Source organism: Pinus tabuliformis, chromosome Q, assembly GCF_031772625.1.
Source record: "Pinus tabuliformis cultivar Carrire ecotype Pingquan chromosome Q, CPIR1, whole genome shotgun sequence".
Classification (NCBI taxonomy): Eukaryota; Viridiplantae; Streptophyta; class Pinopsida; order Pinales; family Pinaceae; genus Pinus; species Pinus tabuliformis.
The window spans coordinates 15290396-15362484 of NC_142296.1; the positions used below are offsets into that span (position 1 = coordinate 15290396).

The 72089-nt window shown below is 37.6% G+C and overlaps 1 protein-coding gene across 1 annotated transcript; it reads left to right on the forward strand.

Annotated features, from left to right (window-relative positions):
• Positions 1–24777: 24777 nt before the first annotated feature.
• LOC149218027 (actin-depolymerizing factor 5-like) lies at positions 24778–26915 on the forward strand. The gene is made up of 3 exons (XM_089383749.1): positions 24778–25089; positions 26015–26274; positions 26485–26915. The coding sequence occupies exons 1-3, from the start codon at positions 25069–25071 to the stop codon at positions 26633–26635; spliced, it is 432 nt and encodes a 143-aa protein (XP_089239875.1). The 5' UTR covers positions 24778–25068; the 3' UTR covers positions 26636–26915.
• The last annotated feature ends 45174 nt before the right edge of the window (positions 26916–72089 follow it).

The window sequence follows — 72089 nt, forward strand, 5'->3', positions numbered from 1 at the left end:
GGATGGAAAGGTTTTGTCATCTCTGTGAGAATATGAATATCGAGGATGAAAATCACTTCTTCTTAGAGTGCCCCGCGTACAACCACATTAGATCTCAGTTTCAAAATCTTTGTTGCAATACTGACCTTTCTAGCCTTTTAGGTTGTCAAAATTACAGTGAACTCGGGAGGCTTCTCTCCAAGCTTTTTGAGCATAGGAATAAAATTTTAAATCAAACTAAATAATTTGTTTCTTTAGGTCCGATAAACCAAAATTTGGTCTCAATGGACGTTAACCATCATCATCATCAATATTTTTTATAATGTAAATTGAGTTAAAATAAAAATACAAATTTGATTTAGTTAAATATAATAATTTTTATAATAGAATTTTATAAAAGAAAGAAGTTAAATTTTTTTTTAAATAATAAAAATATATAGATTTTAGTGAAAAGCATAACATTTTGTTAAATTAGTGTGTAATTTTTGCCTAAATTTAGTATTGTTGTTGAATAAAAAGTTGAATTGAGGCTTTTGTGATCCATATTAGGTTTAAGCGAGATTTTTCGAAGTAAATCACAAGAAATTTTATTTGTCGACGAGTTTCGAACCAACAAGTGTGGTTCATCGTCAGGACAAGTTGAATGAACAGATCCGGCTAAGCATGTTAAATAGATAGAGCAGAAACCCTAACAGCTATGACCAAGTAACAGCTAGATTTGACAGGATAAAAATTAACTAGAGTGATTAAATTCTTAGAAGTAAATAGAATTAACTAAGGTGATTAAATTCTTTTTAGCAAACTAAAAAAATTAGTCGATTGATTTGTTTTATAATTTAGAATTTGTAAATATCATATATATCATTATTTTCATTATTAAATATGATAGTTGAATTATAATTTGGAAGTTGTAAATATAATTTATACATTGTAATTTGTTTTATATTTTAGGATTTGTGAATATGATATATACCATTTTTTTCCCTTATTATAAATATGATGGTTGAATTATAATTTCGAATTTGTGACTATAATATATACATTGTAATTTGTTTTATAATTTAGAATTTGTGAATATGATATATATCATTTTTTTCCTTAAATACGCTGATTGAATAAAATTTTTATTGTAATTTATTTTATGATTTTAAATTTTATAAATAAACCATTTTTTAATTCATTATAATTACAATTTTATAATATAATTTTGTGATTTGGATTTAAACGGGAGCTTAACAAATTACAGAGATAACCATAAACACATAGATGCAATGGAAATAATACTTTATTTCATTAATGTAAAACACTGAAATATGTTTATAAACAAAAATGGAAATAAACCAGCTAGGGTGATGGTAGCTTATCTCTGAGAAGAGATGTGGTGGCTACATGCCTCTGAACTGTCTTACAATGAGGCTTGAAGACCTATTTATTGTTGAGAAACAATGGAAAAGCCTAAATATCCAAAAACATAACCCTAGAAGATGAAACGCCAAACTGTGGGCCCCGTTTGGGTAAATTGGTACATCAACTTCCCAGGGTCGTAACTTTGTCATACGATCTCCATTTGACGCGCAAAATATCTCATTAGAAATATCTATCCGAGAACTACAAGTTTGGGAAGAGCAACATCGGTCCATGGACCCATGTTGCTCCCAGTTTTCCCAAAAAACGTCGTTTAGGGCCTCAAAACGGCTCCGGATGTTCAGGACCTGAAAAACTGCTAAAAATAGTAAATTGTGCTGCAATTAAGGAAACTCAAAAGCTGAAAGAAACAATGGTGGAGGTCCAAGTGGACTTGGTGGGTGGCCACCAATATCCACCTAGATCATTCCTCCCCCCTTAGGAAGCAATGGTCCCCATTGCGTTGAGTTCCTCCATGAGATGAGGAAACTTCTGCTGAACTTGGTCCCTGGTGAGTCACTTGCCCTGGTGAAGGAGTTGGCCTACTTTGACAACTCGATATAGTTGGATATTCTACTGGCGAGTGTGCTTGATCTGTGTGTCCATGATCCGATCAGTTGCAACTTGTTCCATGCAATCTGGATTTAACTCTATGGGTGTGAGTTGTTCTGCAATGTTGGATGTGTCTAGTAATGGTGGAAAGTATGGCCGAAGGCGGTCCACATTGAACACTGGGTATAGGCCAAGGAATGGGGGAATGTTGAGCTCAAATGGATTGTCTCCCATAGCCTTGGTAATGGTGTAAGGACCATATCAGAGTGGTTTGAGTTTCCGATAGGCTTCGGTAAGGCGTTCCTTTTGCAAATGCAACCAGACTTTGTCGCCCACCTGAAACTTGTGTGGCACCCGATGTTGATCATGTCACTGCTTGTACTTGGCATTTGATTTCTCCAGAATGTCATGGACCTACTGGCGAATATGTTGGATGTGCTCAATGAAGTTGTTTTCCTTATCTGTTTCGGACTGGACATGAGCCGAATCTGCGTGAGTAGTTGTAAATGGCATGGCCACATCAATGGGACATAGTGGTTGGAATCCCAAGCCCACTTGAAAAGGGTTATGGCCAATCAAGCTGTGGAGAGCCCAGTTGTGGCTATACTGAACATAGGGGAGGCTCTCATCCCATGTGTGTGGATGCTTTGAGTTGTACATGCGCAGAATGTGTACGATCATTCTGTTGACAACCTCTGTCTGGCCATCAGTTTGAGGATGGAAGGCTGTGGACATAGTGAGTTTGGTGTCCAGCATCGACCAGAGACTGGACCAAAATGTACTGAGGAACCTGTTGTCCCGATCTGAGATGATAGACTGTGGGATCCGAAAGTGTACCCACACTCGTTCAAAGAAGAGTTTAGCAGTGGCTTCTGCTATGATATTCTTCTTGCAGGCTGCCATAATGGCCATCTTTGAGACCCTGTCGACGACCATAAAAACACGGTTGTTTCCATGCTTAGTGGAAGGAAGGCCTGATATGTAATCCATGGAGATGGATTCACAAGGTTAACTAGGGGTAGGCATCACGGTATAAAGGCCTTTCTTCTTGATGGTCAGTTTGGCAATGGCGCAGGCAATGCATGATCTGACGTATTTCCCGACATCCTGTCGAAGATTCGGCCAATAGAGATACTTTTGCAGTACTGCCATCATTTTCTCGACCCTGAAATGCCCAGCAGCCCGACTATAGTGTGCTTTCCAAATCATCTTGGCACGCTCGCTTGAAGGAACACAAAGGTGACCTAGGTGGCATAACAGGGCATCCTAGAGGTGAAAATATGGAATATGCTGACTCTCCAAGAGTGTCTGGTATGTGTGGCCGAATTCTGGGTCACTTTTGTAGAGAAGTGGCCAATGATAAGTCTCATGCCCACAAGAGTTGAGCATGGTGGTTAACGCCATGATCGGTGGTCGATTGAGGCAATCTACAACATTATTGGTGCTGCCCTTCTTATACATGATATTCAAATGGAACTGTTGCAGGTATGTGGACCACTTCTGATGGTGATCATTCTGCAATTTCCCTTGGGTCTGTATGAATTGCAGGGGTCGGTGGTCTGTGTGGATGACCGTTTCTTTCCCCAAAATGTAATGCTTTCATTGTCGATAGGCCTGCACAATGGAATACATCTCTTTGTCATAAGTGGGATACTTTCGGACTGTGTCTGAAAGTGTCTCACTGTGATATGCCACTGGATGCCCGTGTTGAGTAAGGACTACCCCAATAGCATAGTCAGAGGCATTTGTCTTGACCTCAAATGGTTGTTGCAAGTCTGGTAATGCGAGCATTGGTGTCGAGCAGAGGTGATCTTTCAACTTTGTGAATGCCTTCTGTTGAGATTTAGACCAAAATAATTTTGCTTTCACTCCTCCCTTGGTGACTTGAGTCAAGGGCCAAGTGATATGAGAAAATCCCAATACGAACCTGTGGTAGAAGTTGGCAAGACCTAGAAAGCTGCGGAGCTCTATCAGAGTGGTTGGAGATGACAAATCTCGAATGACTTGGATCTTGGCTGGATCTACATGCACCCCCTGTTCATCAATAATGTATCCCAGATACTAAACTTGGGTCATGCCAAAAGTGAATTTCTCCAAATTGGCACATAACTTGTGTTGCTGCAGTGTTTGGAGAACCTGTCGGATGTGGTGGAGGTGCTCTTCCCAACTCTGGCTGAAGATCAGGATGTCATCCAAGTATACCACTACAAATGAGTTGGTGAATGGCCACAAGATGTCATCCATTAACCTCATGAAGGTTGCAAAAGCTTTCGTCAATCTGAAAGGCATAACCAACCATTCGAAAAGGCCCTCCTTGGCTTTGAAGGCAGTGTTCCACATATCGGAGGGTTCGATTGGTACCTGGTGATATATTGACTTCAAATTGACCTTGCTGAAATATTTTGCCCCTTTTAGTTGGTCCAGGTGGTCATCAATCTGTGGGATCGGGTACCTATTACGGACAGTGATCTTGTTCAATGCCCGATAGTCAATGTAGAGTCTCTAAGTCCCATCCTTCTTCTGTACCAACACGATCGGGTTCCCACAGGGCGATGAACTCGAACGGATGTGACCTTTCTGCAACAGCTCCTAAATCTGCCTCTTGATTTCATCGTTCTCCATAATGGAGCGCCGATATATTTTTCCAATGGGCAACAACACACCTGGGGTCAAATCAATGGAGTGCTTGACCTGACAGTGCAGAGGAACCCCTGCAGGGGAGGTGAATATGTCCTCATACTCCTCAACGACCTTGTCCATCTGTAGTTGTCGTGTGGAGGGGCCCTGTATGGAGGTCGTGGCCACCGTCTTCTTCTTTCCTTGAGGGCGTATCATCAAGAAACAAATTTCCCGGTTTTGGAAATGAGCTTACTGCATTGTTTTGTAGTAACCAAAGAGATGGCAGTAGGTAGTGCTACCTCCAGTATCCTGTACAACTTATTTCCCAAAGTAACAATAACAGCATGGGGCCTTGATTCATACACAACATGTCACTTCCACAAGTATGGTTGTCCTAATAATACATCACAAACTTCAAGGGGAGCAATGTCACACAATACCTCATCCATGAAGGGCTTGATGTTGTATGAAAGGCGAAACTACTGGCTCACGCGAAGATCCCGTCCTTGGTGAAGCCACCCAATGGTGTACGGTTGTGGATGTGCTGTGGTCGGTAAGCCCAACCGCTTCACGACCTCTGTTGAAATGAGGTTCTTTTGGCTCCTACTATCGACAATGAACTGTAGTGGGGGAGCCCTTTACCCACATCTGGGAGTGGAAGAGATGCTCCTCCTCCTCTGGATCTTCGGGTTCCTCCTTCTGGATCTTTGTGGTGGCAACGGTGGCATTGGGCTCCGCATCAATAATCTGCTTCCCTTTGTCATTCCCCTTGTCGGGTTCTGACTCAAAGTCGGAACATGCATCTGATTCTGAAACCTTTAGCTTGGCCACCAATGACTGCTTGGCCCGACACTCACTTGTGTTGTGAGTGGAGCTCTTATGGAACTCACACCACTTTCCCGTATCCTTTTTTGGCTTCGCGGCATTGTTATTTGCTTGCAGCTTTGGCGGGTTGTCTTGGGCCGCCCCGCCTTGGCTTTGTCCTTTGTTCTGCGGTTTGGGGGCACCTTTCCCTTGCTTTGGATTCGCAGATCCAAAGTCTCGCTTCTTCTGTTTAAATTTTTTCTCGACCTTAACAGCATATCGGTATGCCGTGTCGAGCGAGGAGATGTTCAGGAATTCTATTTATTCCTGGATGTACTTGTGCAGGAAGCTGCGGTATTTGAGTACCAAATGCTACTCTGAATCCTTGATACCCAACTTTGTGCAAAGGGTATGGAAAATATTGGTAAACTCCGGCACGTCTTGGTCCCTTCCCTGCCGCAGCATGGTCCACTTTATGTATTGATCCTCATAGCTTCCGACAGGGTACTACTGCTCCTTGATGGCATCCCGAAAGGAATTCCAAGTGGGTGCGGCAGAAAATAGTGAGCCTGTACTTTCATCCTTCTACTCGCAGTAGGTTTCCCACCAGTCCTTGACGTGGGCGGCTGCTTTGAGAATAGCAAAAATAATCTTTTCCCGACTGGAAAAATCATGAACAAAAAAATAACCCTCTAGTAGATTTAACCAGCATCTGCGTCTATCTGACCATCTAATATGGGGATTTCAAAATTAACTTGTACCTTAAACGGTGTGGCATTTCCAGAGTAGTTGTTGGAAGCCGATGCGTCGCCCCTCGGTAGCCGCTGAAGGATCTGGGCAAAGTTGTCTATCATCACGTTCCTTTGTCGCTCGAGGGCTTCTTCGAGCAAGATTTTGATAGGATCTCTTGCCCCCTCGTCTTTCTTTTCATCCGCCATGGGAGGCCGTCGGGATTTGCGAGGATGGTCTTGCCAAGGTTCAACCAGTTCAAGCCCTGACTCTTTATATCCCGACCTTGTTGGGGACATGCAAAGAAAAACAGAGAAAAAGCAGACTGCTTTGATACCACTGATCCAGATTTAAACAGGAACACAACAAATTACAGAGATAACCATAAACATAAATATGCAGTGGAAATAATACTTCATTTCATTAATGTAAAATACTGAAATATGCTTACAAACAAAAATGGAAATAAACTAGCTAGGGCGATGGTAGCGTATCTCTGAGAAGAGATGTCGTTGTTACATGCCTCTGAACTATTTTACAATGAGGTTCGAAGGTCTATTTATTATTGAGAAACAATGGAAAACCCTAAACATCCAAAAACCTAACCCTAGAAGATGAAATGTCAAACTGTGGGCCCCGTTTGGATAAATTGGTACATCAACTTCCCAGGGTCTTAACTTTGGCATACGATCTCTGTTTGACGTGCACAATATCTTATTAGAAATATCTATCCGAGAACTACAACTTTGGGAAGAGCAACATCGGTCCATGGACCCATGTTTCTCCCAGTTTTCCCAAAGAAACGTCGTTTAGGGCCTCAAAATGGCTCTGGAAGTTCAGGACCCGAAAAACTGCTAAAAATAGTAAACTGTGCTACAATTAAGGAAATTGAAAAGCTGAAAGAAACAATGGTGGGGGTCCAAGTGGACTTGGCGGGTGGCCACCAATATCCACCTAGACCATTATGTTTTAAAAAATTGTAAATTATCATTAATGAATTAAATAACTATTTATTTATAAATTTTAAAATTTTAAATAAATTATAACAAAAAATTTATTTCAATAACCATAATATAATATAACTATGTTTTGGGAGAGGATGGTGAGATTTTAGAGATCTAGAGTTTTTATTTCAAGGTTTAATGGCTTGAGCAGGAGTGGCTCAAGCCTAATTTCAGTTGGCATGGAGAAAAATGGAACCAATGGAAATTTTTCCTCCCTTAGATTTTGTTTGACTTTGTCACATTATCTTTACATAATTTACTATGATGCAGGTCACATGAATTGAGAATGATAGCTAAAAATTTAGGGATTATTGAACTAAAGTGCTTGACTCTAGCATGCAACTAAACTTCAAGGAACCTAAACCATAATCTCAACCATGATAACAAAGTTTAAATGCTTGGCCTAATTTGTCATTTATAGTAATAAGGTTTAAATCTCAGACCTGACTTGTCATTAAATCTCTCTTCTCTCTTCTTTCTTTTTTTCTTCCTTTTTTAGTTAAATTTAATTAATTGAGAATATGCTCAACCTTACAAGCTTATATCTTAAAATATATTCATTAAGTTTTGTTAGTTTTTGTTTTGTTTTGTTTTTTTCATTTCCTTTTTTGTTTGTTTACGGACCCGAAGATCGGTGACTACTACATCCACGAAATATTTGTACCATGCAGATCCACATGAAGGGATCACTTCCCATTATTGATGACTACTACATCCACATAATATTGTATCGGGTAGATCCGACCAAAGGGATCACTTCCTGCTATCGGTGACTACTACATCCACGAAATATTTGTACCAAGTAGATCCACCCAAAGGGATCACTTCGTTTTAGCTTAATCATAGATCCTGACCCTAAGAGTGTAAAGAATTGAGCCCGTGACCTCTCACGACCCTGTAGTAGCTTGAGGAGTCTGCATCTTATCCTGCAGTAGGTTGAGGAATCTGCATCTAATCCTGCAGTAGCTTGAGGAGTCTGCATCATTTATCATTATAGTGGAAAGCTTTAGGTTTGATCCTATTACAACCTAAGGAGACTACATCATTTTGGTATCAGAGCACCTAGAACATGGCTCTGAGGGGACTTCGTCTGAACTAAGGAAGGAGGGGCAAGAGAAATGTTGGATTAAGGCAAAATGAGGGATAAGCATTGCTAAGGAGGTTAGCAATGGTTGATGCTAGATTGCGGTCAGATGAATTAGAACAAAAAGTAGAGGATGTCCCAACCCTTGCTGGAGCAATGGACCACATGGAAACACTGACAAAAGAAATCTAAAAAAAAGGAACCAAGGTGAAGGCAGAGGTTTCAAAATTCAAGGGTGACTTAGACCCTGAACTATTAATAAATTGGTTGCGTGAATTAGAGAGGTATTTTGATATGGAGAACATAAATGAAGAGGACCCTGTGAGGGTGAAATTCACAGTGACAAGGATGAAATCATAGACTTTCTTATGGTGTATAACCTTTAGAATAGCAGGAAGAACCGAGGTAAAGAGAAAATTAGGTTATGGTCCAAGATGCTAAAGGAGTTGAAGGCTAAATTTTTATTTTCAGACTACTTGCAGACCATGTTCAAAATATTTCAGAACTTGAGACAGAAGGAGTTGTCCATTAAGGAGTACACTGAGTTGTTTATGAAGCTAGAGATAAGAGAAAACCTCTAGGAAGTCAATGAAAAATCCACTGCTAGATATGTCAATGGATTGTGTTGCCAGCTCTGAGATGAACTAGCTTTAGTCAAGTTGTGCTTAGTGGATGAAGCATATCAATATGCTTTGAAACATGAAGAGAAATTGTCTCGGGGTAAGGGTAAGAGAGTGGGCATAAAAAATATCAGCATACCCTTTGAGGTATTCTCTTAAAAAATTTCCAGAATGAAGGGCCCAAAGATGTCTGGGAAGCAAAAACAAAAACTAAGGGAAGATGGAGCTTTAGAGGTAGATGAAGAGGACAGGCTTAGGCTATCGAAGACCCTTAAGGTGCTTTATATGTGGTGAAGAACACAAAGCAATAAGTTTTCCCCAAAATCCAAAAAGAGAATTGGTTGTATAATAGGAGGCTGCAGTTCAAGAAGTTGAAGTAGAAGAGGGGGAGACCTTAATGCTGCAAAGGAATATGATGTCATGAAACAAGGGAAACCCGAAAGCTAATTGGAGGAGGAAGAGTGTTTTCTGCACTAAATGCAAGTTCGAGGAGAAAGTATGCGAGGTAATCATCAATGGGGGATCTACTGATAATTTGGTAAGTACTGAAATGGTAAAAAAGTTGCAACTTACTTGCATTCCTAAGTCCTACCCCTACAAAATTTCCTAGTTTAAAAGGGACCATAGTGTGCTTGTCGATAAATCTTGTTTGGTTGGTTTTAAAATAGGTCCTTATGAAGACAAGGTATCATGTGATGTAGTCCCAATAGATGCGTTTCATTTGCTATTGGGAATACCCTGGAAATATAATTGTAAAGTAATTCATTATGGCTTAGAAAACACCTATGAAGTTCAACATGATGGGGAAAAGCATCTTTTAAAGCCATGGAAAGGAGAAGAGGCATATGAAATGACAACATTGTCACTTGTGATAATGGGTTATAAGAAGTTTTGTAAGCAAACTAAAGGGGGAATCTGTTACCTATTGTGTTTGGAAGAGGAAAGGACGCTTGAAGGGCGAATTCTCCCATGAGGGCTTCAAGAACTACTGACAAAATATTCATATGTCACTTTAGCATAAACTCTTGTAGGGTTACCACCTTCAAGAGGAATTACACACCATATTGACTTGGTACCTGGATCAAGACTCCCTAATCAAGCTACCTACAGGTTATCTCCTCAAGAGGATGAAGAAATGAGAAGAAAAATTTCAGATTTGTTAGCAAAATGATTCATTAGAGAAAGCATGAGTCCTTGTGCCACTCTTGCTTTACTATCACCTAAGAAAGGGAACAAATGGAGGTTGTGCATTGACTCTAGGGCTATCAACAAAATCATAGTAAAGTATAGATATCCACTACCTCGTATGGATGACATCTTAGACTGCTTAGATGGTGTGAAAATATTCTCTAAGGTGGACTTAAGAAGCGGTTACCACTAGATCTAGATGAGATAAGGTGATGAATGGACAACGAAATTCAAAACTCGGGATGGCTTGTATGAATGGCTAGTTATGTCGTTCAGATTATCTAATGCTCCTGCCACTTTTATGCGAACTATGAACTAGGTATTTAGACCCTACATTAAGAAATTTTTCATTATTTATTTTGATGACATTTTGATTTTTAGCAAAAACCTAGAAGAACATTTGAATCATTTAAAGATAGTGCTTGATACACTTAGAACAGAAAGATTGTTTGTGAATCTTGAGAAGAGAGAATTTTGTATGAACAGATTAGTTTTCCTTGGGAATGCAATTCTGCAAATGGAGTGAGTATGGACCCAAAAAATGTTAGAGCCATATTAGAATGGCCTACCCCTCAAAGCATTACAAATGTGAGGAGTTTTCATGGTCTAGTAAACTTTTACAAGAAATTTATCAGAAATTTTAGTGGGATAAGTGCTTCCTTAACCGATTGTACAAGGGGAAAGTCATTTTCATGGACTAAGATAACTGAGAGGAGTTTTGAACATCTCAAAATAAAAGTGTTTAAGGCCCCCATTCTAGCTCTACCAGATTTTGATAAGGTATTTACCATTGAATGTGATGCTTCAATCGTTGCAATTGGAGGGGTCCTAAGCTAAGAAGGTGAGCTAGTTGCCTTTTTCAATGAGAAATTAAATGATGCAAAAAGAAGGTATGACACCTATGATAAAGAGCTATATGAAATTGTTCAAATGTTGAAACAATGGAGACACTACCTTTTACATCAAGAATTTATCCTATTAATTGACAATCCAACGCTGAAATATATAAATTTTCAAGCCAAGTTGTCCCATAAGCATGCTAAATGGGTCACGTTTCTGCAGAGTTATACATCTTTAGTGCAACACATAAGTGGGAAAACTAATGTTGTAGCAGATGCTTTATGTAGGAAACATCACCTACTTGTCACTATGACCAATGAGGTGGTGGGGTTTAATGAAATAAAGGGAGAATATGTTGCAGACCCCTATTTCAGCCAAATAATTGAAGCTCTCAACAATCCAATAGATGCAAGTGGAAGTTTTTCTAGAGATTATTTACTAGCTAATATTTTTTTGTTTAGAGGAACCTAACTTTGCATTCCTTGGGGATCCTGAAGGGAACAACTAATTCGAGAAATGCATTCAAGTGGATTTGTTGGTCATTTTGGTAGGGACAAAACCTACATCCCGATAAGTGAGAATTTTTTTGGCCTAAGCTGAGGAACAATGTCAGTAAATTTGTTTCTTCATGCATAATTTGCCAAATTTCTAAGGGTGGATAACAAAACACAAGATTGTATAAACCCTTTCCAATATTAAAAGGGCCATGGCTAGACATCTCCATAGACTTTGTTTTAGGGTTTCCTCATACTCAAAGATGAAACAAATCTATTTTCGTGGTGGTGCACAACTTATCCAAAATGGCCCACTTCAATCTGTGTAAGAAAATAAACGATGCAAGAATAGTGGTTGAATTATTCTTCATGGACATAGTGCACCTACATGGACTTCCAAAGTCCATCAATAATGACTAATATTCTAAGTTTTTAGGCCATTTTTGGAGGACGTTGTGGTGGAAACTTGAAAATATATTACAATATAGTTCAACCTATCATCCTTAGACTAATGGATAAATGGAAGTAGTGAAAAAAAACTTGGGGAATCTTCTTTAGATCTTGGTGGGAAAAAATCCAAGGCAACAAGACTTAGTTTTGACACAAGATGAATTTTCTTTCAATTCCAACATTAATAGGTCTACATGTAAGTCTTGGTTTCAGGTTGTTATGGAGGTAATCCACACATAACAGTAGATCTAATTGACCTTCCCAAGGGAGAACACATTAGTAAAAAATCCGAAGATTTTGTAAAGTATATGCATGATATTCAAGAGGAGGTCAGACAAAAATTACAAAACACAAATAAGGTATACAAGATAAAAGTAGATTTTTCATATGGGAGAAAAGGTTTACTAAGAAGGTGAATAAGTCATGGTTTACCTATGAAAGGAGACTCAAGGCTTTTTTTTCTAGTCAAGGGACGAGCTTGTTTATGAGAAGATATGATTTCTTTGAATGAAAATCTGAAGTTTATGGTCCCAAGTTTTGTGTTTTGTTAGCCATTGTATTGTTAATTTTATTGGTATGAGTATACACTCGCAAGTTGGAATTTTGTGCAAGAGTGTGTTCCAGCAAAGAGTTTTAGATCTGCTCCTGCAATAGCCTTAGGAGTCTGCATCATTTATTATTCCAGTGGAGAGATTAAGGTCTAATCTTGTAACAACTTGAGGAGACAACATCATGTTAGAAATGCTAGGTCAGTCTTTCACTAGGGAGACTAGACCATAGTCAAAAGTGCACGCTTTGCAAAGAGGCATAAGAGATCATGCTTTACAAAAGACTAAATAGAAAAAGTATATTCTAAAAGAGAGGTCAACTTGGCCTGGAGAGTGAATTAGATAATAATAATACAAAATAGAGTTGAGCATAGAAAAGTTAAGTTGAGGGATCAAAGTCAGTAGTGATGACCTGAATATGTTCTTCAATGTTTCCAAGGGTATGGTGTTGCTTGTCGGGTGAGGAATGTCTAGACACCACTCAATGCAACCCAATCACTAATCCATGTCCCTCATGTGATGGTGAAGTTGCTCTAAAGAGTGTAAGATGTTAGCTTGGTGCTCGAAACAATTCATCAAAATTCTACATAGGAGGAACTTCAAATGCCAAAACAAATCAATGATGTATATGTATTGATTAAATAGGCCTCGGGTATGCTCAACATCTAGCACTTAGTCAACCAAGTCTGCCAGAACTTTTGTATCTGAAAACTAATGTAGTTGGGAGGCCCCTTCTTGTTCCATATGAGCTAGCTCCTCTTGGATGCGTCCTTGGGTGAGGTCTTGAAACCTGGTAGTTGATTCTTGAAGCTTGTGATGTGCACGTATCTTTCCTCGAGAGGCTTACTCTTGATAATAAACAACCCCGCGACAAACTCATGCTTGCTGACAAGGCATGATGAATGACCAGACTCAGATACTGAAAGAGATGGTTGAAAAGTTTAATAGGTGAGCATTGTACTCAAGGGAGGTGCCATGTAAAGAAGGGGGGTCTCAATAGAAAAGAGTTAGATGGAAACAAAATTCGATGATAGGGAAAGTCACTAGTTTGCCGCGAGACTACAATGAGGGTGTGAGAACGGACATAGACAATTGGTGAGCCTACTAAGGAGGTTGGCCACGAGAGACAACAAACCACTATATGAGGAACAAGGGAGGGATATAGGGTTGCAGGTAGGGACAAAGAGGGGCTAAATCCTCAACATCGAAAAGGGAAAGATATTAAGTGCATCAGGAGGATAGTGAGCCAAAGAGGAAAGAGCTTTAATTCCAGAGTCAAAGACAACATTTAAATAAAGAGATAAACATAAACCATAACCAGTCAAACCAAAATCCGCTGCATGGGTTCAACATCCACAGGGGGTGATGTCTAGTGTGCAGTTGTTGCGTACTCAAGTCCCAAAGTGTTCACTTGCATGATAACTCGATAAATTATGAAAATGAAATAACAAGTTTGGGCTTGTAATTTAGGGAGTCGAATGGAAAGCGCCATTCCATTGCCAAGAAAGGAGGAGCATTTGAATAAGTCTGAATCCATCGAGAGAAATGAGAATGAGAATGTGAGGTCTTGGTTGGAGTTCGCATGTGTGGGCTGACAAGAGTCCCTAGTGGTAACTGCCCAAAGTTGAGGAAGAAGTTACAAACCAGAGGAATGACTATCCTGTAGCGGCATACGAGAGAGCTCATAATAGAGGGAGGACTGTATATATGTAAATGTTAACTTTGTTCACTACACAAGTGGGCACATGACCATTATGACGAGATGACATATCAATGCTTCTATAATGCATTGTCATGGGATCAATGAAATAGTGTACAACTCATCTAAGACGAAATGTTATGAGCATCCCTGTCAACCATTTCACTGTGAGGGTGTGCTGCCACATCCCAACCACTTAACGAGATAAGATAGTGGCAACCTACCTCACATTAAAAACTCCCTATCCAAAATTTCATTATATAATATTTACATAAAAATAAAAATATAATAAAAATAAAATAAAATAAAAGTAATTTTATATATTAATAATATTTTTCATGAAAAATATATTTATAAATTAAATTACTATAATACTTATATATTAATATATGTCAATTTATTTAATCAATTGATACAAAAGTTATATTTTTACTTAATTAATAAAAAGTTACAAATCCCATCTTTATATCATTATTAGTATAATTATTCATAAATAAAATATTTTCCTTTTGCAACTTTCTTGTTTAAGAATAGCTTTACAAAAAATATATTTAAACTTTGTATCTTTTCTTGCCAAATATCTATCTTAAAATAGTTTTTATAATAAAGCATTATTTTTATTAATAAATTTAATGATCTGATAATCACCCTATAAGTGACCTCGGTTAAAGATTTATTAAACAAAAGGTATTACAGACTCATGTGATGGTGTGTGTGTTTTGTGTTATTTAAGTAACGGATCGATCAGATTGACAATACACAGAAAATAAGTGGAAAGACAACAAAAAAATACAGTAAGCAACACAAAGACACAAACAATTTTTAATAAGGAGTTCACCCTATTCTCCAGGGCTATGTCTCCGGTTCAGCTTCAGTGGTGGCCTTGTTTTATTGTGTCTTATAGCAGAGAAATTACAATACAAGGACTCAATGTGAGTTCCCCTGAAGCAGATTTTGCTTGGTAGGGTGGTTCTTGGATTTCCCAAGCTACTCGGAGTTCACAGACTCTTTTTCTTCCTACCAGCTCTGTGACCCTTGGTCTACAGTGGAAAGAGCCAAATGTGATGCTTAGTCCGGACAGATTCCTCTAGGGAAAGGCTTGAATCTTCAAGCTCTCTGGTGCTCGACGCTGCCTATGGTCAGCTCGGCCCTCTGTCTCCTCTGCTTGCTTTACTGTTCTCTGTGTTCAGTCCTCCTTTCAGGGTTCACTGTTCACTGTCTCTCTTGGTCTCTTGGACTCCTCTCTATTCCTCCTCTCTGAACCTCCATTCGATTGTCTCTGTTCATGGCTTTAGCCATTCGATCTCCATGCATGTTTGGTTCCTCTCCCGCCTACGTCGATTCGCCTACCGCCTACGTGCTTGGAGTTCCCTGTTCGGCGTCAGCATGAACGCTCAGGAAGTAGCCATGTGTCCCCATTGGAACAGCGCCAGCCTGGTCGTCGATTCATTTCTTCCCTTACGTCGCGTATGCGTTTTTTCTCCACCGTGGTGGTCAAACATATTCCAAATCCCTTTAGACGCGGCTTAATTTCCTGTCGATTTCGCTTCTTTCTATCGAGCGCAATCTCAGCCATCCGATCTGGGCTCCTCAAGATCCGACGTCATACGCACGTCGAGCGCGGTTGACTTGCTCGACCGATAGCGCGTGATCACGACGGTTTTTCTCTCACGTCCACTGCCACGCATCGATCGCTGAGTGTGATCGCTCCGCTTTCTCCAAAACCTCTTACCGTTCAAGGGCACCCCGATCAAAACCGCCGGTTTCCAGGTCGTGGGTCCCACCTTCGTACGTTGGCGGTTTTTGTTTCTCCACCCATGGTCCTCTGGCTCCCAACGCGACTAAGGGCTTCAGGCCCCTCCATTTCGGCCCCGTTTTCCCAGTCACGCATCGAAAATCAGCTCTTTTTCCCATTTCGGGGCTCCCAGGGGCTACATCGACCTCCTCTGCAGTCTCCATGGGCCTCGGTCAGCGCGCTTTGACTGAGGTCCTCGTCATTCCACGCCGGCTACCATGGCCACTAGTTTAGGGTGTTTTTGGATTTCATTCGAGATTTGTTCGACTTGATTTAGTCATGGTTCTTTGACAGTCATTTATGGATCCAATTCAGATCACGACCTCCCTATTGAAAAGCTTTTGGACCACCAAAAGTTGGTTTTCTTCAAGCATCGACTAAGTGAGGAAACTGTTGTCTCACTTGTCCAATCTCAATCCACTTCGCACTGCTCGGCTTTGAACCTTTAAGCCCAATCCCGAGGTATTCCACCTGTCCACTGCGCGTCGTCCTTACCTTCCTATCCAGCACTGTGTCTTCTAGTAACTCGTTAAGATATTCAGGTAGCAGGTCATCAATAGAAGGTAATTGACTCTGCTCTTCAGGGTCCTCAATCATTGAAGGTTCAAACAAACTCAAGCAATCCGCGCTCACGACTAAGTAGATGTGCATGTAAGCTGGTAGATCAAGGCGAAAAGCATTTTCACCAATCTTCTCAAGTATCCTGAAGGGTCCATACCTGATAGGTTTTAGCTTTTTGCCTTCACCTTGCATCCTATCCTTGCTGATATACAGCCAGACTTGGTCTCCAACTTGAAAACTATGCTCCATCCGATGCTTATCATGCCTAGCCTTGTATTTGGCCTGGCTCTTTTTCAGCTGTTCCTGTACTGCCAGGTGGATCTCCTGGATCTGTTCAACAAACCTAGTTGCCCTGTCCACATCACTGTGTCTATCAACCATGGTAGCTTTACCAAAGACAAAATCCAAGGGAGACCTTGGTATGAAACCAAAACAGGTCTCAAAAAGAGATCTCTGTGTAGAAGAGTGTTTGGCTCTATTATAAGCATGTTGCACATAGCACAAGTGCTCATCCCAAAGCTTAGGATGTTTGCTGCGATATCCTCTCAGTAACTGGATCACTGTCCTATTAACTACTTCTGTCTGGCCATCTGTTTGTGGATGAAAAACTGTGCTTTTCTTCAACTTGGTGTCCATTAGTTCCCACAGACTTGACCAAAACTTCCCCACAAATCGGGTGTCTCGATCAAATACAATAGAAGTTGGTAATCCAAAATGAACCCATACATGTTCAAAGAATAATTTTGCAGTTTGTTCAGCTGTAATCTGTTTACTACAGGGTATCAAAATACACATTTTGCTGAACCTATCCACAACAACATATAGATAATCATGACCTTTCCTAGATTTAGGCAGTCCTCCAACAAAATCTATGGAAATGCTTTCCCAAGGGTGAGAAGGAATTGGCAAGGGAGTGTATAAGCCTAATTTTCTATTGTTGGGCTTGTTTTTAGCACACATAGCACACCCCTTTACATATCTAGAAATTGTTTCATTCATTTTCGGCCAATAGCAGAACCTTTGCAGCTGTGCAACTGTTTTACTTACCCCAAAGTGACCTGATATCAGAGAAGTGTGTGCTTCCCTAATTATCTTTACTCTCTCAATTTGTGGAATGCAGAGTTTCCCACAATGATATAAGAGTCTGTCCTTCACATGATAGTCCAATTCTTCTACTCTTTTGCCTTGACTCAAAGTTGCATATACATCTTTAAAGTCCATGTCTTGAGCATACTGTTCTATGTAGCTTTCATGCTGCACAGAATTATGCTTAAGTATGGTAGATGCATTTATAGTGGGTCTAGATAACATGTTTGCAACCTTGTTATGTATGCCCTTTTTATATCTGATGACTAAATGAAACTGTTGTAGTAAACCCATCCATCTGTAATGTCTTGATTGTTGCAACTTAGTTTGGGAGTGTAGATATTGAAGTGGCTGATGATTAGTATGTATTACTGTTTATTTGCCCATTAAGTAATGTTTCCACTTTTTCACACTTTGCACTAATGCACACAATTCCTTATCATAGGTAGGATAGTTAACTACTGCAGGATTAAAAGTCTCAGAATGATAACATATGGGTTTACCGCGCTGTGTCAACACTGCTCCCATGGCATAGTCACTGGCATCAGTTTGGATCTCAAATGGTCTTTGTAGATCTGGCAGTGCTAGTACAGGTGCTGTACTAATCTTTTCTTTCAAGGTGTCGAAGGCTTTCTGCTGTTTGCCTCCCCACTGAAACATCCTATCAAAGCATGTAAGGGAGCTGCAATTGAGGAAAAATTTGAAATGAACTTCCTCCAATACTGTGCTGCTCCTAAGAAGCTTCTCACTTCTGTAGAAGACTTGGGTTTAGGCCAGTTTATGATGTCTGCCACTTTAGAGGGATCTATTTTCAATTCACCTCCCCCTACTATATGACCCAAATAATTTAGAGAGGTTTTTCCAAATTCACATTTGGAGAGCTTAACATAAAGTTTTTCTCTTTTCAAAACATCTAATGTCTGCTTAACATGCTTTAAATGTTCTTCCCACGTTTTACTAAAAATCAGAATGTCATCCAGATACACAATAACAAAATCATCAAGAAAAGGTCTGAGTACATCATTCATTAATCTCATGAAAGTAGCAGGGGCATTGGTCAAGCCAAAAGGCATAACCAACCATTCATACAATCCCTGCTTTGTTTTGAAAGCAGTCTTCCATGCATCTTGCTTTGCAACTTTGACCTGATGGTATCCACTGTGCAAATCCAGCTTGGTGAAATAAACAACTTCCTTCAATTGATCTAAAAGATCATTTATGCGAGGAAGGGGATAACGATTTTTTATTGTTATCTTATTTAGTGCTCGATAGTCAATGCACATTCTCCATGAGCCATCTTTCTTTCTCACCAAGATGATGGGTGACCCACATGGTCATGTGCTAGGCCTAATGAACCCTTTCTCGAGCAACCCCTGCACCTGCTTCTTGATTTCAACATTCTCTAAAGCAGATAACCTGTACATCCCAATGCTAGGCAAAGGAACATCTTGTTGCAAAATAATATCATGTACTATTCCCTTTTTGGGTGGCAGGCCTTGAGGTTCTTGAAACAAGAAATCATACTCGGAAACAATCTTTTCTATATCAGCTTGCTGATCAGAATTACAGCGCTCAAATACATTGGTTTTATCAGTTTTCCTTTCTTTTACAACCATTAGTAAGAACTGTTTGCATGAATTTATCATTCTTTTCATCTGTCCTAAGTTTATGAGAGTATAATTATTCTTGAGCTTATGAGCTCTTACAAAGTATTCGATTCCCTCTTTAACAAGTAGATACTTGTTCTCAGCTCTATAGAAAATAGCCTTTCTATCATACAAGTAAGGACTTCCTAAAACAATTCCACATATATCCAAAGGAATTACATCTAACTCAACCTCATCTACAAATGCTGACCCAAAAGAAAACTTGAGTTTGCACTGTCTAGTCACTTGTAGTTGTGCTTTATCATTCAACCATCCTAATGGATATAGTTTCTTATGAGGTGTAGTTGCTAATCCCAATTTCTTTACAATTGCTTCAGAAATCAGATTTAATTGTGAGCCACTATCAAACAAAGTATCAATCTTTTGATTTTTGGAAACAACTTGAATATGGAAAAGCTCATGTCTTTTTCTCTCATGTTCTTCATCAATAACAGATTGAGCAGAAATACTAGTAGATGCTTTAGAATTCTTACCTTTTATACCTGTGGCTGCAATGATTGTTTCATCTCCCGTGTCTGACCCCAAATCTTTCTGAATAGCTGCAACAGTCTTCTTCTTCTTGCCCTCGGACTTCTTAGGTCTCAGCTCTGGATGTAGAATCCAACAGTGCTCATCATCATGCCCCTCCTTTTTATAGTGAGTGCATGAAGCTTTGCCTTTTTATGCAGTGTTAGCCTTCCTTGATTTCCACTTCTGCTTCCTTTTCTCTTTGCTCTTGCTTACAGTGGGTTGGGATGGTCCCCCAACTTCTGGATTTCCATTCTTTCTTCTAGCTTCTAGATGAGTAGCTTGTACAGATACCTCATCTATACTAGTGGGATTAAACATGAGGATGGTATGCCTCATGTAGCTGTGTAGACCACCAATGTACTTCAAAAGAGTCTCTGGTGAGTCTAACGAGATACCCAACATCAATGCTCTCTTTCTGAATTCTTGAGTATACCCTTGTACACTTTGCCCTTTCAACTGCCGAAGAGTTTGCCAACTCATCATGGCTTGTTGCATGTAGGCCAATGGATAGAACTGCTTTTGATTGCAGCAACAAATTCACTCCAGACAGAGATGGTCTTACCATGCTTCTTTATATCATCTTGGGTTCTGCCTTCCCACCAAACCAAGGCAGTGCCTCCTAGGCGTAGGCTTGCCAGCTGAATCTTACTCTTGTCTGAGTCCATGTTCTGTACTCTGCAATACACATCAATTTGTCTAATCCAGTTGTCCAACTTTTCAGCATTTAGCTCTCCATCATATATAGGCAAATCAAATTTAACATCTAGTTTAATCAAGGATGCTTTTTTGTTATGCACAGGGCTATTAGGAGGTGTGAGAAAGCTTTCCTCTTTCCCCTTTCCTTTGGAGTGGTCATGGGAATGAGATTCATCGTCTTCTTTATCTTGCTTAGAGCCTGATGAATCTTCATCCTTATGCTTTCTAAAGTCCCTATACATTTCTTCTACCATAGACTTTATAGCTAGGAAACTTTCTATGAATTGAGGGTCTGGCCCTATAGAACCTTCTTCTGACATTGTCTTCCGAGAATAGACTCTCCCAATTTCAGGATTATTTTCCACCAACTCTCCTTCTCCTAATTTGATCTTTGATCTAGTGAGCATTCACAGCTAAACCAACACAAGCTTGTCTAACCTTACAGCCTAGAACTCTGATACCACTTGATCTGATAATCACCCTATGAGTGACCTCAGTTAAAGATTTATTAAACAAAAGGTATTACAGACTCATGTGATGGTGTGTATGTTCTGTGTTATTTAAGCAACGGATTGATCAGATTGCCAATACATAGAAAATAAGTGGAAAGACAACAGAGAAATACAATAAGCAACACAAAGACACAAACAATTTTTAATAAGGAGTTCACCCTATTCTCCAGGGCTACGTCTCCGGTCTAGCTTCAGTGGTGGCCTTGTTTTATTGTCTTACAACAGAGAAATTACAATACAGGGGCTCAATGTGAGTTCCCCTGAAGCAGATTTTGCTTGGTAGGGTGGTTCTTGGATTTCCCAAGCTACTCGGAGTTCACAGACTCTTTTTCTTCCTACCAGCTCTGTGACCCTTGGTCTACAGTGGAAAGAGCCAAATGTGATGCTCAGTCCGGACAGATTCCTCTAGGGAAAGGCTTGAATCTTCAAGCTCTCTGGTGCTCGACGCTGCCTGTGGTCAGCTCGGCCCTCTATCTCCTCTGCTTGGCTTTACTGTTCTCTGTGTTCAGTCCTCCTCTCAGGGTTCACTGTTCACTGTCTCTCTTGGTCGCTTGGACTCCTCTCTATTCCTCCTCTCTGAATCTCCATTCAACTGTCTCTGTTCATGGCTTTAGCCATTCGATCTCCATGCCTGTTTGGTTCCTCTCCCACCTACATCGATTCGCCTACCGCCTGCGTGCTTGGAGTTCCCTGTTCGGCGTCAGCATGAACGCTCAGGAAGTAGCCACGTGTCCCCATTGGAACAACGCCAGCCTGCTCGTTGATTCATTTCTTCCGTTACGTCGCGTATGCATTCTTTCTCCACCGTGGCGGTCAAACGGATTCCAAATCCCTTTAGACGCGGCTTAATTTCCTGTCGATTCTGCTTCTTTCTATCGGGCGCAATCTCAGCCGTCCGATCTAGGCTCCTCAAGATCTGACGTCATACGCACGTCGAGCGTGGTTGACTTGCTCGATCGATAGCGCGCGATCAGGATGGTTTTTCTCTCACCTCTGCTGCCACGCGTCGATCGCTGAGTGTGATCGCTCCGCTTTCTCCAAAACCTCTTACCATTCAAGGGAACCCCGATCAAAACCGTCGGTTTCCAAGTTGTGGGTCCCACCTTCGTACGTTGGCGCTTTTCGTTTCTCCGCCCGCGGTCCTCTGGCTCCCAACGCGACCAAGGGCTTAAGGCCCCTCTATTTCGGCCTTGTTTGCCCAACGATGTGCGATTAGTGCTAGGCGCTAATCGCACATCGAAAATCAGCTCATTTTCCCGTTCTGGGGCTCCCAGGGCTACATTGACCTCCTGCGCGGTCTCCATGGGCCTCGGTGAGCACGCTTTGACCAAGGTCCTCGTCGTTCCACGCCGGCTGCGATGGCCACTGGTTGAGGGTGTTTTCGATTGCTGTTTTGGATTTCATTCGAGATTTGTTCGAGTTGATTTATTCAGAGTTCTTTGACAGTCATTTATGGATCCAATTCGAATCATTTAATTACTTAGTCTCCTGATATATATTTTAAATTTTGATTTATAATTTCTTAAAATAGTTTTTATAATAAAGCATTATTTTAATAAATTTAATTAATTAATTTTATGATATATATTTTAAATTTTGATTTATAATTTTGGTTAAAAGTTTTCATGTTAATCAAATTTATTTACAGGGTGTGGAGGAATCACTGAGACTGTCAAAATGGCGAGAATAAAATAAAATAATTTTAAAATAACTTGCAATAGCAATTGGGAATTTTACTGCAGGTGCCCAGAAATAGAGGAATATGGCAGAACCAGAACCACATATGCACCCATTTGTGTGGAAATGGACTTCAGCGCCGGATTCTCAGCTGAAATAAACCTAACAAGTAAAGACTATGTGTGGAACCAGAAACTCGATTATGAAAGTGTCATTTTCAGATGTCGATCCTGCTTTGAGAGAGGGCATCTAGCCAAAAATTGCCCAAAAGCCTTCCAGAAAAATTCTGCTAGAAAGAATCACCACAGATCTACATGGTGGGAAGGAACACAAAAAGAACATTACACTGTCATCAAGGAAGAATACTCTCTAGAAAACTCTGAATCGCAACAAATCCGGCAAGAAAGAAACAACTCTCAAGACAAGCACGCACCAAAAAAGTGAACTCGACAACCCCTCAAGCATCAACAGTTATGAGGATTTGAATACCGCACAAAATAAATCTTCATTTAATAGCGAAGCAGATCTCCCATACCAAACTTCTTCTCCGACTATCTTCAAAAGGACGAACACAACAGATCGTGAAGCTAAGACACCAATGTCCCAAGAACTAGAAGAGATGAAGGAGATGCAAGATAAAGGAAGTTGGAAGACCGTAGAGAAAAAAAAGAAAGCTACAACACCAATCTCGCCAAGAAAGACGAGAAGTCAGACAATTAAGAACCAAGAAAATTATAGGTGCGATAGACCAATTTGGTCTCAGTGGACGTTAACCACCACCACCATCATCATCATCATGTTTGAATCATGTTTTTAATGGTGGAAATTTAATTATTTAATTTTATGATATATATTTTAAATTTTGATTTATAATTTTGGTTAAAAATTTTCATGTTAACCAAATTTATTTACAGGGTGTGGAGGAATAACTCGGATTGTCAAAATGACAGGAATCAGGGAAAATAATTTCAAAAAAACTTACAATAACAGTGTTTGAATCATGTTTTTAATGATGGAAATATATTCAACATAATCAAGCATCAAAAACCTTTAAAACACCTAAAATCTTGATATTTAACCACTATAACCTGTATTTACAAAAGTCCCTATTAAATTTTATCAAAATATTACCAAAATGTCCGGTTAAAAAAAATCAGTCTGTTTAGACTACTGCTTTACATTCCTGTTTAAAAAAAATATAAATAACACCATTCTCAATTTGAAAGGTAAGGCGCTATGATGAGTTGTCGGTGTCATAATAAGCTGTTTAATTTTTGGTAACATCATAAGCGGGGCAATCATAACTCGGACTCTGGAAGCTTATGTTTCAGTGTCCAAATTGCCGAGGGAATCGATGAATTCTTGCAGGTCAAAGCTAAAATCTACACACAAAGGATAGATAAAGATAAGCACAAGCTGGAGAGCTTCCATTCTCAATTATTTGAGGACTACCAAATATTTTATACTCATCATTTCATTACATTCATCATTGGAATTTTGACATAAACAGAGCAAAGTCAACCTGTTAACGGTTAAGATCGGAAATATATTTTTTTAATTTCTGCACCCACTGACATTGGGATTCTCTTTCACATTAAAATTCTCCTTCCAATCTTGGCCCTCAAGATTGACACGATCAACTGGTTGAATTAGGGTTTTTATTTTTGAAGTTTTCTGTTGAGTAAGGGTTTTTATCTTTAAAGTTCTCCGTTGAATAAGGATTTTTTTATCTTTAAAGTTCTCTGTCGAATAAGAATACTTTTTCCTTTTAATTTTTCACTCAATTTTTAAATAAGTTTTTCAAATTTTTAATGTTCTGTCCAATAGTAACAGCAGAATCTAATATATTTAGATTCCGTACCCAAACCTTTTTCAAGTTTTTTCTGGCTGCCAGCGGAGAAGTTTGATCACTCAATCAAACTCAACACAGATATTAATTAAATTTTCTATTGAAAGTAGCCTTAGATAGATTTGGCCATCACTTTCATAGGCTACGATTCGAGCACTGCAGGAATGGATAGACATGAAAATTGGAATACATACAATTTTCAAAAATGAAATTTGTTGTTAGGTTGTCATACGGGATGGTATTTTGAAAAGAACAAAAGTGGTACAGAATTATTCTTTTGCCTTTTTCTTTTAAGCAACGTCAATAGGGGTCCACCACCATGGAGATTGATGCAAGCATTCAAATTCAATTTATGCATTATACCAGGTAATAATGGTTCAGAGTGCATAGGTCTCTATGCATGTGATAGTGACTTGCAGAGCAGACGTGGGATCCAAAAGAAATAGGGAGCAGGCCTTCATTGTCATTCGGACGTGGGTCATGCCATGGCGCGCTCCATTACCTTTTTTTAATACATTTATTGTATTTTAATTCTCTATGCTTCTGCCTTTAAATGGAGTTGAATTCAGGATCAGGGACGCAGCGATAGGCATCGCATTTAAGTTGTTTTCTCTTTTGATAAGGAATATAGGTGTTGTTATTCAATTCTAGTCTTCTTCATCACAGAGGTTTCTTCTTGTTTTGTTTGCGCAGTAGCAGCCATGGCGATGGCATACCGAATGGTATGCATACTTCCTGTTCTTTTATCTGTTCCTTCTCATATAAATGGATACAGTGATGATATTGTTTGGTAGGAATTCTGTGGTTTTAAGTGTCTGCGAAGGCAAATGTTTATGTCCTTTTTAGCACATACCCATCTGAATCCTAGTTGTAGTTTTGTAGGGTGGGGTGGAATGGGGGTGATCATTTTATACAAGTCAATTTTAGCACATACCCATCTGAATCCCAGTTGCAGCTTTGTAGGGTTGGGTGGAATAGGGGTGATCGTTCATTATTTATTAGCGCACACCCATCTGAATTCCAGTTTTGTATTGAATCTCAGGTAGATTGTATAGTGGCTGCATTGAGTATAGATATTAAAGCAAACCCATTTAAAGCCCCTTTTATATTGAATCTTGAATAGATTATACTTGTGCATTACGTTCTTTGAATTCAGATACCAGCACAAACCCATTTAAACCAGAGTTTGTATGAATATATCACAAACCCACATATGAGTTTTTATTGAATCTGGTGCATTGAACATGGATTTCAGGGCAGATCCACCTAAATCCCCAGGAATCTAGAATATATTGTATATTAGGTTGTCTTAAATATAGATGTTAGCACAGACCCACCTAAACCTGACTTTGATATACGGACCCTTCTAAACCTATCTCTGATATCCCCTGCAACATCACAAGGAGAATGAAAATACATATCTGAACTTCATACAAATGACTCACTTAACGAAATATATCAAAACTTGGTATGTATGACCTCTGAAAACTCAAAGGCGCCTATCAGGCCTAGTCTTAACTGGCTCTGTGTTAGTTTATGTGCCGGGAATATTGTCAGATGAAACTTCATTGTGTTAACATAAAAATGAGCCCACAGATCCAAGGCTGTGCAAGTCATTAATTGGGTTGATATTGTTGTTGTGTTCAGGCAACAACAGGCATGGGGGTATCCGACGAATGCCTGAGTTTGTTTCAGGAGTTGAAGAGGAAGAAGGCGCATCGTTACATTGTGTTCAAGATCGACGAGAAATCCAAGAAAGTGTTGGTTGATAAAACTGGGGGGGCTGCAGAAAGTTACGAGGATTTCACAGCATCCCTTCCCGATAACGACTGCAGATATGCAGTGTTTGATTTCGACTATGTGACTGTGGACAACTGTCAGAAGAGCAAGATCTTCTTCATTGCCTGGTTAGTATTTCATTTACTTATGTATCCTCTGTTCTTTGTTGTTTGGGTCAACGTTTTTTGATAGGTAATATTACACCAAACTAGTAGGTTTAGCTGTGAATAGGTGTGAATTCACGAAAACTGGCCCAGATTCAATGCTAACTGTATTCCTGTATGGGGTTTACTTGAGAATTCCATCTGAAGTTGTGAATTTTGTGGCATTATTGCTAGGTCTCCCGACAAATCCCGCATCAGGGCAAAGATACTTTATGCTACATCTAAAGACAGACTGAGGAGGGAGCTTGATGGCGTTCACTATGAGCTGCAGGCTACTGATCCTACTGAGATGGATATTCATGTGATCAGAGAGCGTGCCACTTAGATCATATGTTAAATTAAATTAGATTACATCATTTCAGGACTTTTGTTTAAAAACTGGGGTGATGCAATTCACTCATGACATTATCTCATCAAGGATCTCGACCCCGAGGAATAACTGCCATTTATCATTTGTTGATCCTTATGTGACTTTAATTCTCTTATTTTGCTGCAACAACAAATTACTACTGAATGGCATATGTTACTGAAAACCCTGTTGGATCCAGACTACGTTGGATTCCATCAGTCTGCAAAAAATAAAACCCATATGGATTACTCTGCCATCTTTATTTGCCCAAAATCAGAAGGTTGAGATTTCAGAGCAAAGCTTTGCCTTGCATATGTGGCATGTTTAAACACTTTTGATCCAGATATTACGATTTGATCACTTTACCAATGAATTGTGTTGTAAGATGCCAATGTAGTTCCATACAAACACTTTATTCGGTGATGATTTTATAAGTAGGGTTTCTAGAATCTAGCTACATTATGTATCTTGAAAAAAATGGGTTTTGTTATATTATGCGGGATGGTTATATATAAATTAATCTGCTGATCAATGGAGTTTCCTTGCTTTAGTTATCAGAGATTCCTTGCTTTAGGTGTTTGAGAAGTCTGATTTAGAGTACATGTTTAAATGTAGCATGCAGAACAGGGAGCTTTATTGCAAATGACCAAATTGATAATGCTCTCTTCTGACTGAAGAGAGGTATTATAGCTTTTAACCAGATTTAGAGTGCAAATTTGATTGTGACTTACAGAACACAGCTTTATTGCAAATGACCATGTTTGATAACGTTTTGTTCGAAGGGAGTGTTGTAGTTTAACCGCCATCAGGGTTTATGCTTACTTGGGTTGTTATATTGGCCGTCTTGCTCTTGGAAGTTGTGTATGTTTATGCAGTTCATTAACATTTCAGCTTTTTCATTAAAGTGTAATAGTTAAATATAAATCCTGATGAATTTAATATTGTAGAACATTGCAGCATCCCCCTTTTTTTGTCACTGTTGTTTTACATCTGTCAACTTCATAGTATTAAATTAGGAATATTCTCTACCGCTTCCTCTAAATATCTTTTAGCATCTTTGATACCTTTTAAATTCTTTGAGGTTTGCTTTGAGCTTATTATGTTTCGAGCTTTGCTTTGAACTTAATATGTTCTGCTGTTAGCTTTGCTTTGAACTTATCATGTTTCTGCTATTTATTTTTGGTGTCAACGCAGTATCAGTCGATCGGAAATCTGTAAGTAACCCATGCAAGTCTTCTAAGCCATTGCTGGAATGTTATGTTTATTTGTCCTTGGTAGAAGTAGGTATTTTTTTGGTTAGTGTGTCTGTAATTTGGGGGACTAGTCCGTTTTGTTGTTTGCTAGAATGTTCGGGACTCCAGCTTTTTTTTTCAGAATGTTTGTGAAGAATCTTTGACACGAGCATTTAAGGCATCAAAATTACCCAGGGATTGTATTTGGCTTGAATCTTTAACATGCTTGGATTTTTTTTGGTATTTCCTCTCAACTATTGTGAATTCCAAATCATGACTGCTTTGTAAAACAAAATTCTCAAAATCCAATCACAGTAAACATATTTGATCCTGTCAAAATTACTCCTGATGACGAGTCTTGGTTTGGCCTTGAAACGTCAATTAAAAATGGTTACCATGGATAAAGATCCGAAAACAAATTCTTCAAATTCTAATAACCACAGAAACTTGCACACGAAAAAAATTATAAATTATCTGTAAATTAGAACATGTAAATTTTCACAAGTAATCATAATGTCATCAGAGATTGGAAATAAACTGTGTTCTGGTTTTGATTAGCATTCATTTAGATCATCAAACCTTAACTTGTCCCTGATAATCAGTGGAATATCTACTTGAAATATTGAACCTTTCAAAACCACAATACAGTTTACTTCCAATTTGTAAATGATCAATAAAGATGTTCAAACTATATGGTGATTTTTTTTATCAATACAATAATTCCAAATTATCTCAAGAATATGACGTCTTATCAAGAGATAATGTGATTATTACCCAAAGTTTTCTCAATAATTCAAATTTGTTCTAGAAAACTGTATTTTAAATAATGTGATTATTACCCAAAGTTTTCTCAATAATTCAAATTTGCTAGAAAAAAACACAGTATGGAAAATGGAAAATGTTTTAAACGGCCAGTTCTTTTAGCTCTGTTATTTTTGCTCACCATTGGTTTTCAACGTAGAGTTTGAATGGCACTCTATTTTCGCTTTGGAGTACAATGATAAAACATCAGTGAACGTTTTGTGGTGTGTCGGAATCTTCTTTACCTACATCGATTCATATAACAATTATAGTTCCTTGGTGACATTCAATTATAAGAGTAGCTGTTCCTTGGATCTTGTGCCCCAAAACTTGTTTCTGAAATGCTCGGTTGGATAGATCATTTGGCAGATAGGGGATATCATACAGTAGGCCAGATCATTTGGTAAATAGGTGACATCCTACTATCTATACAGAGTGAAGGGAAAGATATATGATTAAATCATAATAACAGCCCAGGAAAAGCCTGCAAAAGCAACATTAACTTCATTAGCTTGCTTATTTTGGGACATTTTTTCCTTTGTTTTTCTGATTTAGTAAGTTATTTAATACAGGTACAATTGTCTTTAAAAGTTTTTATGTATACCGAATGGTCTATTTATTATGATTTACTACCTTACTAAATATGATTTATTACATTATTTAGGACCGTTATAATTATTTTTGGATTACATTACTTTACTACGTTATTTAATATGGTTTGTTACATTATTTAGGAGTTATAATTATTCTTGGATTATATTACTTAAAACTGTTGTAATTATGTTTAGTTTGAATTTATTAAGTTATTAATATAATTATTATTATTATTTTTTTAATGTAATTATAACTATATTTATTCTAAATATTATAATACAATAGAATAGTAACAATTAAAAATTAATACAATATAAGTAATTGTACAAGTGAAGTGGCACTTGAAATTTTATAGTTATAATTGTACCATATTCATGAAATTTTATAGTTATAATTGTACCATATTCATATTTATATATGATAGTTTATAGTTATTTAGAATAGTTATTATTTTAATGAGTTAAAGTAATCTGATACTTCAAATTTAATATAATATAGTTATAGTTGTATTCAGTTCTAATGAAGTAGTTGAAAATTTCACATGGAATGAAGAAAAAAATTAAAAATAGGATAGTTAAAAAATAATAAGTATAATTATATTTAATCAAGTGAAGAAGTGGTTGAAATTTTCACATGGAATGAATGAAAAAAAAAAAATACACTCATTTAGGCTTTTGTGTAGATGTTTATTCTATATTGAGTAACAAGGAAATTTGTCTAGAGTAAAGAAACAAGAATGCCTAATTGCATATATATATATATATATATATATGTACTTTATGTTGAATAATGAAGGAAATCTACATTAAGATTTTTGTGTCTATATGTTATGATTTACTAAATTATTTTTCATATGGATATAATTGTACTTAGTAAAGGAAGTGTTAGTTGAAATATCACATTATCTAAAGAAAGAAATAAAAATAATTAATTGTTTACATTGATAATTTTTTTAATACTTGACAACAATATTTAGTGAGGTGCACATTAAAGATATCCAATTTTGAAAATCAATATCAAAACATTCTATATCAAAATTTTAAATTAGAGTTGGCCCACTGAATCTATATTTTGTAATATATATTGTAATGTATGTATTAAATCTTGTAATGCATAATGTACATATTGTGTACTTTACATAATCAACTTGAGTTTGAGAGGGGCTGTGATATTGAACTTAACAACAAATGTGGTGTAGACATATTTGATATCAACATTCTTGTACAATATAATCAATTTTAGTTTTGGAGGGGTATTTGGATATTAATGTCTACTAAAAATTATAGTGGATCCATAACATTTACAGAGAATATAAAGACTAAAAACAAGGTTAAAGTACATTTAACAATTATAAATAAGTGTGATGTAATATATACATTTGCAACATTGTATTGTGTTTTTTCACTAATATGTTTTACTTTCTATTTATTATAAAAGTGTTTTTATTTATTTGAATATTTTTTATTTTATTTTTTAAAGAAATAGGGAGCTTTGTATTAATCTAGATGGAAAGAGGCCAATGCCTTTACATTCAAAAACAAAGTTTCTTCCATGGTTTTCCAATACTGCTCAAACCAGAGCCTTTTTATAGACTAAGATTTATCACTAAATATATAACATAATTTATGTTGTAGGATCTCCATAAAACTCCATTAAATATAACAAAATTGCAAAACATTGCATAACATAAAGTTGATGACAAAGCTAGCCGTTTCCCTCCTGATTCCAATTGAGTTCATTTGGTACAATGTGGTCAATGTCCATCTGCAGTGGTGGTTCCACTGTGGTCTATTGCCATGTTTCCATCTGTTGCACATCTTATTAAGTATGTAACAGTGGATTTGCCAAAGCTCCACTACCCAACTCCGCTTGCTACTCAACCTGCACTCCATTCTGATGGTCGCTAAGACCATATACGTCCTTTAACACATTAACTATAGTGGTTTCCATTGCCACTTCCACATTGTCCTCCTTGTAATCCAATTTTTCCATTTCAGTGATCAATAAATCTATTGCTTCTTGTAGGCACTACACGTCTTTCTTTAAGTCACCACGCTGATTTGATACCAGAACAAAGTGGGAATGAGCCTTAGTCACTCCCTGATCTCCTATTTTGGAAACCAACTCCAAGACCTCCTTTTTTATCGCGTCCAACTATGCTTCCAAGGACTTACTAGCACCATTTCTACTTGCAGAAGCCATGTCTCCTGCTCTTCGCTCTCTAATACTAAATCAATTGCATTTTTAACATGAGTATTCAAACCTTTAAATTCTTGCTTGGATCTGAGACAACTGCAAGGGAGCTCTTATCACATTGAATGTTTAAGTCATGTCCTCGCTCAGATTGGTCTTAGATATCCATTGTTGTAGCCACCAATTTGAGAGCACACGCGAACAAGGGTGGTTGTTCTAGTTCAGAGGTTGTACTACCAAGTTTGATCCTGCTGTGGGTGGTTAACAACTTGCCATCTTTACTCCCTTTGTCATGATACCTGGCAATGCACCTCATGTATTCCCATCTAATTGCTTGATTAGTGGACTCCTTCATCCAAAATTGGCGTTCCTCGAGGCTCTTCCGGATCTTGGTATTAAAAACATGTTTAAGTGGTTTTCCAGGCCATAATTCCTTCTTAATGAAAACCATGGGAACGATCATCCTTTGATTGAGCGCATTCATGGGATATGACATTCTTTTGGATTGATTTGATCTTCCATAAGCATTCCTCGGGCCATATTTGCCCCAATGTTAGCCTGCTCATCGACTAGCTCATTATTTCTCTTTTTACAAGATATAAATCAAAATTTTCAAACCTATTTAGAAGGAGCTTTGTCTGGTGATAAATTGGAGGTAAATCGTTTTCCATATGGTCCTTAATTTTGTGGCATTTTTGTATGATAATCAATGAATCACCAAAAACACTTATATGGTGGATACCCTTGTAAATGCGATTTTCAATCCTTGCCATAGGCCTAAGGCTTCTGCCTTATTATTTGAGGCAATGCCTAACTCCATGCAAATTTTATTTTTGTTTCTCTATCAAGGCGAAGAATAACCCCTCCCGCTCCTGCCTCCCCTGAATGTTTTTTAATTTGATAAAATATTTTTTGTAAAATTTGATATACATCATATAAATAATTAAAAAAATAAAATTTATTAATAACATAGTGAGGATTAATAAATTTTTAAAATTTTAAATGAGAAAATTAGTACATTGTTTTATTAATTGATAATAAGGATTTATGTTGAATTAATCATAAGGAAAATTTACAAGTGTGAAATAAACTTTTTGAGAGGACGTATTCAATTTTTTTAATAGAAACGAAAAAAGGTGTGTTAAAAAAGTATGAAGGAATGTATTTAATTTTTAAATGAATAAGAAAAAGGTATATAAAAAATAATTATGAAATAGTGTTAATTAATATTAATAATATAAATAAAAATTATAATTTCTTGATTGGGGCGTGAATTGGATATTTTGAGATAAGCAATAGTTTTTTCGCAATGATTATAGTTGTTAGATGACATTTTACTACCCTCCACATGTATATGGAACATGGAGCAGTGGCGTCACACATGCAAGTATTCAATGAGAGTAAAGAAGGTGGCATGATGAGTTTTATGTTGGAGTTCTTTGGTTCTTCTGGTGTGAAGGTAAGTCACCCCATTGTTTGCAACCAAAATTTGGATATCGGCGGGTTGGTAGCTAGTTGCGGTGTTGGAGAGACGCTCCTCGTGGTCTTCCATTATGTGATTGTCATCCTTGTATCCGCCCAGTTAGCGCTCTTCAGGTATGTTTTTAATTTCTATTTTTACTGTCTCGCTCCCACAGATAGTCCCATCATTCTGCTAGTTTTTTTGGAGGAAAGGTTATATTTTGAGGATAAAAATGCGAAGGAAGCAACATCGAGAATTGTGGATGGCAGTTGAAGATTTTTATGAAGGTTTCACTATTCTCTGTATCCCTATCTCTGTGTGTTATGGTATTTTTCTTTATCTGAGTCCCTGGCACAATGACAATGGTATTTCTCTGGTTAATGGTTGTCACAATTTTGGGTTTACTTGGCTCCAGCTCTCTTGCTATTCGTTTCAAATTCTTGCCCCTTACCGCTCAGGGCAGGGTTGGTGGTATGGTATAAGGTTCTGGGATTTGCCCCAATTGTGTCTCGCTGCTTGGTGCAGGGTAAACCATTGGTTAACTTATTATTTTGTGGTCTCTTGCTTTGATTACTTGCCAGGTCTTTTCGTTTGGGGAGGTTCTGGCAATTGTAAAGTTCTTGGTAACAACCCTAATTCGGGTCTGTTGTGGTGGTCTACTCCCGCAACTATTAGAGGTTTAAGCCCCTATTACGCCATGGCCTGCGTTGCTGTAGTGAGGGGCCATCAACGTCGGGGAACCCATGGTTGTGGCAAGAAACAAAGGCAAACTCACGAGGGACACCAAGCCAATTCCAATGCAGGAAGAAGTTGAAGTTGGAAATCTACTACTCACATAATCAACAGTGTTGCCACTGCATACCATGAGGGTAGCTCCTCTCAGGTTCGTCGACTTATAGCTCAGTGGGAAGTTGATCTTAATCAGCAAGCTTCAGAAATAGAAATTGATTTGGGTGATTGGCAGGCCTTGGCTCCTGATCCTGGTCACTTTAGAGGTTGATCTTCTCAGTACAAGAAAACAATCCATTTGTATTGGTTGATGAAAAACTTACTAGCCAAAGCTCTGATGCATATCCCTTCAGACTCACCTTTGACTTCTCAAGGACTCCCAAATTTTAGTAAGACTCTTCAGCAGATTCAGTTTCAACTCGAGATGCAGAATGGGCATCTTAGCCGTATCGAGCAACACATCCCATGTATCCCGCAAGCTAAGCTTTCAAGCTCTAGTGTGAAGGATCCTGCTCTAGTGGATTCATTTGATAGTTAGCAACATGAGGATTTATTTTTGTTATTTGCAGACGCTACAAAATTTACTGTATGTTCTCAGTTATCTAGAATATAAGAAGTATAAGGATACTCAGACATATCTAGCATGGCTTGACATGCTTATTATATTTTGTTTCTGGATGGCATATCATGCAGTTAGGTGGCCAACAGATTTGGTTTCCCTCTGGGTAGGTTGAGGCCACCTAAACATGTGATTTATGGTTGTAACTTGGCTCTTTTTTTGTTTGTTTATAGAAAATGAATACAAAAGTCCTTCCAAGCTTACAAAAAAAGAAATAAATAAAAATTATTGTAAGTTTTAAGAAAAAATTATTAGAAATAATATTATTTAAATATTAGTATTATTAAAAAAATAACATTAAAAAGTACTAAGATTATTTGATAATTTTAAATATATGATATAAAATAACATATCAAAAAGTATAAACAAATTTTTTATATGTATGGTTTAGTTAATTAATGAATGGTGTAGCTTTGAGGGTTAGTTCAATTGGTCGGACCCCTATTGTTAAAGCACTTTTGCTATTGAGAGGTCATTGGTTCAAAGCACTTTCGCTATTGAGAGGTCATGGGTTCAATTCCCTCGACACTATCGGGGTTAGGCTCCGTGGTTGAGCAGGAAGTGATCCCTTCAAGTAGATCTACTTGGTACAAATATTATGTGGATGTAGTGGTCACCAATCTCCAAATTTTGTAAACTATATAAAAAGAAAATGATAAATAATATAAAAGTTTAAATTTGACTTTATCTTAGGCATTTAAATTTCTTGAGTTACAAAAGATTCTATCTCATCATTGATTTTTTTTTATAAAAAATTATATAATTAATTTTTTGGCAAATAATATTCAACTAATCTATTATTTAATCTAAGACAATAAATTATCAATGGATGAGGCTAATAGAATCTTGTGGGATGATTTTAAAAGCAAGAGTTTTTTTTCTCTTTGGGATAATGGAAAAACTTATTCAAATTCAATCTTTTGATGTCTATGCTGTTGGGAAAATTAAATTCACTTTAATAACAATGGTTTATAAAAATGTTTAACATTCTGATAATAACGTTACTTTAATTAAAAAATTAATTACAATTTGATATGAGATATAATCCCAATATTATCTTTATCCATAATTAATTTAATTTTGCATTATTTTTACTTTAAAGAGGTCTTAATCAATTCCATTCAATATAAAAATTGTGCAAAGGTCATCTATCAAAGAGAACTTTGGACATTGTTTTTCTTATTTTCCCAAAGGGTTGGGATATGTTCAATTCGTGATCATGTGACCACATAATCATTAATTTTGATATATGGTTTTAAAAGGTTATAAACTGATGAAACATATATGCATGGTTTTACCTATTCCTTATTAGAACTACCACGATTAGAATGTTCATTATGTTCTTTATTTTGATGAAAGTGTGCCACAATGAGGATATCAACTAGAAGTTTAATTGATATCATAGAATTTATGAGATTAATATGGTAGGACATTGTTGTTCTCCAGAAATTATTTGTCACTATTGTCTTACAACTAATAATTCAATTTTTTCCTTACCTCATTTCATATCTCTTTTAGCTTCTTTGGCAATATTTAAATCCTTTGGGATTTTCTTTAAATTTATTACATTATTTTATTTTGACACTATTTGAACTGTCTCGGGTTTACTTTAAGCTTATTATGTTACGTTGCCTCACATAGTTTAAACTTGATGGGGTTTTCTTGAGCTTCTTGTGTCAAAAAATCTTGTCAAAACATGTGATTACATTACATTGTGATAGCCTTAATATCATTACATTGCATTGTGATGATAAAACCAATGTAAGCCTTTGAAGCTATCACAAGAATGTTGTGCATCTTATGTTATGCTCATTATTCCCATGTTAAAGCGGCCTTGATATCATTACATCACATTCTATTATATGAGAAAACATGGTTGATTTGACACTTTGATGACTGAAAATTTATGAATTTTCAATACAAGGCTTTGAATGGCAGGAGTGTGGCACCTTATAGGTGAAATTTCACCTACAAGCTAGTTTTCTCTTGTAGAACTTTTGTCAAACACTTAGTCAAACTCTCATTTCAGTGTCCAATAAAAAATTCACAATTAATGCATTAAACTTAAACACATCCAATCTGATTTTTATGAGTTGAAAAACAAATGACTAGATCGGACTTTTAACAACTAAAAATAAACAATAGACCACACCCATTTGACATATAGGAATTTGGTTAAAGCCACTAGAAAAACCCTGAAGGGAAAACCAATGAGAAGAGGAATTTTATTTCTTCAGAGTAATTTTTACAACAGCGAATTTCCAGAGAAACACACAAAATAATCTCTTGAAGATCGTGCCAAAAAAACTCTTTTGAAGTTGTGGTAGAATTCCCCTTGAGATTTGTGCTTTCCTCTACTTGAAATTTGTGATGTACATTCCTCAAAATCTGTACCAAACTCAACTTAGAAAATCATGCCAAACTGTTGAACTAATGGCTTGATTTTTGTGTTGTTGTACCTCCTTGAAATTCATGCTATTGTACAAATTTCTTAGCAACAAAACCCCCTCGAAAATTGTTCCTCCTCAAATTTAGAGCCAATCTCTGCCTTGAAATTCGTGCTAGACAATGCTCAAACTGCTCAAGAAACTCCTCGATTTCTATTCTATACCCTACCTTAAAATACATGCCCTCCTTGCTGCTATATGGTACACTTGGTTGTTGGATTCTCCATGATTTTGGAGCCCTCCTTTTCCTTTTAATTAGCGCTCCTCTCTGTTGTATGAATTCTCTCCTTGTTTCCCTCTTCTCCTCATCTAAAACTCATGAATGCCTATGGTGTGTCTCTTCACTCTCCCTCCATCCTTTTATTTCTTATCAATGACTAAAACCCCTAGCCTTATATCTCAATGGTTGAGATTTAATCTAGTCATCTCAAGATCAATGGCATGACTTATTCTCAAAATGGACCCACTTAAATCACTTAAGTGACCCAACTTTATAAAGTTAAGCTCACTTGATAAAAAATCACTTTTTAGTCATTAATTAAAAAGGCACACTTCTCAACTTTATAAAATCACTTTATAAAGTAAAATGTCTAGGGTGCGAAATGTGCTCGGTCACTTCTACATGATAGGCACTGCCAATGCAGAAGTATCTCCAATCTATTGAAAACTAACACTCCCTCCTAGTGAGGGAGGTGCTTCTGACACCTCCACCACTTGGATCTGTGTTCAAGCCCATCTCATCATCTGTCACTGCTCCCTGATCTGAACCTAAAGCTTGTCTTGTTACCTACCCTGAAACATGAGGTGAGAGTGTGCCAAAAAAAACCATGCTCCAAGGAGTCCCATCGCACTCTTGAGAATCTATTAATTCCATGTCATACAAATTGAGTCTCCTGACAATACCGAAAGAATCACTCTTCCTAGACAATGTCCCCTCTCTGTCACTACAATGATCCTGAATCCAAGATCCCCTTGGATCCACGCACATTTTGTCCCAACAACCTATATGAATGCCCCTGTTATATTCCAAGCACTATTGTTGCATCCAAGGTCACTCTCTCTAAACATATAAGCACTATTGTTGCATCCAAGGTCACTCTCCCAGAACAAAAATTTATATCCATTATCCTCCAAGGTTGATACTAAGAGAAAGTGTACCATTAGACCAAGAACAAATAAAATCCCTGCACCTCCTGAGACCCTCCTAATTCTAGTTGGAATCGAACATATCCAACCCCCTTCTCTAGATGTGTGGTGCTAGCACCACAACTCATATTGCAGTCTGAGATCATCTCTAAAATATTGTTGGACACTGACCTCATCCCCATCATGTGACTGAATTCTTTATTGTCCACCAACCATAACTCATTGTCCTTATACACAACAATGTTATTTCCTGAAATACAAGTGATATGATAAAATTCTTTCTTGAATTTCTCAACAAATTCACAATCTCAGATGAAGCTACTGCTACTACCTATTCCTATTTCTTCTTCTTCTTCTTCTTCTCCTTCTTGTGTGGACATTAGCTCGCATAGTGACTAGCCTTCTGACATGCAAAACATTTCACTTTGCTCATGTCCTTCATAGAAACATATCCCCTACTTCCCTTTACCTTACATTTTCCCTTTGTTGCAAGAGTAACATTCTCTCCATCATCCCCACCATGTTGACCTCCACTCTGGGCATTTCATATTATCTCTTCCTAATGGAAATCATCCCATAATCTCCCCAAATCTAGAAGATTTTCACGAGTTACAATCCCATCAATAAAGACACCCCACTTCTTGGAAAATCAACTTAAGGCTATCATAACCAACTGCTTGTCCAAAATGGCCTCTTTAGTTGTTGCCAACTCATCTCTCACTTGAGTGATTTTAGTGAGGTATGATGAAATTGTGTCAGTCTTGGTCATCTTGGTACTTAGTTTTTTTCCACAACACCATTTTCCTATACTCATAAGTACTTTGGTAAAGCTTTGTTAACGACTCCCACACCTCATAAGAAAACTTATTCCTTGAAACACGAGGAATAAGGTGATCCTTAATCTAGGAGAAGTCTCTTTTCCCTAAATTCTTCTTGTTGAACTCAACCAACTAATCTTGAGGAGTGGGTGGTGTCACTTCCTTCTCAACAATGTCCCACAACCCAAATTCTTCAAGCACCAAGACAATCCTCTCCCTCCATGGACTAAAGTTATCAACGCCATTCAACCTATCCTCAACCCTCAAACTTGTAGCCATGACTTACTCAACTAACCAACAATAACACTCCCTTCTCTTTTCCTTAACACAACCCTCTTACAATCCATGCAATACCGTTGTGTCAAAATTTTCCCATTGAACCTCAAAGTCCCAACTCTAATACCATGTTGAGATTTCACCTACAAGCTAGTTTTCCCTTGTAGGAAGCTCAAAGGATTACATTGATTCTCTCGTCAAAGCGCCTTCATATGATTACATTACATTGTGATAGCCTTAATATCATTAAATTGCATTGTGATTATAAAATCAATGTAATCCTTTGAAGCTATCACAAGAATGTCGTGCACGTTATGTTATGCTCATTATTCCCATGTTAAATCGACCTTGATATCATTACATCACATTCTATTATATGAGGAGACATGGTTGATTTGACACTTTGATGATTGAACATTGATGAATTTTTTAATACAAGGCTTTGAATGGCAAGAGTGTGGCACCTTATTGTTGAAATTTCACCTACAAGCTACTTTTCTCTTGTAGGACTTTTGTCAAACACTTAGTCAACCTTTAATTTCAGTCTCCAATAAAAACTTCACAATTAACGTATTAAACTTAAACACATCCAATCCGATTTTTATGAGCTGAAATACAAATGAGTAGATCAAACGTTTAACAACTAAAAATGAACAATAGACCACACACATTTGACATATAGGATTTTTGTTAAAGCCACTGGAAAAACCTCGAAGGGAAAACCAGTGAGAGGAGGAATTTTATTTCTTCATAGTAATTTTTACAATAGTGAATTTCTAGCAAAACACATAGAATAATCTCTTGAAGATTGTGCCAAAAAAACTCTTTGGAATTTGTGCTAGAATTCCCCTTGAGATTTGTGCTTTCCTCTACTTGAAATTTGTGATGTACATACCTCAAAATTTGTACCAAACTCAGCTCAAAAAATCGTGCCAAATTGTTGTACTAATTCCTTGATTTTTGTGTTGTTGTACCTCCTTGAAATTCATACTATTGTACAAATTTCTCAGCAGCAAAACCCCCCCGAAAATCGTTCCTCAACTTTTGAGCTAATTTTTGCCTTCAAATTTGTGTTGGACAATGCTCAGACTGTTGGATAAACTCCTCAATTTATATTCTATACTCTACCTTAGAAATCATGCTCTACTTAATGCTATATGTTGCTTTTGGTTACTGGAATCTCCATGATTTTCAAGCCCTTCTTTTTGTTGAAATTCGTGATCCTCTTTGTTGTATGAATTCTCTCCTTGTTGCCCTCTTCTCCTCATCTAAAACTCATGAATGACTATGGTGTGTCTCTTCACTCTCCCTCCCTCCTTCTATTTCTCATCAACGACTAAAACCCCTAGCCTTAGATCTCAATAGCTGAGATTTAATCTAGACATCTCAAGATCAATGATCATGACTTAATCTTACAATGGGCCCACTTAAATCACTTAAGTGACCCAACTTTATAAAGTTAAACTCACTTTATAAAAAATCATTTTTTAGTCATTAATTAAAAATGTACACTTCTCAACTTTATAAAATCACTTTATAAAGTAAAGTGTCTAGGGAGTGAAATGTGCTTGGTCACTTCTACATGCTAGGCACTGCCAATGCAGAAGTACCTCCAAGCTACCAAAAACTAACACTCCCTCTTAGTGAGGAAGGTACTTATTGCACCTCCACCACTTGGATCTGTGTCTAAGCCCATCTCATCATTTGTAGCTACTCCCTGATCTGAACCTAAAGCTTGTCTTGCTACCTACCTTAAAACTTGAGTTGAGATCCTGCCAAAGCCAACCATGCTCCAAGGAGTCTCATCACACTCTTGAGCATCTATCAATGCCATGTCATACAAATTGAGTCTCCTGACAATACTAAAAGAATTACTCTTCCTAGCCACATGTCCCCTCTTTTTCACTGCAATGATCCTGAATCCAAGATCCCCTCGGATCCACCCACATTTTGTCTCAACAACCTATATGAATGCCCTTGTTCTATTCCACGCACTATTGTTGCATCCAAGGTCGCTCCCTGTAAACATAGAAGCACTTGTCAATCCCAGAAGAAAACTTTATATCCATCATCCTCCAAGGCTAATACTGAGAGAAAGTGTACCGTCAGACCAGGAACAAATAAAATCCTTGCACCTCCCGATACCCTCCTAATTCTAGTTGGAATGGAACATATCCAACCCCCTTCTCTAGATGTGTGGTGGTAGCACAACTCAGATGGCAGTCTGAGCTTGTCTCTAAAGAATTGTAGAACACTAAACTTATCGCCATCATGTCACTGAATGCTCTACTATCCACCAACCATAACTCACTGTCCTCATACACAACAATGTTTCTGGTTAAAATACAAGTGATATGATAAAATTCTTTCTCGAAATCCTCAACAAAGTCATCAATCTCAGATGAAGCTATTACTACTACCTATTCTTGTTTTTTCTTCTTCTCCTTCTTGTGTGGACATTGGCTCGCATAGTGGTAGTCTTCTGACATGCAAATCATTTCACTCTCCTCATGTCCTTTATAGAAACATATTCCCCACTTCCCTTTACCTTAAATTTTCCCTTTGTTGCAAGAGTAACATTCTCTTAATTATCCCCACCGTGTTGGCCTCCACTCTTGGAATTTCATTTTATCTCCTCCTCATGGAAATCATCCCATAATTGCCCCAAATCTAGAATATTTTCACGAGCTACAATCCCATCAATAAAGACACCCCACTTCTTGGAAAAGCCACTCAAGGCTATCATAACCAACTACTTTTCTGAAATGTCCTCTCCCACTACTACCAACTCATCTCTTAGTTGAGTGATTTTAGTGAGGTATGATGAAACTATGTTGGTCTTGGTCATCTTGGTACTCCTTAATTTTTTCTGCAACACCATTTTCCTATTCTCATACATACTTTGGTAAAGCTTAGTTAGCGACTCCCACATCTCATAAGCAAACTTATTCCTTGAAACATGGGTAATAAGGTGAGCCTTAATCTAGGATAAGTCTCTTTGCCCTAAATTCTTCTTTCTGAACTCAACCAACTAATTTTGAGGAGTGTTGGTGTCACTGCCTTCTCAACAATGTCCCACAACCCAAAATCTTCGAGCACCAAGACAATCCTCTCCCTCCATGGACTAAATTTATCAACGCCATTCAACTTGTCCTCAACCCTCAAACTTATAGCCATGACTTACTCAATTGACCAACACTAACATTCCCTTCTCTTTTCCTTAACACAACCCTCTTGCAATCCCTATAATACCCTTGTGTCAAAATTTACCCACTAAACCTCAAAGTCCCAGCTCTAATACTGTGTTGATATTTCACCTACAAGATAGTTTACCCTTGTAGGACTTTTGTCAAACACTTAGTCAAACTTTGATTTTAGTCTCCAATACAAAACTTCATAGGTAATGCATTAAAATTAAACAAACCCAATTTGATTTTTATGAGCTCAAATACACATGACTAAGTCAAACTTTTAATAGTTGAAAACTAGTGAGAAGAGGAATTGTATTTCTTTAGAGAATAATTTTTACAACAATAAATTTCCAACAAAACACATAAAATTATCTCTTGAAGATCATGCTAAAAAAAACTCCTTGGAATTTGTGCCGAAATTCTCCTTGAGATTTGTGTTGTCCTGTCCTTGAAATCTGTGTTGTATAGACCTCAAAATCTATACCAAACTCAACTCATAAAATCATGCCAAACTAGTAGATGAATGCCTTGACTTTCATGTTGTTGTTCCTCCTTGAAATTCATGTTGTTGTATGAATTTATCAATAGTAAAACCCCCTTGAAAATTATGCCCCCTTGAATTTTAAGCCAATCTCTACCTTGAAATTTGTGTTGGATATTGCTCAAACTGCTGGAGAAACTCCTTGATTTATGTTCTGTACCCTACCTCAGAAATTGTTCCCTCTCCTTGTTGTACACTGCGCTTGGTTGTTGGAAACTCCTTGATTTTTGAGCCCTCCTTTGCCTTGAAAATCATGTTCCTCTCTATTGTACAAATTCTCTCCTTGTAGCCCTCTTATCCTCATCCAAAGTTCGTGAATGACAATGGTGTGCCTCTTCACTCTCCCTCTCTCCTTTTGTTTCTCATCAATGACTAAAACTCCTAACCATAGATTTCAATGGTTGAGATTTAATCTAGCCATATGTTGACAAGCCAAAAAGTACCGCCAACAGTAATGGGGTCTCCCTTGTGTGTAGTCCCAATTAGACCTCACATTGTTTGGGATAGGAGCCTCATCCAGTATGTGGGCCTGACTACCACCATGCTTGTTTTCTCTTGTCTATCAAGTGAAGCAAAGTTAGTGTGAGAGCAAGTGTGAAATGCTTAGAGAATGAAGAATAAATCAACCCACAATTGATAAACTCACAAGGCAATGCACAAGAATATAGAAACAAAACAATAAGAAGAAGTACATATCAAAGAGGATTCAATTAGCTAAATCCATCTGAGACATACAAGTAAGAAAGTGCTAAAGGTTAGCTGCAAATTAGTTCGCAATCAGTTACTAGCATTAGCATGGAATAGAGAGGAAATATTCAAAAGAAAACATACAATAAATAGTTATGAATTAGTTCATAAACATATAATCAATATGAAGCACACATGCACAAATATTGGAAATACCAGATAGCCACTACAACCACCATGAAAATGCATGGGAATTGATGTTGAAAGTGAAAAACTTCTCATTAATATACTACAAATCCAAGTACATGTGCCACAAGCCCATCAAAATCCAATAAATCCAATAATGGAATGAGGGTTGCTCATATCATCTCTAAGATAAAACCTAGCCTCACCACAACTCAGCCTAAAAGCTGCCAAGAGCAGAGTGCTTTCAGCTCCCTAAACACAAAACAACTATCTAAATGCCATCAGAGCTCAAGTGCTAAAAGTCCCCTCTCCTTATCCAAAGGCATGCAGATATATTTATACAAGTGGAGAAACAACCTTTAGCCTTCCCAATATCTCTTCAAATTCCAAATGCTCCTCAAATGACTTTTATTACTTATTATTTTATAATCATGAAAACATAATATTCACAAAAGCATCCCAATGGACTTTGCTACTACAATAGATTGGAAGTCTAGATCATTGTTGTAATTGAGCAATTAGGTTGCCATGTTGACCATCACTTTTTATTGACAAAACCATTGAGCATTCAAAGCTTTCTCGTGGTCTTTCATCTCCAAGATTGCATTCTGTTCAATCAAATGTTTATATTGGTGGGTTGCCAGTGAAAATGGTACTGAGATACACATATTGTCAACTCCCACTCCCTATTGAAAGGAATAACTTCAGCGATAATGAGAGTGGAATTTACATGAAACACACTGAATAGCCCAATTGATCTGAGTACAGAAAAAAAAAACAACAAGAACCCATGCCAATCTGAGCAAACAACACAACATCGCTAAGCAATATAGTTGTGATATCAATAGTTGTCTTTCTCTTGAGTTCTTCTTGCCTAATATCTTGGGGAGCGATATCTTTGAAATGTTCTATTTACACAGTGCAGAACCAATACCAATCCCTTCTCTGCATTCGCAAGATCAATTTTTTGAGCTCTTTATCAGGGGCAGATTCAATTGTTTTTGGCACCCAGTCATTCAACTTCTGGTAATTTCAGGATTGCAAATTTGAGAAAGAATGGCTAAATATCCATTGACTAGTACCACCAACACATCAACATTAGCCCGAAAGTCATTGCTTCAGATTTCTATGAAATCGGCATAGATCCATCTTAAATACAAATCTAACATGAGACTAGAGGGATCCAATTTCTTCACGTGTAAATTTTTTTTTATGAGTTGACATTATATAAATGTTTTATATAGTTTTTTTTTAGATTTTTCATAATTTTTATTTTGGTGGACTTGAGCAAAATTTCAATTCAATTTTATTGACAGGTGGACAGTGTTAAACATCATACTGGGCTGTAGAATGAACCTCTCAGCTCAATCAACGTGCATCTCAAATAATTTGTACACATTCAAATATTCTATAGCTCAGTAGCCGACCTCATCATCACAACTCTTATACTTTTTGTTAATTCTTCGAATTGAAAACTGCTCTAGGATCATAAATTCCATAATCATGCTCAATATAATCAAATCATAGTCATGCTCAATATAATCAAATCTCTACTGAGAGCTGGAATAAAGAAAGAAAATGATGACATTTTCCTATTCAAAAGGACCAGGGGTTGTTAGAAGCCATGTATGAGGAAATTCCTCTCAGCCTCCTTCAAAAACTTGGGAGATAATATCTTGAAATATAACGATGATGATGCTGCTACAACACAATAAGGAGATAATCATTTAATTAACCCCTTCAATTTTAGGCCCTGCACATGCACTAGTTGAATAACTTCAGTTAGGAAAACTAGTAGTTCCATAGTCACCACAGGAATATCAGCATGAGCATCTTGGTATACCTTGGCAATGATAAAGTTGCAAGTGGTCTCCAACTCCTCCCGCTTGTCATCAAATTCATTAGTGTCTGCAAGCTGGTTGGTAAACAACCACTGTATAGTTTGTTCAATGGAATCCTCAATCTTCTTCTTAACATTTGTGAGCAAAGAGTTCTTGGTCTCTACCCAGAGTATAGGTGTTTTTTTCATTTTCGATGTCACATGAGAAAGTTTGATAAGCTGCCCCTGCAACTCGATTAGGCACCTGTCTATCTAGTTCATGGTGAACGTATCCCAATTAAAATTAGAGTTAATCATGGATTACTAAAAAAACAAATGACAAGTCACATATCTTGGGAAATATTGTAGAACTCTTACCATAATAAAATGATATTTTAATGTCCACAAGACTAAAAATAATCCATGAAAAATACTACCACATTATCAACACTATACAGAAATTCTTTTGAGCAACCAAAAACTAACACTTATTAAACCAAGACTACCAAAACTAACACTTATTAGCTAGGAGAAAAATCACCAAAGAATTAACACTAAAAGAAACTTGCAAGGAGGTTTAAATGGCTAACACTCTTACCTTTATTATTTGTGTGCTCCGTTTATTTTCACACAAAAGTGGGGGTTCCAATGGCTCTTACCTTTATTATTTTTGTGCTCCATTTATTTCCACACAAAAGTAGGAGTTCCCATGGCTCTTTAACTTCACTTTGGATTAAACTCAAGTAAGTTTTGGGATTTGAGAAGAACATCAATTTTCAATATATTCTTCTTTACCTACTTTTATTCATGACATTGCATTATAGTTCTTAGTGCCATTCAACTCAACTAATGTAATCTAATATTATATATAAGAGTTAAGAGTTACTATGTGTAGGACCTTGTGCCTTACTAATTTATTTTTTATTTTTGACATGTCCAAGTGTATCAAATAACATAATAAATCAAAGTACGCAGTTACACGAATATTATGAACGCTCAAATTATTATAAGGTTACCCCAAATTCTAATGTAATTAGTTTTTTTTCCGCGCATTATATAACATAATATATACATGGTTAGATATCCAATTGGTTATAACTAATTAATATTGACCTGTACAAATGTATCAAATAACATAATAAATCAAATTACGCAGTTACAAGAATATTATGAAGGTTCGAATGGTTGTAATGCTACCCAAATTCTAATGTAATTGGTTTATTTTTTTTGTCTACACATTATATTATTTTAAATGTTTTTTGGATTAATCATATCATTAAGATTTGGTCAACTTTCAAACCAACTAATGTGGTTTATTTTGAGGACAAAGTGAAAAAATGAGAGGTTAATAGTGAGGACAAGGTGAAAAAATCAAGCAATCTTAAAAAATAAATAACATGGATGCATCATTGTCCAGATTTAGCCGTTGGCTAATGTGGTTTATTTTGAGGACAAAGTGAAAAAATGAGTGGTTAATAGTGAGCACAAGGTGAAAAAATCAAGCAATCTTCAAAAATAAATAACATGGATGCATCATTGCTCAGATTTAGGTCGTTGGTGATTAGTTAATCAGGAAAATAAAATATTTCAAAAATGACAATTAGGAATTATTGATTAAAATATTATAAATTTAGTTATAAATTCGTTGTTAGGAATCATAATTATATAGTATGAACAATAATACTACATGGTTCAAGAATTAGTTACAAAGTATTATTTATATATAAAGAAATTGTTAAAAATAAATAATAAATTGATTAAAATGATGCTCTAAGGGTTAAGAACTAGTTATAAATATTATTAAAAAGTAGTTAGAAGTTTATATATTTCAATTAATTATAATATTAAATAATAATAAGGGTATAAGGTTAAGAATTAGTTAAGAATAGGTTTCAAAATTTAAGTATGGGGGATTTTCGCAGTGCATTATATCAGATATCATTTTTGGGATTCAACTGCGTTAAGTAAGTCATTCAAAGTATGACCATTTCCATGAGAGGTAGTCGTAAAGTGACTAATTTCTCATGATTTTTGAATAGTTCACTTAGCACTCATTGCATCGGGTGATGCTCACAGGGGTGAAGAAGTGGGATTGAAACTAGTGAAATGTGGAGAACGAATCACATAGCATCAATCATCACTTCCGGGGCTTGCACCCGGTAACCAGGACTTCCCAGGAGGTCACCCATCCCAGAACTCCTCTGGCTCAAGCGCGCTTAACTGTGGAGTTTTTCCCCACAATCAAGCCCACTTAGCTTGCTACCCCATTTGCAAAACCTTAGGTTTCAAAATATTATATATTAATAAAGTAATTAGGAGCTTAATTATTTATTTTAATTATGTTAAATAAATAATTTATAGTTTTGCAAAAAATGAATCATAATAAAGATAAAGAGAGAATAAAGGTTACAAAAGATTATATATTATATGTTAATAAAGTAAATGTTAGGAGAGCATTTATTTTAATTATGTTCAACAAATAAATCAGAATATGGCAAAATTTGTTGGTTCGAAAAATTGACCAAATTCTAATGATGCTGCGCACATTTATCTACAATATGGATAAAAAAGTCTTAGATCTAAAATAACATAATATCACTTATTTCTCAAATTAGATATCCAATTAGTTATAACTATGTCGACCTGACCCAATCCTAATGATGTGATTAATCCAAAAGACTGATTTCTAATTATAACTAATTAATACAATATTTTTGACATGTAGAAATATATCAAATAACAAAATAAATCAAAAGATGCAAATACAAAAATATTATAAAGGCTCAAATTATTGTAAAGTTACCCCAAATTTTAATATAATTAGTTTATTTTTTTTCCACACATTATATAAATAACATAATATCACTTATTTCTCAAATTAGATATTCAATTGGTTATAACTAATTACTACAATATTAACATATATCAAATAACATAATAAATCAAAGTATGCATGTACAAGAATATTATGAAAGCTCAAATTATTGTAAAGTTACCCCAAATTCTAATATAATTAGTTTTTTTTGTTTTTTTTTTTCAAACATTATATAAATAACATAATATCACTTATTTCTTAAATTAGATATCCAATTGGTTATAACTAATTAATACAAATTTTACATGATTTTTGTGCTACAAAGTATTTAATTAAGATCATTGCACATACGTGGGACTGGAGGTCTCGGCTAATTAATGCAGGTCAGTATGGACAGAGGAATGATATGATGAAAATGCACAGTGCAGTACACCGGCGGCGTGTGTGGAAGGCATCTCAGGATCACTCCCACCGCGAAATAATTAATGCATGCGATCGGAGAGGATGGTGGAGCGGCATGTCAGAACTTCAAACGGTAAATGATAAACAAGGAATGATGGCCAGGAGAGGCAACATCCCGGATAATAAATGGCGGCAATGCATCGCCGATATAGTGGCATACTTTGATGACAGAAAGGTAATAAGTACCCAGACGGGTAAGGGAAGGCAGCAGGTTAGTTTCTTTCCAATTCAGCGTGCAGAGGTTAGGACAGTAGCGAGACAGCGAGACAGGAAATTTTTTATCCTGCACCAGAACATACCCCGTGACATAATTGGAGATAGCATGGAAACCAGGATGAGGTCAAGGGTGGCGGAGGAGCTGACTATTGCAGCTGACAAGAACAGGGACAGGAAAGGCAAGGCTGCTGCGAAAGAGGAGCTCCCGGCAGAAATTTTTGAGATTGAGGACGATTCTGAGGATGAAGAACCCCGTCGCGAAGCTAATAGGAAGTATAAAGCACAGGGCAGAGCAACAAGCGGTTGGGACAACCAGCAGTCGAAAGAGGATCAGCCAGCACCGCAGGTGGAACGCGTAAGAAGATACGGCAGGAGAAGAAGTGATAGGGGAGCGGGAAGCAGGACGGATACGGGCGGCAAGAGAGGTCGGGGGCAGAGCAGGAATGAAGGCGACAAAGGCGAGAATCTGAAGCAGGAAGCGGGACCAGCCAAAAAAACAAGGAGATCGATGGAGCAGAGAATTCACCAGGCTGAGAGGGCCTATCAGCAGAATACAAATCCAGAGGTCAGAAGAATTATGCAGCATTTGGAGGAGGAGTCTTTACAAGGCCAATCTGACGCAGAAATGGAGGACTGGGAATTCTTACTGCATGACCCAGGCAACACCAGGGGCAGAATGTCTCTGTTCAAGCAATCTCTCCACATTTACTGGGTAATGAAAAGGTTATTGGCAAAAGCATTAGAGCAAGTTGCTACTGAGATGGTGGAAATAGCGCAGGGAGGCCCTGAATTGCGTAGGGAACTGAGGTTCATCCACATTGCTTTAGAGAGGCAAGAGAAGAAACTAGATGAATTACAACAGCTATTGAAGGGAGAACATCAGGGAGCAGACGGAGGAGCAAACCAGCAACCTGCAACTGAAGATGTCTAAGAAAAGATATGTATATGAAAGTACATAGTCTAGTTAACTATAGTTTTTTGCATGTTCTAGATTGGAAAAATACTTTATGCAGACCAGTAGGATTAGGAGTACTCAGGACTGTTTAGTTCATCTTGCAAGGATAATCAAACTTTGGGCTTTCTATTTTTGGTCGGCCATTAAAAACTTTAGATGGCTAAAATACTCGGTTTCCCCATGAGGGCGAGTTAATATGTTTTGATACTATGTTCTGTTTTATTTTCTATATAGTAATAGAAAGAGTCCCACCTCAGCTTACAAAAAAAAAAGATCATTGCACATACACTTTTCAAAATATGGAAAAAGTGTGGCATCTTGTAATTTGGGTTCCTCATTAAGAGTTTTACATCTAAGTGGGCAGAAAACTAATTTTTTTTTAACACACAATGTATGTAAGGGGTTTTAAATGTGGCATCTTGTAATTTGGGTTCCTCATTAAGAGTTTTACATTTAAGTTGGCAGAAAACTTTTCTTTTTTAATACACAATGTATATAAGGGGTTTTAAATGGCCAATGCTCTATTTTTTCTATTCTTTGATGGCTAAGGTAGGCATGTGAATGACTCTCGGGCTTTGCTTTAGAGTACAATGATAAATATTAGTGGAAGGTTTAGGATGTGAGAAGAACATCAATTTTGTTAGAATCTTCCTGGCATACTTTGATTTATGACAACCCGTTATATTTCCTTGGTGCTATTCAACAAATTTCTTATCATATGTATGATTAGTCATTCCTTGGATCTTGTGCCCCAAAAACATTTTTTTAAAATGGTGAGTTGGATAGGGGACACCATATTATCTATATAATGTGTAAGAAACATACACAACTAGTCATAATTTTGGCCAAGGAAACCTGCATTAACTTTCTTATTCTAGGGATAATTTTGGTCAAGCTATTTAAACTTTACTATAATTTTAATTGTACTATTATACTTGTACTTAGTTCAAGAATTATGTGCCTACCAACTATGATTTATTGAGCTATTTAAGACAAGTATACTTAATCTAGGATTTTTATGTCTACTTATTAGATTTACTAAGATATTTAATACCACTATAATTAGTCCAAATGAAGAGGTCAATACATGATTTTTGTGTCTACTTATTACTATTTGCTAAAACAATTAATACACCAATAATTGTAACTAGTTCACGTTAAGAGGTCATTGAAAGTTAATATTACAATAATTTTACTTTATCCATAATGCGTCTATGTGGCTTTCCATTATAGTAATGGCAAAGTTTTTGAAGATACTTCGATTTTCAAAAAGGAGAAGCTAATGAAACCACTGTGAGACTTGCTATCCAAAAGATAATTGAAGGGTAGTAAGGACAGGTTAATGTTATTCGTGAACAAGAACCTAAGGGATTATTTTGAACAATTTCTCTCATAAATGCAATAATTTCACATAGATGATGATAAAGAAACTATCTGAGTGAGTGCTAGTCATGAGAGGGATGAATGTCATGATATTGTTGAGAGAAACACTAAGGCTATCAAAGGTGAACTGAAATTTTATAAACCTATGTTGAGATTGTAAGGATTAATGTCTAGTAATTAAAAGCAATGAAATGGACATGTTGTTGTTATTCTTATGGAAAAATGATGGCTTGAGATACAAAGTTGATTAAATCTCTTATGAAGTACAAGTTATGCACAAATATGATGAGAAGGCCACCTGGGAAAGCACTGATCAAATCAAATAAAATTAAGTGGTTTGATCATGATAAGATCAGGTTGGCTGCAATAGCGAATGTTGCATGGAAATACTATCCCTTGGGTGGATTGCGGAAAGACCTTGTCAATATGGACAAAGTTATGCAATGATAAAAGTAGTGGATGCTAGAATGAAGGAAAGCGTTCCGTAAATGGTTATCAAAATAAAAAGATATTTGTATTGATATAGCCTACGATTGAGACAACTTGTATGCACAAGAGTGCAAGCGGAGGAACCCTTGGGATGTTACAAGAAATAATTTGGGATGTTGATCTTGTTGGAAACTATGAGAAAATTTCAATTAAATTTGGTGCATATGTTTAAGATCTTGAAGTTTTAATTCCCTCGTTGAGTTGAATGTAGAGTTACATCAAAAGCACATATTTAAATAATTATAAATCAACAAAGGAAGACTTGAATGGGATGATGTGAACAACTAGATTGTGGAGTCCCCAAGTTGTGTAAAAGATTGAAAAAAGGGGAGTTCCACCTTGAGATTATTTTGTGTAATTTGATGCCATGCCTTCTCTTTAAAATGAAAAAGGCTTAAATGTGTAATATCTTAAGTTTGAAAAGGCTTGATTGATTGATGATATATGGATGTACAAATGAAATGTTGAAAATAAATTAAAATGAGTTATTGTAAATAAAGTAAAATTGATTGTTGATTTAGAAGTGTTGAGGCACATATTTTGATGGATCTGACTAACAACTAATATGTGGATGAAATTGTGAATTAGGAAAAGATGTAGACTACTCTCAAGGATTTGATTCTAAAATATCCCTTATTGGAAATGGTATTTGAGACAAAAAAAAAGTTCTTTCAACCATTCAAAATATTCATAAGGAAAATGACAAGGGGGAACTTGTAAAAAAAACCTGAAGAAGGAACCGGGTGGACTCCTTACAAAATAGAAGAAGAAGAAGAAGAAAAATCATCAGTTGAGTATGTAGAACGATATGCAAGTATGGAAAAGGTCTTTGGGTGGGTACTCATTCAAGCTAGGTTGTATATTTTTAATATGTCTTCACTTGAATGCATGAATTTCATAAATACCCCACTTGAGAAAAGATTGAGGTAGGAAGTTTTTGGCACAAGAATTGATAAAAATCTCAATAATATTTGTGTGAGTAATTTGTCATGATAGACAACATATTGAAGAGTGAGTAAGACACTCACAAGATAAATTTTTTATGATTAATAATGCATTGATGGAATGCCATGTATGTGTGATGTATGAAGTGAAGGCAGTGATTGGATTGCATGCATGAGGTCATGGGTATTGGCCCAAGAGCTTCTAATTTGAATTAAATGATTTCATCACTTAGTGGTGAATGTTATTAAAATGGTACCATGTACATAAATGTGTGATTTGTCTTAGCTGATATTAATAGCCAAGGAGATGAATGATGCTAGGAATGCTATTAAGGAACATGAATATAAAATGTGATTATACTTAGTGGATGTAAGGGATGTTATGTGAATTCATGCATGCTTGTGTGGGAGAATCACTATAATGTTTGAGTTTCATGAAATGAAATTATTGTTAATGCATATGAGAAGTTATTAAGTGCTGAAGTGAGTGGTGTGGATCCTTCATTCTCATAGCAAGTAATGTATGAAAACCTATTGTTAATATATTATAGATGAATATTTCAATGGGGAGAGTGAATTTGAGACTCTCGTCCTTGAGCTAATTTGAATTGTTGGCATGAAAACTTTGATTTCCATATAAACTCTTTGAAATAAGTGTGATGTTATGTATGAATATATAATGCAATGATGGAGTCCTTTCAATTGTATGGCATGCAACTGAAATGATTGAATATGTGATGGTGTTGTAACCAATTTAGTGGTTGCTGTAAATGATATATTGAAAGAACTTCCTGCATAAAAAACTAACATTATTTTTCTAAGTGAAAATGTAGATTACATGTAGGAATGTAATCCCTTGATGAAGGCTAATAATGTTCCCACCTATAAGGAAATCGACTTTATGAGAAGAGTCGCATGTTTATGAGACTTGGATTTTATATGAAGCAAGTTTGGAAAACATAATTCTGATTGAAAAATTTAGAATATATCTCATGAGGACTATATATTATGAAAAATGTGATATGATTGTTGAAAAATGCAACAAGAAATTCTCAATTTGATTTTGCCTTGATTAAATTGAGAAAATTCGAATTTCCACATCAATAGATAACTTGGATGCAATTAACTTGTTTGACATGGCTTGTGTCACCCTGTCTACTCAATAAAGTCGAGTTGGAGGAGTTAAAGTTCGGTTAAGCATGTGTGATTACTAATTTGTAGCGATGAAAGTCAATTATCTCAAGTTGTTTTCAATTAAACTAGTTCCAACTGTTGGAGGAATTAGTGGAAGGTCAGTTGTGCAGTGGGACTTCAATCAAACTCAATGATCATCCAGTTAACTAATCAATCAACCCAAAATAGCTAGTTCATGTAGATAATTCAAGTTCCCCAACTATGGTGGAGATTCCAAGGCAGTGTAACATCAGTTGTAGACTAGTCTTGAGTGTACAGGTGTTGCATGCAGTCAGATGATCAACCTTGGGAATTGCACAATCCATTTTGGAGAAATTCCTAAATAATAGGGGCCTAATTTCTCAGGAATTACGCAAGGAAATAGGGGCTCAAGCAAAGGCATAAATTGACTAAATTTGCATCAGAGCTTCTCAATGAGAAAAGAGATAGTTTATTCAATTGCACGTTGTGCTCAGTTGAGCAAAGAAATTGTAATACATCTATATTCATTAGATTAATGTAAGTAGGCAATGGGGTTTTAGCAGATTGATTTCCCTAGGAAAAATAATGTGTGCATGTGTATTATTTCTTATTTCATGCCTGAATTTTTTGTTCTAAATTGTGAATTAAATTCGACAAAGCAGTAAAGTAGGTTTGTGTCTTGTGATTTTGGTTAAAACTTCATGAGCAGTTGCAAATATACACCATAATTTCTACATGGTATCTAAGAAAGATTCGCATTAAAGCAAGAATTTTGAAATTGTTTCTCAGGAGTTTTGAATTTGTAGTTTAGTGTAGCAGGATCTCTTCAGAGGTTAGAAGATGAAATTCAACGGGTTGAGGTTAGATCACACCTTAGAAGGCAACTCTAATTTCGTCGCATGGAAGGATTGCATGGAGGCAGTATTCAATGACAATGGATTGCTAGAATACATCAAGAGAGATGTTGAAAAAACTAATAGAATCTGATGCCCAAAACCTTTCTTAGTGGAAGAAAGATGTAGCCAAGGCAAGGAGAATATTATTAGAGGGAGTATGGGACCAAATTGTCACCAATATCCATGGGAAAGAAACTTCTTATGCAATGTGGCAGGAACTGAAATATATGTTCCACGATATTAGTGACCATAGGAAGTTGGCGCTAAAGGATAAACTTCAAAATATCAAGATGCAGAAGAATGACATTATCCCGCTATATCTAAGCAAGTTCACACAAGTTCATGATGAGCTTGCAGGAGTTGGTGTTACTATTTCAAGGATGACTTGGTAATCTTAGCCCTTCCAGGCCTTCCCAAGAGCTAGCATAGCTACCAAGATTCGGTGAATGGGAGGGAGAAACTACTGAATTGGGAACACTTATGGTCTGATTTGGTATAGGAGGAAATAAGGTGGAATACTAGAGATGGGACTTCATCCAAGGGCGAGGATGAAGAAAAATTTTCATTAGTTGGAAAGGGAAAGAAAGGAAAAGGGAAGAAATCTCAAACCAAACCAGAATCCATCCAAGGGGGCAAGAAGAAAGATTTGTCCAAAATTAAATGCTTCCATTGTCATGAATTTGGGCACTATGCCACGAAGTGTCCACACAAAAAGGAAAGCAAGAAGACCTCAGGAGGAGCAACAGGTGAAGCCTTGGCTTCACAATTCAAGCTTGACTTTACCCTTATTGCATGCATGGCCAACATAGTTATGGGGAGCATGTGGTACTTGGACTCAGGTGCCTTGTTCCACATGACAAGGTGTATATACTTTTTCAATGACCTGGAGGAGAAAGATATCCAGATGGAAATCAATCTAGGGGACAATGGAAGGTACAATGTGACCGGGATTGGTGCACTCACCTTTCAAAGGGATTCAGGCTCCCCTCTCAGGCTCAAGGATGTCATGTTCGTTCTGGTCCTAAAGAAAAATTTCATCTCTATTGGAGTTTTAGAAGACCGTGGTTATGATGTGATCTTTAGCAAAGCATTCTTGAGACACATAGCGATGGGATAGGTGAAGCAGATCGGGGTTCATGTGAAGAACTTGTATAAGCTAGATGTGGAATATTGTGTTGCATCAAGCACTAAGGCAGAGAAAGTGTAGGGCCACGATGTGAGTGAAATTTGGCACATAAGACTTGGCCATTTGCGTCATGGTTCCTTGAAGATTATGCAACAAATAACCACTAGCCTCCACAAAGGATAACTTGAGTAGCAAGATGTACCATGGGGAATTACACAAAATCCACATTCCATGATCGTGACGACAAAGAATATGTAGTCCTAGAAAGGATCCACTTTGATGTTTGTGGACCTTTCTTGATAGCCTCCACTGCCAGACACAAATATTTTCTCATTTTTAATGATGACTTCTCACAAAAGTGTTGGATCTTCTTCATGTAGAAGAAAGATGATACATTCTCCAAGTTCGTAGAATTTAAGGCATTGGTTGAGAAAGAAACCGACAAGAAGGTGAAGGCTCTTAGGAGCGATAATGAAGGTGAGTATGTGTTGAATGAATTCAAAAAAAATTGTGCAAAAAAAGGCATTTGACAAGAGTTGAAAACACCCCACAACCCGCAGCAGAATGGGATGGCTGAGAGAAAAAACTGTAGTATTGTGGGAGCATCGAGGGCGATGTTGCACAATCAAGGCCTACCTATGCATTTGTGGGATGAAGCATGCAACACAATAGCCTATTTGCAAAACTAGAGTCCTCATCAAATTCTTGGCATGATTTCACCGGAGGAGGATTTCTTGGGGATAAATTCAGATATGTCACACTTCAGGATTTGTGGATCCTTTTTTTACTACCATGTCTCCAAAGAATCAAGGAAGAAACTTGATCTGATAATAAGGCATTTATTGGTTACACAAAAAATCCCCACAGCTACCATGTGTAATTGCCATCCCTCAGAATGACAGCTATGCGATGATCTGAAATCACCTGTATATGACCTTAGAGAAATAATGAAGGTATTACAGACCCAAGTGCTGGGGTGTTCCTATGTTATTTTATGCAACAGATCGATAAGATTGTGAAATACACAGACGCTGAAATAGTAAGAGAAACATAATAAGCAAACACATAAAACACAACAAGCTTAATAAGGAGTTCACCCAATCCTCTTAGGCTACGTCTCTTGGTCTAGCCTTCAGTGGTGGCCTTTCTATTGTGTCTTCAAGCAGAGTTTTTACAATAGTGAGCTCAAATTGAGTCTCACGGAATAGATGATGATCAGTAGGATTGTACTTGGATTCCCCAAGTCTCTAGAGTGCACAGACTCCCCTTACTGAATCTCGACCTTAATTGGTCTTAGTGGTATGAGTCCAATTTTGTACTCAATACCTGACAGGTATACACAGAAGAGTTGCTTGAACCTCTCAAGCCTTCTCTGGAGTTCACAGACTCTCGGACTCTCTCTGTCTCTGTCTGCTCGATGTTGCCTTTGCTCTGTAGGTCAGCTTGGCTTCTTTGTTCTCTGCAATACTTCTTTCTCGCCTCTCAGATTTCTGCTTCTCTTTCTCTGCCTGCCTTTACTCTTTGTCTGTTCGTGGCTTAAAGCCAATCTGCTCCCTAACTGTTCGTTTCCGCTTCCCGGCTCTCTGGATCTCCTGCCTCTGCCCGCTGGAATTCCCCTGCTCTGCGTCATCATCACTGTGTAACGCTTCACAGAGAGGTGGCCACTTGTTTCCTCACACACTGAGTGTCAGTTCTCTATGAACGGTCGTTATTTCCATTGCTCTAGGATTGCCCACGAAACTGATTCCTCTACTAGCTCAGCGGTCATGTCGGACCTCAAATCTTATATGACTAAGCCTATTTCCCCGTCGAATCTGGTCATCCATTGGATCATTTCTCTACCGTTGAACTAGAGCCTCCAAATCCTATGGTCTCTGTCCATATCGAGCAAGTAAGTAGCATGACCTTTACCCACGCGATGTGAGCGGTTTTCTCTCTCATCCACTGGATGCGTGTCACCCAGTGTATGGCATCAGGCGGGACTCGGTCGAACCCGCTTACCACTTGAAGCCCTTTCGATATCCTATCAGTTTTAGCGTGGGACCCGCCTTTTGATGGAATCGGCGATTTCCGTACGGTTTTATGCTTTTCCTCGTGACCGAGCACTTGGGGCTTTTCCTTCACCGAGGGGGACACCTTGGGATACGCGATATCAAAAACTACCTCTATTTTTGGATTTGACCTCTCGTTTGTCAATTTGTGCCAGTTCGCGGTCACCATGGGCCAACGGTTTACGCGCTTTGACCGAGGGTCCTCGTTGTTCTGTGCTGACCACAAATTGCCATTGTTTAGAGGTTATTTCTGATAAGCTCGATATCCATAAGATTTTGAAGCTTGACATAATTTGAAACAGTCATGAAAACTTAGAGAATGTTTAAGGATCCAATTTGGATCACGGCCTTCCCACTGAAAAAGCTTTTGGACCACCAAAAGTTGGTTTTCAAGCATCGACTAAGTGAGGGTATAGCTGTCTCACTTATCTAATCTCTATCCACTTGGCACTGCTTGGCATTGAACCCTTGAGTCCAATCCTGAGGTACTCAACATCTCCCCTGCGCGTCATCCTCACCTTCCTGTCTAGAACTGTGTCTTCCTGGAATTCATTGAGATATTCAGGTAACAAATCATCAATAGAAGGCAATTGATTCTGCTCTTCAGGATCTTCAATTAATGAAGGTTCAAATAATCTCAAGCTGTCTGCATTAACGACTGAGTAGATGTGCATGTAAGCTGGTAAATCAAGGTGAAAAGCATTCTCACCAATTTTTTAAAGTATCTTGAAAGGTACATACCTTATTGGCTTTATCTTTTTACCTTCACCTTGCATTCTGTCTTTGTTGATATACAGCCAGACTTGATCACCAAGTTGGAAACTATGCTCCATCCGATGCTTGTCATGCCTTGCCTTGTATTTGGCTTGGCTCTTTTCCAGCTGTTCCTGTACTGCTTGGTGAATCTCTTGGATTTGTTCAATGAACTTGGTTGCCTTGTCCACATCACTATGTCTATCAACTGCTATGTCTTTACCAAAGACAAAAATCGAGGGAGACCTTGGTGTGAAACCAAAACAGGTCTCAAAAGGAGATCTCTGTGTGGAAGAATGTTTTGCTCGGTTGTAAGCATGCTACACATAACACAAATGTTCATCCCAAAGTTTGGGATGCTTGCTGCAATAGCCTCTGAGCAACTGGATCACTGTCATGTTGATCACTTCTGTCTGGCCATCTGTCTATGGATGAAAGGTTGTGCTTTTCTTCAGTTTTGTGTCCATCAGTTCCCACAGACTCGACCAAAACTTCCCAGCAAATCGGGAATCTCGATCATATACAATGGGAGTGGGTAATCCAAAATGAACCCATACATGCTGAAAGAACAATTTCACAGTTTTTTCAGCTGTAATCTGTTTGTTACAAGGTATCAAAATACACATTTTGCTGAACCTATCCACAACAACATATAAATATTCATGACCTTTCCTAGATTTAGGCAGTCCTCCAACAAAGTCCATGGAAACACTTTCCCAAGGATGAGAAGGAACTAGTAGTGGAGTGTACAAGCCTAGTTTTCTATTGCTGGGCTTGCTTTTAGCACACATGGTACACCCTCTTACATATCTAGAAACTGTCTCATTCATTTTTGGCCAATAACAAAATCTTTGCAGCTATGCAACCATTTTACTTACACCAAAGTGACCTGATATTAGAGAAGTGTGTGCTTCTCAAATTATCTTTACTCTTTCAGTTTGTGGAATGCATAGCTTCCCACAATGATGCAAGAGTTGGTCCTTAATGTGATAATCCAATTCTTCTACTCGTTTTCCTTGACTTAAAGTTGCATATACATCTTTAAAATCTATATCTTGAGCATATTGTTCAATGTAGCTCTCATGCAATACTGAGTTATGCTTAAGTATAGTGGATGCGTTTATAATTGGTCTAGATAACATATCTGCAACTTTATTGTGTATGCCCTTTTTATATCTGATGACTAAATAAAACTGTTGTAGAAAACCCATCCATCTATAGTGTCTTGATTGCTACAACTTAGTTTGGGAGTGTAGATATTGAAGTGGTTGATGATCAGGATGTATAACTATCTCTTTTCCCATTAAGTAATGTTTCCACTTTTTCACACTCTACACTAATGCATATAGTTCTTTATCATATGTGGGATAGTTAACTACTGCAGAATTAAATGTCTCAGAATGATAACATATGGGTTTACCATGCTGTATCAACACTACTCCCATGGCATAGTCACTGGCATCTGTTTGGATCTCAAATGGTCTTTGAAGATCGAGTAGTGCTATTACTGGTGCTATACTAATCTTTTCTGTCAAGGTGTCGAAGGCTTTCTGTTGTTTGCCTCCCCATCGAAACACCTTGTTCAATCCTGTTAAAGCATGTAAGGGAGATGCAATTAAGAAAAAGTTAGGAATGAAATTTCTCCAATATTGTGCTGCTCCTAAGAAGCTTCTAACTTCTGTAGCAGATTTGGGTTTAGGCCAGTTTACAATGACTACCACCTTAGAGGGATCTATCTTCAATTCACCACCCCTTACTATATGTCCCAAATAATTCAAAGATGCTTTTCCAAATTCACATTTTGAGAGTTTAACATGAAGTTTTTCTCTTTTCAAAACATCTAGTGTCTACTTAACATGCTTTAAATGTTCTTTCCATGTTTTACTAAATATAAAAATGTCATCCAGATATACAATAACAAAATCATCAAGAAAAGGTCTGAGTACATTCATTATCCTCATGAAAGTAGCAGGAGCATTAGTTAAGCCAAAAGGCATAACCAACGACTCATACAATCCCTGCTTTGTTTTTAAAGCATTATTCCATGCATCTTGTTCTACAACTCTGACCTAATGATACCCACTATGCAAGTCTAACTTGGAAAAACAAACAGCTTCCTTTAACTTATCTAATAGATCATCTATGCGAGGAAGGGGATAACGATTTTTTATTGTTATCTTATTCAATGCTCGGTAATTAATGCACATTCTCCACGAGCCATCTTTCTTTTTCACCAAAACGATTGGAGACCCACATGGTTATGTGCTAGGTCTGATGAACCCCTTCTCGAGCAACTCCTGCACCTGTTTCTTGATTTCTTCATTCTCTAAAGCGGACAACCTGTACATTCCGATGTTAGCCAATGGAGCATCTTGCTGCAAATTAATATCATGCACTACTTCCTTTTTGGGTGGCAGAGCTTTAGGTTCTTGAAACAAGATATCATATTCTGAAACAACTTTTCTAAATCAGCTTGCTGTTTAGCATCACAACGCTCAAATACATTGGTTTTATCAGGTTTCTTTTCCTTTATAGCCATCAGTAAAAATTGTTTGCATGAATTTACAATTCGTTTCATCTGCCCTGAGTTTATGAGAGTATAATTATTCTTGAGCTTATGAGCTCTTACAATATATTCGATTCCATCTTTAACGAGGAGATACTTGTTCTCAGCTCTATAGAAAATAACTTTTCTATCATACAAGTAGGGACTTCCTAAAACAATTCCACATATATCCAAAGGAACTATATCTAACTCAACCTCATCTACAAATGCTGACCCAAAAGAAAACTTAAGTTTACATTGTCTAGTCACTTGTAGTTGTGCTTTATCACTTAACCAATCTAATGGGTATGGTTTCTTGTGAAGTGTAGTCAGTAATCCCAACTTCTTTACAATTGCTTCAGAAATTAAATTTACTTGTGAGCCACTATCAAACAAAGTATGAATCTTTTGATGCTTGGAAATAACTCGAATATGGAGAAGCTCATGTCTTTTTCTCTCATTTTCTTCATCATTAGTAGATTGTGTAGAATTACTAGTAGATGCTTCAGAATTTTTACCTTTTATACTTGTGGCTGCAATGGTTGTTTCATCTCCTGAGTCCAACCCTAAATCTTTCTGAATAGCTGCAGTAGTCTTCTTCTTCTTTCCCTCGAACTTCTTAGGTCTCAGCTCCAGATGCAGGATCCAACAGTGCTCATCATCATGCCCATCCTTCTTACAGTGAGTGCATGCAGACTTACTTTTCTGTGCAGTGTTGGCTTTCCTCTCTTTCCATTTCTGTTTTCTTTTCTCCTTATTCTTACTTTCAATGGGCTTGGATGATCCCCCAACTTCTGGGTTCCCATTATTTCCTCTAGCTTCTAGATGCATAGCTTGAACAGATATCTCATCTATACTAGTGGGATTAAACATGAGGATAATGTGCCTCATGTCGCTGTGTAGACCACCTATGTACTTCAACAGAGTCTCAGGTGAGTCTAAGAAATTCCTAGAATCAAAGCTCTCTTCCTAAATTCTTGGGTGTAACCTTGTACACTTTGCCCTTTCAATTGGCGAAGAGTTTGTTAGCTCATCATGGTTTGCTGCATGTAAGCTAGTGGATAGAACTACTTTTTGATTGCAGAAACAAATTCACTCCAAACAGAAAGAATCTTACCATGTTTCTTCATGTCAGCTTGTGTCTAGCCTTCCCACCATACCAAGGCAGTGCCTCCGAGGCGCAGGCTGGCCAGCTGAATCTTACTCTTGTCTGAGTCGATACTTTGCACTCTGCAATAAACATCAATTTGTCTAATCCAATTATCCAGCTTCTCTGCATTCAACTCTCCATCATATATTGGTAATTCAAATTTAACATCTAATTTAATCAAAGATGTCTTCTTTTTATGTTTAGGGCTATTAGGAGGTGTGAGAAACTTTTCTTCTTTACCTTTGCCTTTTGAGTGTTCATGGAGGAGAGACTCTTCTTCTCCTTTATCTTGTTTAGAGCCTGATGAATCTTCATCTTTATGTTTCCTAAAGTCCCTATACATTTCCTCTACCATGGACCTCATGGCCAGGAAACTATCTATAAATTAGGGGTCTGGTCCCAAGGGACTTTCTTCTGACATTTTCTTCTGAGGATAGGCTCTTCCAATTTCTGGGTTAGTTTCAACCAACTCTCCTTCTCCTAATTTAAGCTTTGATCTAGTTAGCATTCAACAATAAAAATCCAGCACAAGCTTGTCTAACCTTAACAACCATGAGCTCTGATACCACTTGATCTGAAATCACCCGTAGATGACCTCAGAGAAATAATGAAGGTATTACAGACTCAAGTGTTGGGGTGTGCCTATGTTATTTTATGCAACGGATCGATAAGATTGCGAAATACACAGACACTGAAACAGTAAGAGAAACACAGTAAGAAAACACATAAAACACAACAAGCTTAATAAGGAGTTCACCCAATCCTCCTGGGCTACGTCTCTTGGTCCAGCCTTCAGTGGTGGCCTTTCTATTGTGTCTTAAAGCAGAGTTTTTACAATAGTGAGCTCAAATTGAGTCTCACGGAATAGATGATGATCAGTAGGATTGTACTTGGATTCCCCAAGTCTCTAGAGTACACAAACTCCCCTTACTGAATCTCGACCTCAACTGGTCTCAATGGTATGAGTCCAATTTGGTACTCAATACTTGACAGGTATACACAGAAGAGTTGCTTGAACCTCTCAAGCCTTCTATGGAGTTCACAAACTCTCGGACTCTCTCTGTCTCTGTCTGCTCGATGCTGCCTTTGCTTTGCAGGTCAGCTCGGCTTCTCTATTCTCTGCAATTCACTTCTTTCTTGCCTCTCAGATTTCTTCTTCTCTTTCTCTGCCTGCCTTTACTCTTTGTCTGTTCGTGGCTTAAATCCAATATGCTCCCTTACTGTTCGTTTCCGCTTCCCGACTCTTTAGATCTCCTGCCTCTGCCCGCTGGAATTCCCCTGCTCTGCGTCATCATCACTGTGTAACGCTTCACAGAGAGGTGGCCACTTGTTTCCTCATGAACTGAGTGTCAGTTCTCTTTGAACAATCATTATTTCCTTTGCTCTAAGATTGCCCATGAAACTGATTCCTCTGCCAGCTCAGTGGTCATGCATCAGATCATTTCTCCGCCATTGATCTAGAGCCTCCAGATCCTACAGTCTCCGTCCATATCGGGCGGGTAAGTAGCATGACCTTTACCCGCGTGATGTGAGCGGTTTTCTCTCTCATCCGCTGGACGCGTGTCACCCAGTGTATGGCATCGGGCGGGACTCGGTTGAACCCGCTTACCGCTTGAAGCCCTTCCGATATCCTACCGGTTTTAGCGTGGGACCCACCTTCTGACGGAATCGGTGATTTCTGTACATTTTTATGCTTTTCCTCATGACCGAGCACTTGGGGCTTTTCCTTCACTGAGGGGGACACCCTGTGATATGCGATTAGTGCTAATCCCTTATCAAAAACTGCCTCTGTTTTTGGATTTGACCTCCCGTTTTTCAATTTGTGCCAGTGCGTGGTCACCATGGGCCAACGGTCTGCACGATTTGACCGAGGGTCCTCGTTGTTCTGTGCTGACCACAAATTGCCATTGTTTAGAGGTTATTTTTGATAAGCTTGATATCCATAAGATTTTGAAGCTTGACATAATTTGAAACAGTCATGAAAACTTAGGGAATGTTTAAGGATCCAATTCGGATCATGCGAAGGGATGTAAAATTTGATGAGGATAAAGTGATGCGGTGCTCTCTTGAGAGGGAGCTTTAGATCCCACCAAAAGAGGATATTTTAGCTCCAAAGGAGGAGCCTTAGGAAGTTGTGGAGCAACCACAAATTGAGGAGCAGAGAGTGGAGACATCCACTCAAGAATAACCACCTAGAGAAGGCAAGAAAAGAACCAAGGAAGTTGATATCCTTGTGTAGGTTGTGAGGGAGAATGTGGGAGCTCCTTCGAATTTGCGTAGGCAGAGGAGGTCACCTAAATGGTACATTGGCTACATGCTTCTAATGACTGAGCTTGTAGAGATTGAGCCATCCACTTTCGAGGAAGAAGTAGAGAAACATGTATGGGTTGATGCAATTGTGGATGAATATGAATCCACTGTAAAGAATAATGTTTGAGAAGTGGTCCCAAGACTAGCAGATAAATCAGTTGTAGGTTCGAGATGGATCTTCAAGGTGAAGCAAGAAGCAGGCGAAAACATAGAGAAGTATAAGGCCAGATTTGTAGCCAATGGGGTAATGTCAAGTTGAGGGAATTGACTATGAGGATATCTTTGCTCCTGTAGCAAGGTACTCATCCATTAGATCAATTCTTGCTTTGGTTGCATAGATGGGATGGAATATCCACCTGATGGATGTAAAAACAACATTTCTCAATGGGGTTATTGAGGAGGAGGTATACATAGAGAAACCAAAAGGTTTTGAGACTTTTTATTGAGAGTCTCATGTGTGTAGACTCAAGTGACAATTGTACAGTCTCAAACAAGGACCTCTTGCTTGGTACACTAGGATCGACAACTATCTCATCGGTTTGGGCTTCACCAAAAGTCATGGTAGAAGGTGAATTTATTATTATTTTCTTATATGTTGATAATTTAGTTTTAACTGGTGATGAACAGTTGATCAGATCTTGCAAGGAGGACCTTGCAAGGGAATTTGAAATGAAGGACACGGGTCGCATGCACTACTTCCTTGGGTTGGAAGTATGGCAAGGTGATAGGGAACTATTTGTGTCTCAAGGCAAGTATGAAAATGAGATACTATAGAGATTTTACATGGAAAGTTGTAAACCCATGGAGGCACACCTACTAGAGGAAGGAGGATGCCATTTCAGGTAAAGAAGTGGATGCTACCATTTATCGACAGCTAGTGGGTTCACTCATGTATCTTGTGAACATATGACCAGATATGTGTTATGCAGTCAACCAACTGAGCCAAGTTATGGTTAGGACAACCAAACTATTTTGGAAGGCAGCTAAGCATGTTTTATGGTACCTTAGAGGCACTACCCAGTTTGGACTATCGTACAAACGCATAGAGGGAGTGAAGTTGTGTGGCTTCAAAGATGCAAATTGGGCGGGGAGTCCATCAAACAGAAAGAGTACATGATGTGGATATTTTAGTGTTGGGTCTGTATTTGTTTCTTGGTACAACAAGAAGCAAAGATTTGTGGTGCTTAGCTCGGTAGAAGTAGAATGCATGGCTACAAGTCAAGCAACACGTGACGTGATATGGATGAGAAATATAATTTTTGGATTGTTTGGTCAGATGATGGATCCAATTGTGATCTCCTATGATAATTAGATTTTCATCAAGCTCTCTGAGAATCTTGTATTTCACGATCGACCGAAGCATATAGATATATGGTATCACTATTTACGGAACTATGTTCAGAGGTGGATAATGTTGCTACACTACATTTTGACAGAGGAACAAGACGCTGACATTTTGAAAAAATATTTGTCAAGAGGGAAGTTTGAGTTCCAAAGATGAAGGATAAGGGTGGTTGATAATCCATTTCTTGCTGAGAGGGAGTGTTGAAAAATGCATCAAGAAATTCTAAATTTGATGTTGCCTTGATTAAATTGAGAAAATTCAAATTTCCACATCAGCAGACAACTTGGATGCAGTTAACTTGTGTGATATGGCTTGTTTCACCCAGTTTACTTAGTAAATTCAAGTTGGAGTTAAAGTTCAGTTAAGCATGTGTGATTACTAATTTGTAGCAATCAAAATTAGTTATCTCAAGTTGTTTTCAAGTAAACTAGTTCCAACTGTTGCAGGAACTAGTGGAAGCTTAGTTGTGCAATGGGATTTTAGTCAAACTTAGTAATCATCTAGTTAACTAATAAATCAACCCAAAATAGATAGTGCATGTAGAGAATTTGAGTTCTTTGGTGGAGATTCCAAGTTAGTGTAACATCAATTGTAGACTAGTCTTGAGTGTAGAGGTGTTGCATGCAGTTAGATGATCAACCTTGGGAATTGCACAATCCATTTTGGAGAAATTCCCAAGTAATAGGGGTTTGATTTCTTAGGAATTGCATAAGGAAATAGGGGCTCAAATAGAGGCAAAAATTGACTAAGTTTAGATTAGATCTTCTCAGTGAGCAGAGAGATAGTTTATTCACTTGATGGTTATGCTCAGCTGAGCAAAGCAATTGTAATACATCTCTATTCATTGGATTAATGCAAGCAAAAATTGGGGTTTTTAGTAGATTTCTTTCCAAAGGAAAAATATAGTGTGCATGTGTGTTATTTCTTATTGCATGTCTGAATTTTTTGTTCTAAATTATGAATTAGTTTCCGCAAATAAATATAGTAGGTTTATGTCTTGTTATTTTGATTAAAACTTCACGAGCAGTTGCAAATCTAAATCATAATTTCTACAATGGTGAACTTATCTAAGAAGCAGGAGGCCCAAGAATAAGGCAACTGTAGTGAAATTTTATTGCTATGACATGCCTTGATTTACATGAGTAATAACATGTAAACTATGTTAGAGAAAGCTAAAGGGATGTCCTGGCTATAAGACTCTAATAGCCTCTTTGTTCTTCCTATCCAGGAAAGCCTTGGCCAAGTAGATAACCCAAGTGACTATGTAACAAAGAGGGGATTTCCTTAACCTAAAAGTGTGAGTGGCTGCAAAGAAGAGGAGACCTGAAAGAACTAGTTCATATGTTGGGTTCATAAGTGTGAATGGACATGTCTCTTACAAGTGGTGGAGTTAAACATGTTACCTATGGAAGTCTAATGAAGCGAAGGATAACCATACATATAAGTATTGAGTTGAAAGTTTCATTGTGGAAATTGAGATCTCCTAGGAAAAACTAATGGATACATATGAAAATGGTGATAAGACATATGTTCTATTGGTTTTCTAATGTAGGTAATATATGGAGCACTATAAGTCTAGAGGTAACCAAGTTGTGAAGGCAAATACAATTGTTAAACCAGTGGGAAATATAAAGGACATGAAAAATGATATTGATATGCAAGAACAATGGTGTTGATACAGTTGGAAGGGAGTAGTCCACATACTACTACAATGATCAAAAGACACCCAGATTGGTGTAACGCTGAAAAATACACTTGGGGTGATGTAATTATACTAAGAACAACAAATGTAATGGCGGGAACATGACAAGTGGTATTCCTTTAAGGGGGAATAGATTGTATCACCCCTTTTTAATCTCCAAATTTTGTAATATGTAATCAAGATTGATAATGTTGGGATAATCGACATGGATATTTTTCCATATTTCAATTGATGTAAATATTCATCTTTATTTAATATATTGCTAAATTTGAATAAGAGAGCAACCAACGTAGATCCCTATGCCTAAGGTGAAGGTTGTAAAGGGGATTAGGGAATCTTCCTATATCACTTGAATTAAATGTTCTATTTTTTTGACTTGATGGTTGAACAACCCAACCATCAATGATTATGAGAAGAATACATTCTAGAGACTTCTTATTAACCATGCAACCTGAAGAGGGACCCCAAGAAATTCTCATATTTGGTAGTCCACGTGTGGGTGAGAATAAACAAAGAGGTAGAGTAGAGAGGTAAGTGGGGAGAAAGTAGTTGATGAATGTGAGCATCATGCTAGTTTACCAAGGAAATTTGTGAGCAGAAACTACATCACGCGTCAGGTTATGAGTGTGACTCTAAAAAGTGGGTGACAAGGAATTCACTAAGTCTCATATGCCAAAATATTTAAAGATCAAAAATCAGCTATAGGATTCAAAAGTTGTGGAAAATAGAAAAAACATACCAGATGAGGATCTCATTATAGAAAATTATGTACCCACCATAGAAAAGTCTTGGATCTGATGAGCAATATTGTCCATTGTTATTTGCATCCTCCATATTCCCTGTGGAGTTGATAGACCCTGTTTTGATTTTGTTTGTTTGACAACAAATTAGTAACTTTGGGTAAAATGTAACTAGACAATTTTATACCGAAATGTTAGTTATGTAACGACGGTCGATGATATAAAACTAACAAATGCCCATGAAATGTAATGAGCGGAGAACCATTGTTGAATAACAAATTCCAATCCAATTCAGTTTCTTATTCAGTTTCTTGTCTTGGTTATTCTGTTGAGTCTCTTTGTTTTTTCTTCATTATTTCACTTAAGACCCTGCCTGTGTGAAGAATTGATGCGTGTTGTGTGAACAGTCGAACTGCCTCCGTTGCCAAACCCTCTGCGTGAACAGTCGAACTACCTCCGTTGCCAAACCCTCTGCGTGAGAACAGTCGAACTGCCTCCGTTGCCAAACCCTCTGCGTGAAGGAAGGAAGGGTGGTGTTCGCTGCCAGTTGCTGCCAGCAGGATCTGCGTGCTGGATCTGCCTGAGCATGGGTGGTCTCCCTGCGTGCTGCGTGAACAGTCGAACTGCCTCCGTTGCCAAACCCTCTGCATGAAGGAAGGAAGATTGGTGTTCGCTGCCAGTTGGTGCCAGCAGGATCTGCGTGCTAGTGCTGGATCCAGGTATTTTTTTAAAAGAAATTTTGTTTCAGAATTTTTTTTTTTAAAGTGGTGAATGTGAGAAAGTCAGGAAAAAGAAGACAATTTTTTTTAAAGGAAAGGAGAACAAAAGTGTTTTTAAAAGGGTTTTCTTTGAATTGGAAAAAACCAAAGGTTTTTCCCTGAAAAATATTCAGCAATTTTTTTTTAAAAGATTGATGTAGGGAGAGTTAAAACTTGGAAATCCTTTGTTGGCATTGGAAAATTTTTTTTGGAAGAAGAAAATTGAAATATTTTTTTTTTTAAACCCTAGACTGAAGATTGAAAGTCTTAGAAAATGGCCAAGATGTTGAATGCAAAATTCGAGGTGGAGAAATTCACCAGAAGAGAAATTTTGCTTTTTGGAAACTGAAGGTTAGGAATTTGCTTGTGCAACAAGGGTTGCATAAGGCATTGGATGGGGCAACTAGGAAACCTGCAACCATGACTACTTCAGACTGGGAGGACTTGGATGTCCGAGCTCTTAGTACCATCCGGTTATGCCTAGCGGATGAGGTTCTCTTCAACATTATTGAAGAGACTACGGCGTCAGGATTGTGGGAAAGACTTGAAAAACTCTATATGATGAAGTCATTAACCAACCGAATTTATCTGAAAAGACAGTTATACAGTCTTCGAATGAAAGAAGGTTCAAACGTTGCAGAACATTTGAATGTTTTTAATACACTAATATGTCAATTAACAGATATGGAAGTCAAAATACAGGAAGAAGATAAAGCCATAACCTTGCTGTGTTCTCTGCCTGAATCGTGGGATCACTTCGTAACTTCAATCAGCTTCAGCTCTGCTGATTCTTTGAAGTTTGAATCAGTCGTGGGAGCTCTCCTGTTTGAAGAAGTACGAAGGAAATCCAACACTGAAACAGCTGCATCATAAGCCATGGTCTCTAGAGGACGCTCAAAGGAAAGAGGAGAAAAACCAAGGGGGTCTTCCAGATCGAAATCGAAGGGAAAGAAGTGTAAGGCAAAATGTTGGAACTGTGGTAAATTTGGACACTTGAAGAAGGACTACTGGAAACGAAAGGAATCCGAAAACCCGAAGAACGAAGCGAATCAGGTCAATTCAGGTATGATAGACGAAGTTTTATCTGCTGAAGAATTATGTATGATAGATGAAACTTCCCCTGAATGTAATGTCTCTCAGGGTTTAGATAGCTGGCTGTTAGACTTTAGTGCTTCACATTACATGTGCCCACATAGAAATTGGTTTACCTCGTATGAAAATGTAAACAGTAGTTCTGTGTTTATGGGTAACAATGTGTCATGTCAGACTGTTGGGACGGGAGATACCAAGATTAAGATGTATGATAACACAGTTAGGACATTAACTAGTGTTAGACATGTACCTGATTTGAAGAAAAATTTAATCTCTTTGGGAGTGTTGGATTCAAATGGTTATAAGTTTACAGGTCAGGATGGCGTCTTGAAAGTCTTTAAAGGAGCCCTTGTGGTTATGAAGGCAGAAAAGGTCGGAAATCTTTACAGGTTAAAAGGAAATACTCAGGTCAGTGAAGTAGCGGTTGCGTCAGAAAAGGAAGAAGCAGGTACTCGTCTATGGCATCAACGATTGGGTCATATGAGCGAGAAAGGTCTTCATATACTGATGAAACGTAAATCTCTTCCCGGTCTGAAATCCTTGAATTTAGATTTCTGTAAACATTGTGTGTATGGAAAACAGTGTAAACAGAGATTTAAAGTTGGAAATCATAATAGTAAAGATGTTTTAGACTACATTCATTCTGATCTGTGGGAGCCTTCCCCTGTTGTGTCATATGGAGGTGCATTGTATTTTTTAACGTTGATTGATGATTACTCTCGTAAAGTTTGGGTCTATATGCTAAAAAGGAAAGCTGATGTATTAAATGTCTTTAAACAATTTAAAGTAATGGTAGAGAAAAGAACATGCAAATCTATTAAATGTCTAAGAACTGACAATGGTGGTGAGTTCACTTCAGTGGAATTTGAACAATATTGTAAGGATGAGGGAATTGTTAGACACAAAACGCTGTTTATACTCCTAAGCAAAATGGTGTTGCTGAGCGTATGAATCAGACTCTTATGGAAAGAGCCAGAAGCATGATCAGCAATGCTAACTTGCAAAAGGAGTTGTGGGCAGAAGCATTATCTACTGCTTGTTATTTAGTTAACAGATCACCTTCAGTAGCAATTGATTGTAAAATTCCTGAAGAAGTTTGGACAGGTCAGTCTTGTGACTATTCACATTTGAGGATATTTGGCTGTGATGCTTATTCTCTTATTCCGAAAAATCAGCGTTCAAAACTAGATCCAAAGTCGAGATGTTATGTCTTTGTTGGGTATGACTATGCAGTGAAAGAATATAGGTTGTGGGATCCTACATTGCGGAAGATAGTCATTAGTAGAGATGTAACATTTGATGAATCCTCTCTGTTAAAATCAAATGTTGAAAGAATTGAACAGGAACAAGTTCAGTTGGAGGCTAGACCTTTCGGTGATAGTCGAAAGGAAGGAGAGACTTCTGGAGAAAAAGGTGTTGAAGACACAAAGGAAGCCGTTGAAGCTTCTGAACTAGTGCAAGTTTCTGAACCAGTTCAACAACTAGTCGCTCTAAGAAGGTCTGCAAGGGAAAGGAAAACTCCCAAAAGGTATGAAGATTCTGCTTCATCTTTTGCTTTAATTACTGAAGATGGGGAACCTTCTTGTTATCAGGAAGCAGTAGATGATACAGATAGCGAGAAATGGAAAATGGCTGGGAACCTTCTTGTTATCAGGAAGCAGTAGATGATACAGATAGCGAGAAATGGAAAATGGCTATGGAAGAAGAAATGGACTCCTTAGCCAAGAACAATACCTGGGATCTTGTAGAGCTTCCTGAAGGGAGAAGTGTTGTTGGATGCAAATGGGTCTTCAAGCTGAAAC

What these genes read in the sequence shown, in the direction of transcription:
- LOC149218027 (XM_089383749.1), top strand. Translation starts at nt 25,069, where the DNA reads ATGGCGATGGCATACCGAATG. An exon ending in TGGCGATGGCATACCGAATG is followed by an intron (nt 25,090 to 26,014) that starts GTATGCATACTT and finishes TGTTGTGTTCAG; the next exon opens with GCAACAACAGGCATGGGGGT. An exon ending in AAGATCTTCTTCATTGCCTG is followed by an intron (nt 26,275 to 26,484) that starts GTTAGTATTTCA and finishes CATTATTGCTAG; the next exon opens with GTCTCCCGACAAATCCCGCA.